Source organism: Manihot esculenta, chromosome 14 (genome assembly GCF_001659605.2).
Source record: "Manihot esculenta cultivar AM560-2 chromosome 14, M.esculenta_v8, whole genome shotgun sequence".
Lineage (NCBI taxonomy): Eukaryota > Viridiplantae > Streptophyta > Magnoliopsida > Malpighiales > Euphorbiaceae > Manihot > Manihot esculenta.
The window spans coordinates 13587802-13648749 of record NC_035174.2 but is presented as its reverse complement, the minus strand read 5'-3'; the positions used below and the strand labels follow the sequence as shown (position 1 = coordinate 13648749).

At 36.4% G+C, this 60948-nt stretch overlaps 5 protein-coding genes across 10 annotated transcripts; 2 read left to right on the top strand and 3 right to left on the bottom strand.

Moving 5' to 3' along the window:
• The first annotated feature begins 332 nt into the window (after positions 1-332).
• Positions 333-10133, top strand: LOC110600522 (AUGMIN subunit 8). 4 transcript variants are annotated; one of them, XM_043950553.1, is made up of 8 exons: positions 358-644; positions 1739-2224; positions 2378-3815; positions 3942-4061; positions 5835-5951; positions 6046-6135; positions 7918-8025; positions 9703-10133. In XM_043950553.1, the coding sequence occupies exons 3-8, from the start codon at positions 2523-2525 to the stop codon at positions 9754-9756; spliced, it is 1782 nt and encodes a 593-aa protein (XP_043806488.1). In that variant the 5' UTR covers positions 358-644; positions 1739-2224; positions 2378-2522; the 3' UTR covers positions 9757-10133. The 4 variants fall into 4 exon arrangements, with proteins under 4 accessions (XP_043806489.1, XP_043806488.1, XP_043806487.1 ...); XM_043950552.1 differs by having other exon boundaries at positions 1739-2271; XM_043950555.1 differs by having other exon boundaries at positions 359-644; positions 1739-2088.
• Positions 10134-10452: 319 nt separating this feature from the next.
• On the top strand, positions 10453-15349 carry LOC110600077 (pentatricopeptide repeat-containing protein At4g30700). The gene is made up of 2 exons (XM_021736789.2): positions 10453-13531; positions 14922-15349. Exon 1 carries the CDS (start codon positions 11171-11173, stop codon positions 13505-13507), a length of 2337 nt encoding a protein of 778 aa, XP_021592481.1. The 5' UTR covers positions 10453-11170; the 3' UTR covers positions 13508-13531; positions 14922-15349.
• On the bottom strand, positions 14693-21422 carry LOC110600076 (cellulose synthase A catalytic subunit 7 [UDP-forming]). 2 transcript variants are annotated; one of them, XM_043950437.1, is made up of 13 exons: positions 21264-21422; positions 20958-21153; positions 19553-19755; positions 18745-18838; positions 18555-18690; positions 17936-18202; positions 17459-17804; positions 17102-17365; positions 16780-16992; positions 16455-16662; positions 16155-16351; positions 15721-16074; positions 14693-15471 (listed from the first exon to the last, which is right to left on the bottom strand). In XM_043950437.1, exons 1-13 carry the CDS (start codon positions 21336-21338, stop codon positions 14890-14892), a joined length of 3135 nt encoding a protein of 1044 aa, XP_043806372.1. In that variant the 5' UTR covers positions 21339-21422; the 3' UTR covers positions 14693-14889. The 2 variants fall into 2 exon arrangements, with proteins under 2 accessions (XP_043806372.1, XP_021592480.1); XM_021736788.2 differs by having other exon boundaries at positions 18555-18672.
• Positions 21423-24192: 2770 nt separating this feature from the next.
• Positions 24193-28873, bottom strand: LOC110600082 (translation initiation factor IF3-4, chloroplastic). 2 transcript variants are annotated; one of them, XM_021736796.2, is made up of 10 exons: positions 28494-28873; positions 28368-28407; positions 28112-28171; positions 27221-27273; positions 26504-26559; positions 26383-26416; positions 25506-25578; positions 25310-25402; positions 24834-25014; positions 24193-24554 (listed from the first exon to the last, which is right to left on the bottom strand). In XM_021736796.2, exons 1-9 carry the CDS (start codon positions 28766-28768, stop codon positions 24871-24873), a joined length of 828 nt encoding a protein of 275 aa, XP_021592488.1. In that variant the 5' UTR covers positions 28769-28873; the 3' UTR covers positions 24193-24554; positions 24834-24870. The 2 variants fall into 2 exon arrangements, with proteins under 2 accessions (XP_021592488.1, XP_021592489.1); XM_021736797.2 differs by having other exon boundaries at positions 24193-24509.
• A 1257-nt stretch (positions 28874-30130) lies between these two features.
• Positions 30131-32422, bottom strand: LOC110631153 (heat shock 70 kDa protein). The gene has a single exon (XM_021778884.2). The coding sequence runs from the start codon at positions 32349-32351 to the stop codon at positions 30402-30404; it is 1950 nt and encodes a 649-aa protein (XP_021634576.1). The 5' UTR covers positions 32352-32422; the 3' UTR covers positions 30131-30401.
• Between the last annotated feature and the right edge of the window lie 28526 nt (positions 32423-60948).

The window sequence follows — 60948 nt, the reverse complement described above, 5'->3', positions numbered from 1 at the left end:
ATAAATAAATTATCATTTTAATAGACAAAATAATTTATACATTTCTATATTTCACGTAATTATTTTCACATAAATTTAAAAAAATATATAGTTAAAATAATTAAAATAATAAATTTTACATTACTTTTTTTAATATATATTCCACTAATATTTTTTTATTATAAAATTATTTTTTAAAACTAATTGTTTATTTGTTATTAATTTGAAGTGGTCAAAGATAAACAAAGATTAACAGTCAAAACAAATCACTGTGTGCCAAACTCTTACTTGTAAGTAGGTGGCGCCAACTCAACGTCCCTTTCATCCGAAAAACCGTTTCCCTCAATTTTTATTCAAAACTTTCGGTTTTTGTTTTAATTTTTTTTTTTTATTTATCAGCAGATCTCTCCGTTTCTCTCTCCGCAGAAAAATCTAATAGCTAATCCCTCGCCGCCTCCTGCCTCGTCGGGATTTCTTCTTCTCTGACCGCCGCCGGCTCTATCTGTCTCCCTCCGTTATCTTGCGACGTCTTTACATTCAAGTCAAGTCCTGAAATATTCTCCGGGTGATTATAGAAATTTTCATACAGTAAAACGAAGTGATCAGTAGTGAATTTTAGGGTTTTAATGATCCAAGAACAGTTTGATCTGTGAGCGAGATTCGAGGTGAGAGATTTCCTTAAATTTCAATTTTTTTGCTTATTATTTATTTATTTTTATCTCATTTATTCGTTTTTTTTTTTTTTTTTTGCAAAATTTAGAAGGTTATGGAAATATCACATGGCCTTCCCAAATAATCCAAAAATGGATTTTATTTTTATAATTATGAGAAGTATATTTGATTCAATGAACCCCTCTCTCTCTTTCTCTGCTATTTCTGAAATTTACAGAGAGATTTACATGAACAGTATTCATCACTTTGTGTGTCTGCAAAAACAGAGACATGAACCTGTCAAACACAGCCATTATTTTGCTAATGGATTCTTCATTGAAACCCCACTTTCCTAAATCGTTTTTCTTAAATTAAACGTTTACTTTGTGGGTTCTTAACATGTTACCCATTTTCGTCCCTAATTGGGGAAATAAAAAATGTTCATTTTGGTTATAGTAGTTTTTTCTTTTCACGATTGGTTTCGCATTCCTGACCTCTCTCTTTTGTCCCCAGTTGAATTTTGTACTGTTTATTTGGTCTGTGCTTTGATCATCTCTGATGTTAGCCTTCGTTAAAAAAAAAAATAAAAAAAAAAAAATTTTCTCTTCTCTGTGAGTTAATGGTATAAAATTTTACTGTTAGTTCATAGGGATGAACAATGATCTTGCTTGCACGTGGTCTTCCATGTCTCTACCCATATCCCCAAGAACATTAGCACCTGCAACTTCAGTCTTTTAATTATTAAACTACAAACAAACAGATCACGTTATTTTTAAATGCATTTTTTATTATATAAATAATAAATGGTAAGAAAATCCAGGGAAAGACGGTTGAAATTTATTGTGCGATCTCAAAATAGCTCTTTGTTTCATCAATGTAAATTCCATTTTATCCTTAAATAACTGTATGATTTATTTGTAAAATTTGTTTTTATTGATAGTATTAAGATACTTACAAGAGATTATAATTATTGCCTTTCTATTAAAAAAGGAAAAGATAATTTATCTACCATATGAGATTATTTATTATTTTTAAGTGATAGTTATAGAGAAAGATCTATTCTGTAAGCTTTGAAATAACTTCAGTTGAATTCTCTATCATGAAAAAGGCAGGGAGAGGAAGAAGGGAACAGGCAATGGTGGGGCTATTTTGTGTTGTTGAGTGAACCTCAATTGCCAGCCCAGCGGACAACGGCAGTCCCGTGAGACGGACAAAAGGGAAATTTGAGGGAATAAATTAACCCTCTTATCCTACGCACCCCTTCTCTTTTTTCTCTCTGTCTCTCTCTCTCTCTCTCTCTCTCTCTCTCTCTTTTTATCTTTCATTGCAGTAGTCCACTCTCTGGTCTCCCCATTTTCTTTTTGGGACCCCTTAACCCAGCATTTCATTACAACCTAAAAAAAAACAACCTCTAGTGATGACCGTTAATGCACGTTGGGGCATGCTTCGGTTTTCTCTGTAACTTCACCTACACCTGATGTTGTTTTATTATCTTCATCATCACCAACACTTTCTAGGCTCTTTGTCATGGCCTGATCCGATTGGATTTGGTTTTTCTTGATAAATATTGAGTGCCCATTAGCATTTAGCTGTTGTAATTCTCTAATTCATCCTCTATCAGATCTGGGTCTTTCAAAAGATGTACCCTTTCTTTTCAATTTTCAGTTTCCTTTTTCTTTTTTATTGGTTTATTCTTTGCTTTTTCTTACCACTCTGTAGTATCTTAACTTTTTCTGGTTTGTGGCAGATTTATTGCAGGGAAAAGTATCTTCTTTTTGAGCAGTTGGTTTGATTCCACCTCCAATGTTGAATACATGAAAGGCAAAGCTGTCAAATGTGGTTCATTATGTGAAAAAAAACTCATCAATATGGTCTAATTTGGACAGTGTTTGATGGATGTATGTGAATCAAAGAAGCACACAGCTGTGGGCAAACCAAGACCTCCCTTGGTTCCAGCTGAAGGGAACAGCAATGCAGCAGTTACAACCCGCCGCCCTCGAACGAGGGAAGTTAGTTCTAGGTACAAATCGCCATCCCCTTCTGATTCTAGGCGCTGTACATCACCAAGCCTATCGAGGACAGTGCCTACGACATCCCAGTTGGTGTCCAAAAGAGCCAAATCAGCGGAAAGGAGGCGCCCTTCAACTCCACCTTCACCCGCAAGACCTTCTACCCCAGTTCATGATTCATCTGTTGATATGCAGTTGTCATCTAGAAGACTAAGTACTGGGAACCGTTTACCAGAGAGTTTATGGCCTTCTACGATGAGAAGTCTTAGTGTTTCCTTTCAATCGGATTCCATTTCTATCCCTATCAGCAAGAAAGAAAAACCAGTCAATAACATCTCTTCTGATCGCACCTTGCGCTCATCTTCAAATGTGGCCCATAAACAGGCCGAAACGCCTGCTGGATCACGGAAGCCTACACCAGAAAGAAAGAGGAGTCCTCTTAAAGGGAAGAATGTACAGGATCAGTCAGAGAATGCTAGACCTATAAATAGTTTACAGAATAAATTGATCGATCAGCATCGATGGGCTAGTAGATTAGGTGGGAAGATATCTTCTAATTCATCGAATAAAAGCACAGATCTCACTGATAAGACTATGAAAGCTTTATCCACACCAGTGGGGATTGGTATATCTTCAATCAGAAGAATGCCTGTGCATGGTGGTACAGTTAAACCTCTACAAAAATCAGCTAGTGATGCTGCAAAATTATCATTTCCAGAAGATATAGGCAGGAAATTGTCTGGGGCAAATTCTGCAGATGATAATTCACTGCAGTTATCCGGAGCTCATAAGCTTGTTTCAGCAAATTTAACAGATAGAATGTCTTTAATAATTCCTGCAGTTAGATCACAGTCCTTGCCTACTCATGGATCACGCCCTCCATCACCAAGTAAGACCTCTGTTAGTAGAGGTGTCAGTCCTGCTCGGGCAAGACCATCCACTCCTCCTTCTAGAGGGGTCAGTCCGTCTCGGACAAGGCCATTAAGTGTCTCTAGTCAATCCAATAGTTCTACTTCAGTGCTTAGCTTTATAGTGGATTTTAAGAAAGGGAAGAAAGGTGCAAGCTATATTGAAGATGCTCATCAGATACGGCTATTATACAACAGATATTTACAGTGGCGATTTGCTAATGCCAGGGCAGAGGCTGTTCTTTATGTTCAGAAAGTAAAATCAGAGGTAGGATTTCAATTTTCATGCTAGCTAAAATTTCTAATGTTGGCCTCCTGGATTTGTCATTCATCTCTTTTAATATTTTCTTTCATTTCATTTTAATGTTGATTGATTTTTTTTTTTATGGCCCAGAAAGCTCTATATAATGTTTGGACCAGTACATTAGCTATGTGGGATTCAGTATGCAAGATGAGAATCAGTCTCCAACAGTTGAAGCTAGAGCTTAAACTGAATGCTGTTTTGAATGATCAAGTAATATCTCCTTGTCATGGCCCTACAATTTTGCAACCATATCTGATTTTTATTAGCGTCCTGAGTGGTTTTTAAGTAAACATTTAATTCTTTAGGGTAGGTACCAATATGCTTTTTCATCATGCAATCTTGTGCTGAACCTCTTTGTTCTTTTCTCCCTTTCCTTCTGGATGAGCGGTGGGGGCGGAGGGGAAGAAAAATTGGGACTGGGCCATGGAGGTCATGAAGAGGAAGAGGGTAGTAGAACATAATCTTGAAACTGAACCATTATATACGGATTTGGATTTTTTAGACTATGCATGCTTGGTTGTATTTAGATTTGATAGAGATAGTAACATATTGACATGCACCATTATAGATGAGGACAGGAATTTTGTGCAATCATATCTAGCAAATCTAGCATTGATCAGCAGTTCTCTAATTATCATGGCAAAAAGCAATAGTGATTTTACAAGATTCAAAGAGATCACGTGATAACTTAGAACCCATGGGAGTCAGAGCTCCCAGGGGGTAGCAGCAGAATAGTAGATGTACAAATTATATTGTAGGACATTTTTTGTTGCAAATTTAGAGATTTTATTCTTAATCTCTAAGGATTTGCAGACTAATGTGATCATCTTGTCTCATTTTGGAGTAATCGACATATTTTGTTGCACATTGTGTTCTAACTGTCTAGATTTTCCATCACATCTAGTGAATTTTGGAGTCCCTGGAGAACTATTAACTAGGCAGATGGAGAAGGGAGACCAGATGTAGTGATAGGTGGTAAGAGAACAGGTAGAAGAACAGAAGGAAACATAACATGGATTGAGGCAGCTAGAAGGGTATCACTATCACAATCATGATATTATCTTATTGATCCACTATTATTGGGATATTAGTCATGGACTTAAATTGCAGTTGTGATCATAGGTAAAGGAAACAAGCCCAGTAATAGTTGACATAAAGACACAAACAAATCATAGTAATGCAATTCTCTTTGAAAAAATTGCAAAGTTTATGAATGAATAGATATTAATAAATACAAGTAATAAGTAAAACAAAGAGACATAATCCAATAATAAGCATAAATACATAGAAAACAAGACATTAAAAATTCATTATTCATAGGAATCATTATCATTAGTCAATTTAAACATTAAATAACTATGTAGATAGTAAAGAGTTATGTTTCATGTACTATAAATTTAACAAAAGCCTGGTATAAACATAACCTTCTTTAACAAATAAGCAAAAAAAACCAGAAAAAAAAAAATTCAACTTCTTCAGGTAATCAACTTTTGATGGAAATTTGAGTGAGAAAGTGAGACACAACTGCTTGAAATTCCCTATACTAAAAAATGAAGAATATGGAAGAGTGTTGCCCCCATTTGGATTTAAAAAAAGTAGTGATCTTGTGAACCATTGTCGTTACTTAAGAGTAAATAATGGCCATTGCTATTAAGTAAAGAGTGTAAGAACCAATATCCTTTTGCCTTTAAATAATGGGTTTCAACCAAATAATTTTGTTGAATTGTTGTTATTGTTATTATTATAGTTTATTTGTAATGACTGGAAAGAAATCAGTTTTCTCAGTTTTAGAGACATTTTGTGATAATTAGTCATCTGCTAAATGGTGCACTGTCCTTCACTTTCTGAATCTTGCTTGTATAGTCAAATTTTAGTTTTGTAAATTTATATAGTATCACAATATTTTTGCTGTCCAATACACTTTTCTATTTCTTTTGTCAATTTAGTTGTGCCATAATCTAATTGCTTCAATGTTTAACTCAGATGGCCTACCTGGATGATTGGGCTTTACTTGAAAAAGATCATTTAAATTCATTATCTGGGGCTTTGGAAGATTTGGAGGCAACCACTGTTCGTCTTCCAGTGACTAGTGGGGCAAAGGTATCTTTGGTTGTAAAAGATTATTGTAGTCGGTTTTGAAGTGACAAAAATCTTGCATCCTTACTTGATTTCCCTTTTTTTTTTCTTTTTTCAGGCTGATATAGACTCCTTGAAGGTTGCTATTTGCTCTGCTGTCGATGTAATGCAGGCAATGGGATCCTCAATATGTTATTTACTCTCAAGGGTGAGATAGATGCTCTCTCTTATCTCTCTCTGTCCCCCCACCACACCCCCCCCCCCCCCCCCCCCGCGTTTTCATCTATCTATCTATTTGTAATTCTCATATAAAGCATAATGGTCAATTTAGCTTTGTTTGTTTGTTCTATCATTTTGAGGACCACTTATTGGGCATGCCGTAATGCAATTATTTCTTAGGTGGTTCCGGAACTAATTACTATGTTATAAGTGATTGGTTGAAGGGGTAACTCAAGATTTTGATGAGTGAACCATTTGCTTTTTTGTGGCGCCAAGTCTTGTTGAATTCAGTAGCATGTAATTTCAAGGGCGATATTGACTGAATGTTTTTGTAGGTGTAGATAGACATATTTTATTTGTGGTTTTATGCCCCATGTCACTATTGCTTCTTCAGAATATCTTAGCTGGAGAGTATTCTCCTGATTTTAAGTTCCGAAGGTGCTGGGGTTTCATGTTTTTGATAAAAATAGAATACTTGAGTTTCTTCATGTTTTGAAATAGTGTATTTGAGAATAAATCATTTATTAGAAGACATACTGATGTAGAACCAACAGGGTATTGGAGAGCAAAGGGGTGAATATGAATTCTTCAAATGGGACAAATAAATTCTCAAGTGTATTATTATTATTATCAATAGTCAATCATCAAAAACAGTCTCTGAATATGTAGACATCCTAGATCCTAGTTATAGAGTTTTGCAACCCTAATCCCATTAAGATTTGGAACTCCAAGTCCAAGTGTAATTAGTAATACTAAGCAAAATTCCTAATAATAAATTAGTAACTGAATTCCTAAATAATAAAAGTACTAATATTTCATAAATAATAGAAATATATAATCTTACTAGTTTTACAATAGAAGATTGAATTGAAGCAATTTTTAAATCTAGTCTTCTTGTAGTGCATGACCACCATTGCCCTTTAAGAGTTGACAAATACTGACAAAAGAAGATAAGACTGTCTAACTGCCATGAAGATTTGGGACGTTATCAAGGCCTAATGAAACTCATTAGGTTATTGTTCACAGATTATGGCTCCTACTTAGTTTAGACAGATCAGAGTTGCAGCAGAACTGCCATCTAGGTTACTGGCCCCTATGAAGCATTAACTTAAGCAACAGTACCTTGATACCGAACTTCAACTTGCTAGTTCATCTAGTTTGCAGTCCATGCAGCAGATAAACATTACTCCAATTTTCTGTCAGTTGTTACTAAATAAAGTTGCATCTGGCACAAGAAGTTACCCATTTGGAAGCAAAAGATTTGAAGCATATGTAATAAGCTGAAATTCTGGTTTGGATATAAGCCAATGGGATGTTTTTCTTCTGAAACATTTTGTAAACCAATTTCACAAATATTTAGTTTACTTCACAATGTTTTAATGATGGATGGAAACTGCTTCCACGGACTATCCATTTACAAAATGTGTCTTTTTGGTAGTGTGAACTTTTGCAAGGAGGCAAAATTCAGAATCTTAAAAGTTTTCTAGGTTGAAGTTATTGTATGCATGCAAATAAACCTTGGTCGCTTGATGATTTTTCTTGGGCATCTTTTACTTTGATTTCTCAGTTAGCACGTTTTGTGTATCGTCTTTCCTTTTTATACTAGGCATATGTCTTCATAATTCAAGGGTCTTGCTAGCAGTTGGATTTTTAGCCTCATACCTGCCTTTTCAATCCTTGTACAAGCTGCAGAGTGTGATCGGTAATTATTTGCATATCTTATGCTTTCTTCTGGATGCTCAAAACTCTTGTTTGTAAATTTGTGTTATAGGTGGAGGGAATGAATGAATTGGTTTCTGAGCTTGCTATTGTAGCAGCAAAAGAGAAAGCTTTGCTTGATGAATGTGAAGCTCTATTGGCTTCAACCGCAGCTTTGCAGGTGAGAATAAAGATTTATGGTTTTAAAACTTGGTGTTTTAACTAAGTAGTTGTCTTGATTAGTTATCTTCCATTTATTTGCATCAGCATTGTTAAAGTAGTGGTAACTTGTGAGATAATTAACCTTGAAAGTCGCATTTGCATTAGAAATCAAAGAAACAAAACTAAGTATTGTTTAGTTGCAATCATCGAGCATCATAAAACTATGCAATTACATCCAAGGATGGATTTAAATCGCGGTTGTAGTCACAGGTGATGGAAACAAGCCTGTAACGGTAGTAACGCGATAGTGCTAGGCAAATTTTTTAAAAAACTTTGCATAACCATGAAATTAAAAGATATTTAATGTTATGAGTATAACTAAGAAACTCAATCAACATTAAATAAAGACATTCAATCCATCATTATTAGATATCTTTAACAACAATTAATTTATAGCTAAAATAATAATTAGATAACATGGATAATAAAAAAATAATTCTTTATACTCCAAATTGACAAAAAGAACTTAGCATCAAACATTATTTTATTTAACAAATAAGTAAAGCAAAGATAAATAACTCAAATTTTACAAGGTATAAATATATAGAATTAGAAAAAATAGTTGATGATATTAATTTAAGAGAAAATAAATGAGACATTTGTAGAAGAAATTAACTTTTAATTGAAATTTGAGAAAAGTGAGATATAATAATATAAAACTTCTCAATCTAAGGAAAAGAAATTGAGTTGTTCAACAATATTAAACTTCCCAATCTAAGAAAAAAAAAATTGAGTTGTAGCCCCATATAGCTTTTCCAAAAAAAAAAAAGATAATGCAGTGTTACTATTACTTAACAGTAAATAACGACAGTTATAGGAACAAATTTTTCTTACCCTTTAAATAACGGGTGTAATGGTAACAAGAGGGTAAAAGACCTATAAATAATAAACTTTACACAATGTAACTGCCTTTGTTTAAAACCATGCGTCCAAGTCCATGAGGTTTGGTTATAATTACATATTAGGTAAAATCTTTTATTAAAATTACACCCCATCCCAGTCGTTTGATTCATTCATAACAACCAAGTTCAGAGGCATGTAATATTAATATATGCAAATGACATTTGGACTCGGTCGGAAGTCTAAAATTATCCCTTAATTTAGACCCAGCGAGAAGTATTACCCTATGCATTTGCATGAATTTGGAAAGTTCTCTCATCTCTTATGCTGATGTGGCACATTGACATGCTTCAATATGTTATGGGGTCCACTTACAATTTCTTCTTTCTGTAGTTACGTGTGTTTCCCTATAATCCTTTTTCTTGTTGAATTCCTTTCATGAACTATTTTTTTGCTCTCTCTGCAGACAAGTGTATACATAATTTTTTTTTCTCTTCTTTTAGTGATTTCAACTTTTTTTAATCTGAAATATTTTTTAAATGAAAAAGAATCAAGTTTTTTCATTTCAAATAAGAGACTTTGTTAAAAACAATCAATTGAATTAAATTCTTGTGAAAGTTCTTGATTCCAAACGAAGGTTTAAGTTAAAAAGAGTAGAATTCTTTCATTTCAAACCAGAAAATTTATGAATAGAAATAGATTGAATTAAGTTCTTGCCATGTTTGATTGTTTTAAATTTCTGTTTTATCAAGCATGTCCTGGATAATATCTGAGTTCTTATCTTGCCATCAAGCAGGCAGAGGAGTGCAGCATGAGAACACATCTCATACAGGTGAAATCTTGCTCTTGAGAATCAAATAATCTTGGGAATGAGAAACTCTTCATGGCCTGATCAACTGCTAAGCTAACCTTTACCAGTTTCCACTTGAGCAAAGATAAATTAATCCTCTATGATCTCAGTAAATGTATATTGATTTTTTTCTTTCTTTCTTTTTCTTTTAAACTTTAGTGGGAAATTTCATCTGGGTTAATTCTTTTCTTCCTTTATTTCAATAGTGAGCTTGGCTCCACCGTATCCACTTGTAATACTTTTTTTTTTTTCTTTCTGTATCTCTCGAAAGAAAAGAAAAATCAAAAAACAAATGAAAAAGAAAAAGAGGGTAGTAGTTTGTTTATATGCATGGCTGCATATTTTCTCAATTAATTTCATCCAAGTTCCACTAGTAACTGAACATGAATAGTATTAAAAAGTAGGAATTTTTATATTTATAGTTAAATTTTTAATTTTGAATTAAAAAGTCTCAATTTATAAATTTGTTATAATTATAGTAATTTCTAAACTAATTTTAATTAAAATTTAAATTAGTTAGCACTATGTGTCATTATTTTTATTTTATATGAGTAATTTAAATTAAATTTTGGTTAAAATTTGAAATTTTTAATTATCTAAAAATTCTTAATTAAAATTATTATTTAAGTAAGAGATAATTAAATATTTCAATTATATAATTTAAAATTTTTATATAATTAAGTTTCAGTATTTTAATTAAAATTTAATTTTAATGGGAAAATTAGACCCATTATAACTACTATCCCTACTTTATCCTCTAAACTAAATCTGATAAGGAAAGTTAAACTCTTGAGTGTTTATATTAATTGTATTCCTAAATATAAGGATTACATTTTCTTGATTAATTTCATTAGAAGGATTAAGGTTAATGCTACAACACAAAGAGAACAAAACAACAAACTACTAAAGCCAATGTAAATGATAAACATGATATCAAAGCTTTTTCCTCAGCAGATAATTTCATATCTATCTAAGGTGAATTTCTTCCATCACCAGTATGAAACCTAACTGAAGATCATCCTGGTACTCAGATGGATTTGGTGATTGAATGACATGCATGTGGCCACCTTTCTGTTTTTGCTTCGATTAGCGCTACGTTTCATGGGCATTGCATGTTTAGTGGTGACAATTTTAAACACGAATTAATAAAATACATAAATACTTAACCTATATTAAATTGAATAATACAATTTAAAATGAAAAATATATTTATGTTATTTAAATCCAGGATAATAAATAAAATTCATTTATAAACCAGTAAATTAAAATTAAATGATGGGCTAGGGTGAAATTAACCCAAATGACACTACACATAGATAAGAGTGTCTGCTTCCCGCCACTTTGAGATCCTATTTAACGGTAGGATTCTATTAAATCCCGTCTTCAGCCTTCTCCCAAAAATAAACACATTCAGATGTCCCGCTACTTCTTCCTCAATCTTCTCAACAGAGCCACCTCTCTGTCTCACCTAACCCAAATCCACGCTCAGCTCCTCATCCACGGTCTCCACACCGACATTGCAGCTGCCACCAAACTTACCCACAAGTTCTTCGACTTCAACTCCACTTCCCACGCACGTTCCATCTTCTTTTCCATCCCAAAACCCGACATTTTCCTCCTCAATGTCCTCATCAAGGGCTTCTCTGACAATTTCCAGCCTTTGCAGGCTATTTCGCTCTTTACCCATTTGAGAACAAGGCCTGATCTTCATCCTGATAACTTCACTTATGCTTTTGTTATTTCAGCTGCCACGAGTTTTGGGGATGCGAGGGTTGGATTGTTGCTGCAGGCGAAGGCTATTGTTGATGGTTTTGGTTCAGACTTATATGTTGGTTCTACTCTTGTCGATATGCACTTTAAACTCTTTAGGGAAGATTCAGCGCTCAAGGTGTTCGATAGGTTGTCTAATAGAGATACTGTTTTGTGTAATACGGTAATTTCTGGTTTGGTGAGGGTATGTTGTTATGAGGATTCCGTCAGACGTTTCTGGGATATGGTTTCAGGTGACGGCCCCCAGTTTGATTCAACTACACTGATAGCAGTGTTGCCAGCTGTGGCAGAATTACAGAAGTTGAGATTAGGGATGCAGATTCAATGCTTGGCAGTAAAGTTTGGCTTTCATTCTCATATTTCTTTGCTTACGGGTTTGATTTCATTGTACTCCAAATGTGGGAACGTTGAGAGAGCAAACCTTTTGTTTAGGGATATTGGCAGAAAAGATTTGATATCTTGTAATGCTATGATTTCAGGATTTACTTACAATGGAGAGATAGAATCTTCAGTGGGGTTGTTTAAAGAATTGGTTGCTTCTGGAGAGAAGGTTAATTCAAGCTCAATTGTGGGATTGATTCCTGTATATTCTCCTTTTGGTCATTTATATCTTACTAACTGCATTCATGGTTTTTGTGTGAAATCTGGTACTGTTTCAAATTCTTCTGTTTCAACTGCCTTGACCACAGTATATTGTAGATTAAATGAAATGGAATCAGCACGACAACTTTTTGATGTATCTTCAGAGAAAACTTTAGCTTCTTGGAATGCCATGATATCAGGTTATACTCAAAATGGTTTAACAGAAAGAGCAATTTCTCTTTTTCAAGAAATGCAGATGTCTAATGTCAGTCCAAATTCTGTCACAGTTACAAGTATTCTTTCCGCCTGTGCTCAACTTGGAGCCTTGAGTCTAGGAAAGTGGGTACATGGTGTAGTTAAGAATAAGAGCATTGAGTCTAATATATATGTTTCAACTGCTTTAATCGACATGTATGCAAAGTGTGGGAGCATTTTAGAGGCTCGGCAATTATTTGAATCAATGCCTGAGAAGAATGAGGTAACTTGGAATGCCATGATTTCTGGATACGGTATCCATGGCCATGGGCAGGAAGCTCTAGAACTCTTTTATGAGATGTTGAATTCTGGTATTCCACCAACTAGAGTCACTTTTCTTTCTGCATTGTATGCTTGCAGTCATGCTGGCTTAGTAAGAGAAGGCGATAAAGTTTTCCATTGCATGGTCAATGACTATGGGTTTGAACCTTTACCTGAGCATTATGCATGCATGGTTGACATCCTTGGGCGAGCAGGAAAATTAGAGGTTGCTTTGCAGTTTATCAAGAGAATGCCAGTTGAACCAGGTCCACCTGTGTGGGGTGCATTGCTTGGTGCTTGCATGATTCACAAGGACGCTAGCCTAGGCCGTGTGGCTTCACAACAGCTATTTGAATTGGACACGCAAAACATGGGTTACTATGTCTTAATGTCAAACATTTACTCCAGCGAGAAAAACTATCCACAAGCTGCTTTAGTGAGACAAACAGCTAAGAGTAGAAAGCTGATAAAGACTCCAGGCTGCACCTTAATTGAGGTTGGCCAGGTTCCACATGTCTTCACATCTGGTGATCAGTCCCATCCACAATCAAAAGCAATCTATGCGGGGCTTGATAATTTGACTGCAAAGATGAAAGAGGCTGGATTTCAGACAGAGACTGATACTGCTTTGCATGATGTGGAGGTGGAAGAGAAGGAACTAATGATGAAGGTTCACAGTGAGAAGTTAGCTATTGTTTTTGGCCTTATCTCTACTGAACCTGGAACTGAAATTAGGATCATTAAGAATCTCAGGGTTTGTTTAGATTGTCATACAGCAACTAAATTTATATCTAAGATTACAGAGAGGGTTATTGTGGTAAGAGATGCCAAAAGGTTCCATCATTTCAAGGATGGTGTGTGTTCCTGTGGAGACTATTGGTGAAAAATCCGTTGGTACATTATTATGGTATGTATGCTATCATCTCGTCTTGCACATTTATGTTGATTACATAGCAGTGATAAAAACGGGACAACAAAACTGGTTTTGTTCATAACTGGTTTTCATTTTCATATTTTATATTTGAATTCAAAACCAGTCATTTCTAGAGTCAATTTTCCTTTCCTCATGGTAAAAAGGTCAAGCATGCTTCAACGTGCAAAATTTTCCTGGGTGTGCATGCATTATCCAATTAGGAAACATTGGTTTTCTTCTCTTATTGTATTGTGTACAATGCAGGGAAAAACAAAGACTTTGGGTAAAATGCACAATCGAGTCCCTGTTTTCTAAAACTTTAGGTAAAATACTCTATCAAGTCCCTGTTTTCTAAAACTGAGATGAATACCAACTTTCTAATCCATTTAACTTTTGTCCTCTCCTTAAAATTATATACAATTTTATTCTTGGTTTTTAAATGAAACAACTATTTAGTTCCAGAGTTTTCACATGCTATGCACTTTTTTTTTGCCGAAGTGCTATGCACTTCAGTCCCTTTATTTATGTACTAAGGGTTGTCGTTTTAAAAATTTCAAGGACCACTGATTGTTTCATTTTAAAAGTTAGAGACTAAAGTGCACATAATTTTGACAAAATTGTTAAAAGTATATTAATACAAAAGTTAAGGGCCATTTAATTCACTTTGATAGCACCAAAAAAAAGAAGGAAAGTCAAGGAGTTTTGTGATTTATCCTTTTCTTTTTAATGTTAACTTTTAATATTAAGATGGTTAGGGGGGAAAATGTTTTCAAAACATACCTGAAATCTTACTTATGTTGCTTTTCCTTATTGTCTTTAGCAGACTTTCCGGAGGTTAAAATTTCGTTTCTGTTTTTTTTTTTTTTTTTTTAAAAAAAAAGATAAGCATAGGTCCACTGCTTTGCAGATGAGGATAATACTATAGGATAAATGTCCTTCAGATAACAACCTCCAGGTAAAATAAATAAATAAATAAAAGCTTCTCCTTGAATAAACGAGTATACTTCAGAAGGTTGCTTCCACATTGAACTGTTAAAGACCTTTTATATGGGACCCTCTATTCTATTTCTTATTCTTTAGAAATTAAATTTTATTTCCCAATTAAATAGTGGTGTGAAACTTGGAATTATTCTGCAATCCTTGGGTAAGTTGGTGTGAAAAAAAATAACAGAAGAATCAAATCTTTCACTTCAGTTACAAAACTTGGTACATTGCAAAATGCTGCACAAGAAATTTTTCTGTAGGTGTCCTTGTGCATCTGCATTTTGTTAACTCATACATCATATTTGATATAGTTGTAAAAGCAAGAATGTACATGTATCTTCCAGAGATGCACATATCGAACAAACTTCTTAACAGTTGATTCCACATTGCTTGGTGTCAGGTCCCCTGGTTTTCATGACAAATGGGTCTATTCGAACCCAAAGCAGGGAGAAGATTGAAGCCAAGAGAACAGACCAGATAACAACAATGGTAGGTGTCCTGTTTTGCCTTCCCATCAGACCTTTCAGGAATGGGTAGAGATGGACAATCACCCAGAAGGCAAAGAAGAGCTTCCCAAATAATGGTCCCCATGATTGGGATCCATTGTTTATAGCATCTGAGACTCCAGCAACAACTCCGACAAGGTTGATGATTAGGATGGTAGTTGGAGGTATCAGTAGGGTTGTCCATTTAAAAGCATATAGTTCTCCAAACTCTTCATCATCGGTTGCCTTGGATGTAACTGTGAAATTCGTGTCAATACCAGCTAAAACCTTCAGAAGACCTTGCACAACAGCAAAGAGGTGAGCTGATACACCACCAATGACCCAAAATTGCTCATTTCTCCACCATTCTTCGATGCTCACCCCACTCCATCTTAGCTCAAGAATACCAGTTGCAAAGATTGATATGAATAAAGCAATGAAGAACAGACTTGCAAAGGTGCTTATCTGGATTGTAATAAAATAAGAAACAAGTTAAATATTATCAAACAAACCAGTACATGCTATTCTCATGCGAACGTGGAATATGAAAACTAATCTACTAAAATATTCGTGGAGTTCTTATCAATCTCATGCGTGTCATGTTAATAATTTATGCTGATCATAAGATCTATTTTGATTTTTGTGCCTTCTAAAGCTATGCATGAATTTTGTACTCATAAAGATTCACTGGAGAAAATTCAATTATATCATTACCTCTGGCATGATGAATTTATCTGTCAGCAAGCAGATCGCAGGCAAGATACAATATGCAAGAAGTGGCAAGGAGGTGAAAGGATAGACGGTTGTGTTGACATATGCAAATCTCTCAAGCCACTTGAGCTTTCCTTCCTTGTAGCCATACCATACAGGGCTGTGACGACTAAAGAAGATCTCAACTGAACCAAGGGCCCACCTAAGTACTTGGTTGAGCCGATCAGACAGATTGATGGGAGCTGAACCTTTAAATGCAGGTCTCTTTGGCATGCAGTATATGGATCTCCAGCCGCGACAATGCATCTTGAAACCTGTAAGGATATCCTCTGTAATTGAACCATAAATCCATCCGAGCTGCATAGGCAAACATAACGTTAATCAAAAGATCAATTTAGTACCTAGAAGAGCTATGAAGTGTTTGCTGTCATTATTACCTCAGTTCCCCAGTCGGTTTTGTCCTCATAGCCACAGCTAATCACATGAATGGCTTCTTTAAGCAGAGCTGCAGGACTTGAGGAAGGAGGGACACCACCTTCTTCCATTAAAGTTGAAGTTACAAAAATTGCGGACTGTCCAAATCTCTTCTCAAAATTCATCTGGGACATCAAAAGTTGCTTGTCATCATCCATTCCTGCAAAAGAAATGATAGAGCACAGAAATGACAATCGAGGGAATAAGAAGCTTTATGAAGCAACATTAAGAGATTGATCACTGAGCTATGAATGTTTACAAACCTTCAAGATTTATAGCGTCTCCATTGGCTCCTTTCTTAGATTGATTCTTTTTGCGGCGTCCGAAACATGGGCAACAGTCACAGGTAACCATCTTTGGGCGCTTGGGATCCTTTGGAGGTTCATACCCATACAAGGCTTGTCTTTTGAAAACGCATCCTGTCCCGACATATACAGGACCCTGAATTCCATCTAGACCTTTCATGTTAATCTGCAGGAACACAGAATCAAGACAGGTACATCATTTGATACTTCATCCTGCACAATTTATATACTTACATGATCAAAAACATGGAGCAGATTTATTTATTTTAAAGAAAGGACTCACATCAAAGAAGACTGTGTTTCTGTTTGCATATCGATCGTGTCTGTCAATACCGTCGAATCTTTGAGGGAACTGTACATAGCAAACTTTCTTTCCTATCTGAGGATCCATCAAGAAGCACATGGCTTCCCTGACTGCTTTGCTGTTGTTGACATAGTGATCACAATCCAAGTTCAGCATGAAAGGAGCATTGGTAAGTACAGCAGAGACGCGAACCTGGAAATTGCAAAGCAGAAAAGAGAAAAAAAATAAGCAAGCCTTGCAAAGCTGAAGCTAAATCAAATAGAAGATAGTGAGATCTTCTGCAAGTTTATTAATTAATTACCAGGGCATTCATGGCACCAGCTTTCTTGTGATGTGCAAAACCAGGCCTCTTCTCACGAGACACGTAAACAAGACGAGGTAACTCATTTCCTTCAACATCATGACCTCCACTGTGACCAAGAAACACTTGAATCATTCCAGGGTGATCTCTGGTATTATTTCCAGGCCATGGAGTACCATCTTGCATGATCCATCCCTCTGGAGGAACTTTCTGTGCTTTTGCTACAATTGCATTTACCCTAACCTTGAATTCTTCATATTCTCTCTGTCAACACAAAAAATTATCACATATTCATCAGCTAAAACTGCTCCAAGCTCTGCCCTTAATATAGAGGGTATGAAGAGCCTAGTTTCAAACCTTCATAGCTCTACGTTCTTTAACAAAGGTCGGCTGGACTTTGTCCTTGAGATAATCAACCTTTAAAGCAAAGTACATCTCAGGAGCTCGAGGCTCTATGTTAAATTTCTTGCAGAATGGTACCCATTTTCGAGCAAATTCAGCAGTTTCAGACAGAGCTTCAAAGGTACACAAGGAAGCACCATCATCTGAGAGATAGCATGAGACCTTTTCTACTGCGTAATCCACAGCCAATATTGACAATAATGTATTTGCAGTTACAAGTGGAGGTTCCTTCATGGGATCCACAGTACTCACAAAGAAATCAACTGGAGCTAGCATATTTGGCTCACCTTCCCTCTCATACCTGTAAACCACATACCTCAAAATGAAAAATCGATCAAATCACATGTACTTCTTTTATATTTTTCTCACGTTAAAAAGGTTACGTATAAAGAGAGTTGTATTGCATGAAAATGGTAGAACTATATATGATACCTGAGAGAGAGGCGATCAAGATAGGTCTCACGATCAATGGGGAGCCACTTGGGGAACTGATCAAGAATCCATGAAAATGCAAACCAGATTTCGCAGATGATAGAAGTTAGCCACAGGCCAATTGCATCATGCACTGGATTCATTATTCTATAGCGAAGAAACAATGCCAATATCACAAGTCGAGCCACTATTATCATTCTATATGGGTTGATCTTGCTTGATGCTATTGGTACTTTCCTTGACAGTGGCTGCCTCGTCTCATCTAACCTGCACCCGTCATTGGTTTACACATTATGTTATCAAATCAATAGCCATTACTATTATGCACTTACCTTCAACGGTCAAATATGATAATTCATATAATATATAATTCTCGAGGATAAAACTCTTTTAAAAATTTGGAACTCTTGGGTCTGTTTGGTATAAATCTGAATTAGTCGAATCAGTGTGTTTTGAACGGCAGATGGTTTATAATATATATATATATATATATTTCTTCTCTAGTTTGCTTATAATAAAAATATATATTAATTTTTTAACACCAAAATTAATATTATTGTAAAAATAATTTTTATATTGATGGTAGCGTGAATAATCTCTTGGGAAAGTGGAGACTCACATAACAGCATCAAGATCATCATCAGGTTCAGGTCCAAGATTGCCTTGCTGCAGTTTCCAGTCATCCGTCCTCTCTTTCCAACCTCCCTCTTTCTTCTCATGATCCCATCTTCCACTTCCTATCAAATTTGACAAAACTGTGAAAAATTGTGATAATTAATCAATCCTTTCAACCAATGAATGTATAGTACCAGGCTCAGAAACTGGATATGGATGCACTCGTTTATGAACTGAAGATGCCAACATCTGTTCTCCATGAGATCCAATAGGAAACTCTCCACTCACCTGCATTAATTTGCTGTGTTAATTATTATTTAAAAGGAAAATTCTTAGTACACCCATTTTAATTTTGTAATGGCACTATCATATTTTATAATAAATCCTACTGTATTTTATAATTAAAATTGTCATTATTTTAAAGGAAATTACTGCTTAAACAAAGGTTTTTTTTTAAATGGAGATTGAAAATTTGGGGAATAAAATTTAAAATCTCTTATATTTACTCAAATACATTTACCGCTAAACTTGTGAATGTACTTAAACAAGCTTTATATAGTAAAATTTATAAATATATAAAATTTTATAATTTTTACATGCTATAATTAAAAACAAATGAGTCAGAATATTTTTATTCGACCAAATTCTAATAAGACGAATATCGGGATGGATTCATATTTAAAAATTATTTATTTATAATTATAGTTTAATTCGTATTCATTATCAAATTGGTTTATATAAAAAATTAATTTAATATAAAATATAGAATAATAATAACATATAAATTTTTTTTATATATTTTCATTTAAAAATTAAATTTTAAATATTTTTTAGAAATGTTAATTCTTCAAAATGAAAAGTATTAACTAATATACATAAATTTAAATAATTTAGGATTTGATACGGAAGTGATTTTCAGTTTACACCCTAGTGGTGAAGTTGCAAGCAGGAACTGAATCATCTAAAAGAAATTGTAAAGAAAAGACTGGACGCGTTGCTTACTGGTCTAGATCTGACTCCACCAGCAATCACCGGTGGGAATTGGCTATTTTCCTCATCATCACGACCTCTTCCATATGTCATCTTCCCATAAAGCATAGCCTCAGTTAGATGATTGTTCTTGTCTTCCTCATCTTCAATATTGAACTCATGTTCTATATCATCCACGTCCTCTTCATCATCATCTCCTGCAACCCTGGCACTTCCTGGTGCAAATTTATTACAAAAATCAGATTGGAAAATGATCAAAAAGCCCACAACAATATTGATAAGGGAAAAGCATTATTTAGTCGAAAAATTAGTCTTTGAATATTAAAAAATAAATTAAAATATTATTAATATTAAAAAAAATACTAGTTCGTCGCTTTATTTTTAATTATTAAGTATTATTAAATTAAAATATTATTAATATTTTTAAAAAATACTAATTAATCATTTTATTATTTTTAGCTATTCAGTGTTATAAAAAAATTTTAAAATACTTTTTAATACAAAGAGATTAATTATTAAAATTTTTACAAATAAAAAAAATTAATTAATTAATTTTTTTGATATTATAAAAATTAAATAATAAAATACTTAATCGGTGAATTTTTTTTAATAACTCATAAAAATCAACGAAATTAATCTTTTATTTTAAAAAAATATATGAAAAAATCCTTAACGCTTTAAAAAATTTATTAATTAGTTCTTCCGTCATTTTTAACTATTAAGTGTTGTAAAAAAAGTTTAAATGCATTTAATATAAAAGAACTAATTATTATACTTTTTATAAATTTTAAAAATTAATTAATAAATTTTCTCATAAAAAATAAATAGTTAAAGTCATTTTTAACTATTAAGTGTTGTAAAAAAATTTTAAATACATTTAATATAAAAGAACTAATTATTATCCTTTTTATAAATTTAAAAAATTAATTAATAAATTTTTTCATAAAAATTAAATAGTAAATTGTTTAACGAACAAAACTAATAAAATGACTAATTAATAAATTTTTTAAGAGAGATTTATTTAATAATATTACCATCGTTTACAAATTATTTTCTATTTTTAAAAAATTATTAAAATGACTTTTATTTTTTTTACCAATGAAATAGTCTTTTTATTTTTTTTTCATTAAAAATAGATAAAAATTAATAAAAAATTTAAAAATCAATACAAAAAATTTTAAAAACAATTTTGTTCTCCATAACTGTTTTTTTTTTTCTTTAACCCTTTTTCTTCTGTTAATTTTTGGAACAATAAAAATTAACCGAAGGGATGACACCACTCTTATTTTTTAATACCTTAACAATGTTCCAATATTTCAAAACCGAGAAAGCAATTAATCAATAAATTTCTCTAGTAAATTTTTTTATTAATAATTGCATGTATACCCTCTCATAAAAAAATAATTTGCAAATATACCCTTGAGACGCTTGTATCTAGTTTTGCATTGAGGACAAACTTGAGTTCCTTCCCTTCTTTCATACTCATAGCAAGGCCTACAAACTGGAAACCCACATTCATTACAAGCCACAAACAGATCTCCATCCACCGTTAAGCCAATTTGATCACCACAAATCTCGCAAAATTGACCATCCAAGTTCTTCAAAGGCTTAGGCTGCACAAACACAAAACCAATGAGCCCAGCAAAACGAGCTCATGATCTTTGCATTAACATGAAAATTTAAAATAAACATGCATGCATACGATAAAAGCTGGTGTTTTTACCTCTTCATGTCCATGAATGACGACGAGCTCATTGCGGTTGTGAGAGCCGGCAACGAGACCAGCGCTGGCTTCCATGGTGAATGGAGAGAAGAGAGAAATGGGGTTAGGGGTGAGAGGAGAAGGAGAGTTTCTTTTTTATGAATGAAAAAGGTAGGATATGAGATGTCTGTCTCTCTCACCTAAAGTGTGTTAAGAGAGGTGGTGGGGTGGTGGTGGTGATGGTGGGCGGTGGTTGCAGAGTCGCCATTGCCGTAAAGCTAAGCTTCGTCTTTTTTTTTTTTTTTTTTTTTCTCAACTACCTTATACCCTTCTACTACTTCTCTCTTCTATTTTTATTTGAATTTCTTTTCTTCAACAGCCATCTATTCGTTTTTTGATAATTTTTTAGCTAACTTTTATTTATTTATTTATATAAAAAACAGAAAATTCACTTTTTAACTTGCAACAAAAATAATAATTATTAATATACTAAGTATAAAATAAAATATTAGACTTTATTATTTATTTAATTTTAAATATTAATAGGTGTTTAAAATGAATTTTTCAAAAATATGAAATTTATTAAAATATTGTAATTTTGAAAGATTTCAGTGGGATAAAAAAAAAATTAGTAGGTTGGCGTAAGTGTGATTTTTAATTAACGGTATATTTATTAATTAGTGGGATTGGTGATATCTAGGTATATTTAATTTGATATTTTTTTATGATAAGATGAATAGTCGATTTTAAAAAAATAAAAATTATGAACGAGTGATTAAAATTACTGATTCAATAGTAATTTTACGAATGAAGAAAATATTCTAATAGCATTTTAATTTTTAATAAGTTAAATTTAAAATTTCAAATAAATAAATTTGGAATAGGTGTAGTCATATAGAAAAAAGAAAAAGAAAATTAGAAATTGAAAATTCCCTCCATAATCATTATTTCATTTATCTTACTCGTACGATAGATCATGTTGGAGTCTAAATATTCATAATTTCCTACTAAAAAAATCCTAAATTTTACCTTTTCAACATTATTATATTTTTTTTAATTTATCCTAATCCATTAATAATGCTAGCAACTATAACCCATTTGATGAAGGAAAAAGAAATGAAAATATACATATGAATAGTATATAACTATAAAAATTATTTTGGAAAAAAGAAGAATTTATATTTTGATAAATTCAATTATAAAAAAAATAAAGGAAAGAAAGAAAACGAAAAGTTTCCAGTTAGAATTTCTTTAATTATCAACTATGAGATTAATATTTTGATAATAAATTTTTTTAAATAAATCGATTATTTTTCATTATACAATTTACTTATTATTATTATTCAATTTTATAATCTCTTATAAAAAAAATAACAATAATTAAATAACTCTTTTCGGTTAATTCAATGTAATATGAGAAGAAATAAAATTTAATTAATGTTATTAAAAATAAAAATAAATTTTATATAAATTTCATCTATATCTAATAAGCAGAATGTATTCATTAGATGACTTATGGGTATGACAGACTCAAACTGACTAATTTGTAATTTTAGTACAAATGGATGCTTATTTTAAAATGGCACACAAAATCTCATACACATACGGTTGATATCATGAATTTTTTAAAATTTTAATTTAATTGATTTTATTTACTATCAATTATTTTGTTTTAAATAAAAAAAATTAATTCTTTTTAATTTATACCCACAGTCATAATTACAAAATTTTAATGAATTCTTATAAAATTATATATAATTTCATTTTTTAAGCTAAAAAATAATAAAATTTTCTATTTCAAATAAAAAAATTAATAGAAAATAATTGAATTAAATTTTATGGAAATTTTTATTCTGATAAGAGGATAATAATTTTATTTTAAAAGAAATTAAAATTATCCAACATTTTTTCTAAATTTATTTAAATTCTTTTTTATAAAATAAATTGTTCAAATAAATCATAATTATCTCACTGAAATTGAAAAAATCTACTCGCATTTATAACATTTTAATTTTGGGTGAGGATAGGGAAAACATATCGTCATACCAATGCTAGTTTTTGTAAAAAAAATTATTTTTTTTTCAATTACATCCATTTAATATATAATTAATAGCTAAAAAAAACTCTAATCCGCATAGGACGAGCTTCATTCTTTAATGTTACATTATTATTTAGATAAATTTTAGTAAAATAACAGTCGAATATTCTTCTCCGTTTCATAATTTTTATTTATTTTTTATTTTTAATTATTTTAAAATTATTTTATATTTTCTTTTCTGAAACTATAATAACATATAAATCAACTATTATAATTTTATTTAATTCCATCATATAAAATTTTATTTTATTTTACTTCAAGAGATGGATAAACTCAATTTTTGGTGTTTAGTGTGGGAAGAAGAATCGACTCTCCAACAAATTAATAAGAGTGTTAATTAATTTGTATAGGTTGAACATTAATGTTAAATGACGAGGAAAGAGTAATTACCTAGTATCACAGTGTTTCATATAGATATACCTATATTAAATGATAAACCAATGAGTAATTTTCAAGACAAACTCTTTTCTCCAAATTCAGCAATTATTCACAAGTATGGGTAAACCATCATAAATGGCATACCCATCTTTAATGTTTTTACCAATTTTCCCATATTTCTGAACCCAGAAAATAAAATGATTCATTATTTTCAAAGTGGAGTTGTCCGTTAGCAGGTTATGGAAGCTGAAAAATATGTGAAAGAGCAATGCTTGAGCAGCAAGAACTTAGCATCTAAGGCAACTTCAAATCGTTAGTTGGGTAAGTTGAAGCCTCCCCATCCAGACAGAGTATTCCCTCCTACTTTAATTCCTCCTCCTCCTCCTCCGCCTTACCATTTTGCACTTATCAGGTCTCTCTCTTTCTCTCTCTTTCTCTCTCTCTCTCTCTCTCTCATCTCTCACACAGACACACTTTTGGTGACGAATATTAACTTATTTTATAATCAAAGTTACATACTGACACCTTTTACAGCCTACTAATAGCTTTTCATGTCAAGATTTCTAGTTAACCATGGCATACAAACCAAGAAAATGTATATTACTCGATCAACTTTCTCAGCTTACTTCTCTGCTTTGTTGCTTTGCCATAAGCTGATTGAATGCATTCATCTGTGTGCAATACTCCCAGGAGAAAACTTTATACTCCTTTCATATTGGTTTTGTGATTCACCAGAACCGACACATGACTGACCTTTCCATTCACTTTTCCTCAAGCTCGCAAACTCAGACCTTCTCGTGTTTGACATAAAATGGCAAATTTTTAGTTACATCAACCTGGAGAGAATGAAGAACACCACCCTTGGAATGGCAGTCTCATAGCATTCATAAATTTACTATAAGCTCTATGTCTTAACATTATAGAGCACCCTAATCTGGATTCAGACTTGTAATGCAAAAATAAATAAAAAATAATTAAACAAATCCAGTCCTAGCTGATAACAGAATTAATTAAACATGGAAGTTACTAATGCTGTAAAAATATGGAAAGCATGTTGTATTACACTAGGCTGCACATAAGCTCAGAGGGGGGAAAATTAAGAAGAAGAAGAGTACCTGCCAACCATTCCCCTCAGGAAAACTCCCAGAGAACTCACACACCAGCTGACACTTCATTTACGGCTGACTTGTCTCTTTTCTTTGGTGGATCCTGTGTTTTTGATAGCACAGCCTTATTTGGTACCAAAGTAATAAATATATTTCTATCCCTGAAGTTCTTGCTTTCCTCAGTTGCAAGCTACAATTTGCAGAATCAAACGAAAGTTAGATGAAGACTACAATTTTGTATGGTTTTTATTGAATTAGGTTATCTTGATATGAGTAGACCCAGCCAAGCCCAATTCAGAAACCTCTAAGGAAAAAAGACAATAATTTTATGTGGTTCATTTTTCTTTTATCATTTTTCCTCCTGTTTGACCTCAAAATAAGTATCATAACATAAGATTTTCAGAATATGCTGCATATCATTATTTCTTCCTGAATTTTATAAGCCATTCAACCATATAAAAATCATAGATACAAGTCCAGAGTACCTCCCCAACATCATTCTGGAAACGTCTGATTAGCTCAATAGCAATATTTCTAAAATCATTTTCACGACCTTTCAAGTTCACTATGACCTTAACCTGAAAGAAGTACAGTATATCAATCAAATGAAAAGTTCATCCTAGATTCAGAATTTGAGCATGCACAGATATACTAGCAATAAAAGGAATATTCTTCAACAACCTTATCTCCATCTTTTAAAAACTTCCGAGCAGCTCTCAATCGTACATCGTAATCATGTTGATCAATGTTGTAACTGTTAACAAAAATTAATGACAAAACAAAAACATTTTTAAAGTAATGATTGAAAATGGCTACAAAAACAAGTCTGATGTGTTTGTATACCAATAGCTTTCAAACCACATAATCAAACAATTTGAAACTCGTACATGAATTTTGAATCAAAGGTTAGTATACCAATCTTTTTCCAACATTAGCAGACCAACAGCACATGCATAAAGGTCCAATCCACAATACAGAGGCTAAAAGTTGCACAGGAGCTCAATATCTTGTAGCTCTACCACCAGAAATGAAAAGATCAATAGTTGGATAAAAAAGAAAAACAGGAATTAAGACTGGCAAAGATGAAGGACAAAATATTTGCAGAGCCAAGAATCCAGTCTAGATAACCTTAACTTCATGAAACTTTTCCCAACATCGAGCTCCTTACCACTCAAGTGATATAGGCATATGTAAAATATGTCAATGATTGACAATCATTTGTATTCAAATTGCCACAGCAGTAAGTTACATGCCTTGGATGATAGCAGGCATAAACTCTACATGACTAGGATAATAACAAGTTTTCAGCTTTCTCTCTACTATCATATAATTTCAAGCCTTCAGTCACTCACTTTGATGCATAAGTTTTCACATGGATATTTAACAGCATGGTAATCAGTGTGAAACACGTCAAGGATGTCATGTTTTGTAGCAATCAATGGAAAGACTCAACTAATGGGCTAACAAAAATCAGAATCTTGAAGGAACATACATATTGAGGAATTGAGATTGTGGATAAAATAGAACATGAAATGACATGATAAAACTCTTTACTTACCCCATCTTAAGTTCCTTAAGATCCATGCGAGTTGCTGACATGCAAGAGCACACTTTTGTCAGTATACAGATTTAATGCACATCACAAATGCATCAAGCATTACAACAGATTAAACATTCACCAGCACTTTTCTTCTGCTGTCCTTTCTTCTTCTTCTGCAATTCATATCTGTATTTGCTGATAAAGAAGTAAAGCAAGTATCATTGCACATTCTATTTGGAAAAGTAAAAAAACATGATCCATATAACTTGACATACTATACCAGCTATTGTCTAGATTTTACACAATTACACAGAACAAGTAAATTTTTGCTTGTTAATACAAAAGGAAATTTACTATTTAGTCCTTATAGTTCAGTGAAACTGATTACTTATTCCCTCTATTTTTAAAAACACATTAAATAGTTCACATCTTTTCAAACTCTTAACTATTTAGTCTTTCCATCTATCTAAGCCATCAATGTGTGTAAAATGACTAAAATGCCGTTATTTCTAAATTTCTAATTAAAATCTATAATTTCAAAACATAATTATTTAGTCCCTATAATTTCAAAATAAGACTTATTTAGTCCCTGCAATAAACAGGAGAGACTAAATATTTAACAGTTTGAAAGGCAGGGATTATTTAGCATATTTTTGAAAATAGAGGAATTAAGCAGTTAGTTTCACTAAACTATAAAGACTAAATAGTATTATTCCCTCATACAAATTGCAACCATGATTGTCTCCAATAGTAGAAGCAGCAAAAAACATAGAACATATACAATATTTTACTATAACTATAAACACACACTGCTTTCATGTGTATTATATAAAAATAAGGTGCAAGAACATCATACTTGTAATCCATTATTCTGACAACTGGAGGATCTGCATCTGGTGATAATATCACCTGCAAAAATAACAGAATGAAATGTTATAGGCTCTCATAGCCGAAACACATAAGTCTTCTAATGTTATTTTCTCTTCTCTCTTCTATTATTCTAACTTTAACATTCTCAATTAGATGAAATTGAAGAGCCTAACATCATAAATAAGAGAATTATGGAAAGATTACAGCTTTGGCAATTGAAAAGAGGGGCTTTTGCCTATTGAGTAGAGTGGCTTTTGACCATTGCAAAGAGAGGCTTCCATATAAAGTGGAGATAGGAACACAGAATTAATTTTTGTCCATTAAGGAGGGAGCTATTACTATGTAGTTGAACACACCCTTTATGGTGTATAACATAGTTATGGTGTATAACATAGTTATAATAAATATATCCAGTTATTCGTAGAGGAGAATGAGAGAGACTACCCAATATATTTACTATGAGCAGTGTATTGTGAGGGATTAATTGGGTGTATACAATTAATAAGGTAGATAGCTTTAAAATTGTAATTGGTGACTTTATTGAAGATAGTACAATACTAAATGCCCCTGGATGTAAACATATGTTGAGAGGATAAACAACATCAAAATCTTTTTTTTTCAATTATTTGCGGATGACTGTCACAAAAGTTTACTCAAGTAAAAACTAAAAAAAGAAAATGCTATTTGTAATTTTATGGATTCACTAATGCCTAGTGCAAAGGTGAAAGCAAGAGCAAGCTGCTTCGTGTATATTGATTGATACAACACCGGAACTCCATATCATGTGGTATAAGCACGTAAAGCAACCAAAAACATACCAAGTTTGAGGAGCTCACTTCTCTGTATAACTGAAAAGTGAACAACTATGCATACGTACCAAATCAAGTTCAGCATCTTCAGCCATTTGAATTGCCTCACTTTTAGGCACCACTCCAACCTACACAGACCCACACAGCTACATTACCAACTAAGCACATAATAAAGCCCATCAAATGGTTACCCATCTGATCGATTGCTGATAGAATTAATAAATTGGGCCTGTAATAAGTTACAATTCTTGTTTTTACACATAATTTTCCATACTACGCTACCAAATAGAAAGGTGAGAAGAAGAAGAAAGAGTCACCACTGACCATGTTTTGCTGCTGATCAATGAGCCTCACAGTAGATGACCTAAAACACAAAGAATATCCACAACAATTAAATTTAACTCATTGTTTCTCTAAATGGCACAAAATTGCAACAAAACCAGCAATTACCTAATGCTAGATATATCAAGAGCCTGCTCGTCGTCGGATTCACTCTGCCTTGACCGTCGCGAACCGCCGTAAGAACGTGAGCCACCGTAACGGGCGGTGACTACAGAAGTGGGGAAGGCGCATGAGACAGAGATGAGAGAGTCGGGTTTAGAGATATTCAGGCGGACTCCGAAGAGCCCGGAGGAGAGAGGGGATAGAGACGACGTCGTTTTGGTGGTCGAAGGGGTAAGTAAAGGATTGAAGGGAAAGCTGCTGGTGCTGGTGAACCCAGCCATTGATTCTTCTCGGTGTGCAGTAGAAGTGGCAGTTTTGACTTCGACTTAAGAGCTTTGAGGAGAGAAATTCTTATCCATTCAGGGAAGGGAGAGTCACACCATGGGCTGGACTTCCAACTGTTAAATATAAATATTTTTGGCACAATTTTTCAAATTTTTTGTATTATTAATAGTACGTATATACACATTCAGAACTAAATTATTCCAAAACTTTATTGTTAAAAATTAATATATTATTATTAAAAAAATAATATTATATTATAACTTCTTTAATTTTAAAATTAAAATTTTAAATTTATTTGATAAAAATATTGATGGACAATAAAAATATAAAAATTTGATTAAACTTATTTTTATAAATTTAATTAAATTTATTTCAAATTTATTTGGAAGAGTCGTAGGTGTTTTTGTGGTTGATTTTTTTATAAATTTTATTGATTTGATTATTTTGAAAAGTAATATTCAATGAAAATTTATTAGTTATTATAGATTTTTAAAATCGTAATGACAGTGTCAATTTTAAAATCTTATTCAAATTTTATCTCGTAAAAACTCTTTTATGTGATTTTATTTGGAAAACTTTAATAATTTATGTTTGAGAGATGAATATTTTTGCTAAATTATCTTATACAGGATTTACAAAGACATTTAAAAAGTATTTTTACCAAATTATTTTATATAGAAATTTAACTTTGAATGATTATAAATTTTTGTTAGATTCTAAAATTAATATTTCTATTGAATGAATTTATCGTAATACTACTCTAACTGTTCATATTTTGATTAAAAAATATAATCATTAATTTTACTTTAAAAAAATATATATTTTTTCACATGATGAAAGTTTCATTATTTAAAATACTTTAAGCTAAATTACACCAACCAAGGGTTAAAAATATATATATACTGTAAATCCCAATACAAGCTAACAACAACAAAGGCACAAGGTCTACATAAGCAACTCAAGCTTATTATGTTGGGAAGGGCTTTGGGCTATTGTCGATTAGAGTGACTTCTAGATAAGAAAACTAGAAAACTAGCAATGTCGCCGAAGAAAAGAAGACCTAGGGAGCCAGTAAATAAGGAAAACAACTAAGGGCATTGCGAATCTAAAGAATCCTTTGTATTCAACTTTGCTTGAAATGTTGAATTTAATTATTTTAATTTTTATCTTAATTTTTAATTTAAAAATTTCTATTGAAGTTTACTTTAATAACTTCTAAATCATTAAATATAAATAAAATTATACATATAAAACTAAATTTTTAAAAATAGTATAATTCTAATATAACCATAGAACCATCTTTTAAGAGCACTATGCCAAATAATCACCAACTTCTCCATCACGAAATTCAACCAAAATTCAAATCATATATAAACAGGATTTTTATTAAATAATAATTTTAATAAAACCAAAGCAATTCCCCATGTAAAAGAGCTTATAAAATTATGATCAACAAAACAAAACCCTCCTCTAGGCTCTAAGCTCACAAGGACCACAAGTCTAAGGCAAAAGCTACATTGAAAGCCCAAAACAGAGTATTTACAATACCCAGAAAAAACAAGTGACTGAAACAAACCGAAACAGAGAAACACAGGCCCAGAGACTTGTTCCTCTTTCGAACATTCAACTTCAATCAACCTCCTCAATCTTTGGCCCAGCTGCGGAGCTAGATCCGCCGCCAGGCATTTCACCACCACCCATGTGGTCATCGCCGGCACCAGCTCCACCCTGATACATCTTTGAAATGATAGGATTGCACACCCCTTCCAGCTCCTTCAACCTGTCTTCAAGTTCATCAACTTCTGCCAGTTGGTTCCTGTCCAGCCACTCTAAAGTTTCCTCCACCGCCTTCTCGATCTTCTCCTTATCTGCAGGACCCAATTTTCCGGCGAACTTCTCGTCCTTCACTGTATTTCTCATGTTATATGCGTAATTCTCTAAACCATTCTTCGCTTCTACCTTCTTCTTCACCTCTTCGTCCTCTGCCTTGTACTTCTCTGCATCTTGCACCATCTTCTCAATCTCATCTTTGCTCAACCTTCCCTTGTCGTTGGTAATTGTGATCTTGTTCTTCACTCCTGCCGTCTTGTCCTCGGCCGTCACATTCAGAATCCCATTTGCATCGATATCAAAGGTTACGTTGATTTGAGGGACCCCTCTTGGAGCTGGAGGGATTCCAGTGAGTTCAAACTTGCCAAGAAGATTGTTATCTCTTGTTCGAGCACGCTCTCCTTCATAGACTTGGATCAAAACACCTGGTTGATTATCAGAATAAGTGGAGAAAATTTGCTCTTTCTTTGTCGGAATGGTGGTGTTTCTTGGAATTAACGTAGTCATTACACCACCAGCAGTTTCAAGTCCAAGACTCAGAGGGGTGACATCAAGCAGCAGCAAGTCCTGCACCTTCTCGCTTCCTTCACCGGTGAGAATCGCAGCTTGAACAGCAGCACCATAAGCAACAGCCTCGTCGGGGTTGATACTCTTGCAAAGCTCTTTCCCGTTGAAAAAATCCGACAACATTTGCTGCACTTTGGGAATCCTCGTCGACCCACCAACGAGAACCACCTCATGAACCTGTCGCTTATCAATCTTGGCGTCGAGAAGGCACTTCTCCACCGTCTCCGTGCACTTCCTGAACAAGTCCATGTTCAACTCCTCGAACCTCGCTCTTGTTATTGTCGCATAGAAATCTATTCCTTCGTACAAAGAATCAATCTCAATCGTCGTCTGCGTAGTTGAAGATAACGTTCTCTTTGCACGTTCACAAGCTGTCCTTAATCTTCTCAAAGCCCTCGCATTACCACTGATATCTTTCTTGTGTTTTCTTCTAAACTCCGACACAAAATGATTCACCAACCTATTATCAAAGTCTTCACCGCCGAGATGGGTATCTCCGGCAGTAGCTTTTACTTCAAAGATCCCTTCTTCGATAGTCAACAGCGAAACATCGAAAGTACCACCACCAAGATCAAAGATGAGAACATTCTGCTCTCCTTTTCTCGTAGCTTTTTTATCGAGCCCGTATGCTATTGCAGCAGCTGTAGGCTCATTTATAATCCTCAAAACGTTGAGCCCAGCTATAGCACCAGCGTCCTTCGTTGCCTGCCTCTGCGAGTCGTTGAAATAAGCAGGAACAGTAACCACTGCATTCTTTATACTCACACCCAGAAACGCCTCTGCTGTTTCTCTCATCTTCGTCAACACCATAGAAGATATCTCCTCCGGTGAAAACTGCTTCTGTTCTCCTTTATAGCGAACGACAATCATAGGTTTATCTCCCGGTCCAGGGATGACCTTAAAAGGCCAGAGCTTCATGTCGTTTTGCACCGAAGGATCAGAGAAACGACGACCAATTAATCGTTTAGCATCAAAGACGGTGTTTTCTGGGTTCATAGCGACCTGATTCTTGGCTGCATCACCAATCAAACGCTCAGTATCAGTGAAGGCGACATAGGAAGGGGTGGTGCGGTTGCCTTGATCGTTTGCGATGATCTCTACACGGTCGTTTAGCCAAGCACCAACACAACTGTAGGTAGTGCCAAGGTCGATTCCTATGGCCTTGTCAGTTTTGGCTGCCATTGTTGAAAAGCTTGAAATATTGATGAGAAACTTGAGGTGGGTTCTTTGAGAAAATGTGTAAAATAGACGTTGCAAGATAGAATAGAGTGAGAAGCTGCGAGGTTTTATAGCAAAGGAGAAGAAATAGAGAAGAGACCCCAGGAACACTGCTGAAAGTTCTGGAGTTGGCTAGACCGTTCTGGAGTATTTGATTTTTGCTTATTACTATTATTATTATTATTATTTTTTTTAAATGGATTTATTATTATTATTATTATTATTAGAAAAAAAAATACTATGTTAGTGTTTGTAATATTAGAAATCCGTTAATCAGTTTGCGGATTTGAAAAATATATTATAATATTTTCAGAATTAAAAAAATTAATTAATTAATTTTTATTAATTTTAGTGATTAAATATATTAATAATTAAATATTATAAAAAATTAATTAATATATATTTTTATAAAATTAAAAAATTAACTAATAAATTTATCCTAAAATTTTATATATTTTATAAAAAAATATTTTTAAAAATATTTATTTTTAAAAAAATATTTTTACATTTTTTAATATGTAAAACATTTAAAAAAATTAATTAATGAAAATATTTTATGATAAAAGAAAAAAATTAAATTATTTTTAAAATAAACCTATTTTTTATTTTTAAAAAATGAAAGTAATTTTTTATATTTTGATAATTTTATTAATATTTTTATATATAAATTTATTAATGTATTTTTAAAATTAAAATTAAAAATTAAAAAATAAATTATTTTTAAAAAAAATTGTGAAAAACTTTTTTATAAAGACTAATAAATAATTAATTAGTAGAAATATTTTTAAGTATTTTTAAAATTGAGAGGATTAATGAGGGACTTAATAATAAATTATTATTAATATTAGTATTATTTACAATTATACATTTATTTAATAGAACGAACTGTAAAGTTACACAATATTATTCCATTTCAAAAAAAAAAGTTACAGAATATTATTATACTTATTACTTAACCCTTTTAAATTTAACATATTAAACTTAATCTATTTACTGTATATAATATTCAAATTCATTTTTCAAAAATTGTAATTTAGTAATTAATATAAAATATAATTTCAAAGGTTAATTTATATTTCAAAATTTAATAATAAAATAAAATATTTAAATTTGTTTGTTTATTTATTATATAATATATGTAAAAATATAATGTTATTATTAACCATATTAAACATATGAATTTATACACAAAACTCAAAATCAACATAATTAATATTTAACATTAAATCTGATTATGCATTATTTAAAATCGTTTGATAATATGAGATATAGCAAAAGGAAGGGTGGTAGAATTTTGATATAAGTGAGTGAGATTAACCTGAATGATTTACGCCTTTTTTTTTATATCTTTTTGTTTTCTCACTATTATCAAGCTGCTATTTAATTATCTTTCAACACTCATGCTGAGAGGGTCGTGATATAACTAGGTCTGTTTTCCTATCGCTCCATCATATTATATGAGGTGGATTCCTTTTTAATGAGTTCGGATCCCAATCAGTTGTGAATTAAGTTGTGCTCTAATAGATCAACTTGTAATGGATTCTGATGAGTTTTTAAATCTAACTTTTCTATAAAGATTTGACTACGATTTGATACAGTAGCGCACATCGTCTCTAATAACGATTAATTAATTAGTTCTTATGAAAATTTTTTGACCTATATTTGAAAAAATAATAATTGTTTAGAGAAGCATCTATGAATCTTAATTAATGAGATCAGTTTTCTTTAAATAACAAATACGTTGGATGTGTAAATATGAATAAAAAAAATAATAAATTTAAGAAATTCCAAGATTTATTTATATTTTCGTATTTAATTATTGTTATTTGTTAACATTTATGTATTAAATTTATTTCCAAGATTTTAATTATAGAATATAATAAATGAGCTTTTAAATTTTGCTATAATAACTTTGATTTTTATTTACCTTTAATTTGTGTTTTACATAATTAATTTATTATTGCTCTATAAATTTTAATAATTTATCTAATAAAAATAATTAAATATAATATTTATTTTTATAAAAAAAATTACTACAGTAATAAATTATAACAATAAAAATTACAGGATAATGCCATAGTGATCTATTCAAATAAAATTTAGTGATAGTATCTATTTAAATATTATGATATTCTAATATATACGTATAATAAACTTGTTGTAAATATAAGCTAATATGTAAAATAGATGCTGCTATTATTAGAATTTTCTATGGCGAAAAAGTTGATGGATACTAAATACGATTATGTGAATCAATTTCATAGATAATGACCATTGCTCGTGCTTTTCTTGGTAGAGCTGATAAATATTAAACTCGTCAAAATATACCATGCATCATATGTTTTACATTATTAGTAACTTTCATTATAAAAATTGATATTTTCATGATACATCAAGTAAGTTTAAAAATCCATAAATAAAGAAAAATTATATATCACAATCAGTCGATTGAACGTGCACAAAAAAAATAATAAAAATATCGTTATAAAAACATTTTTTATGAAGAAACTTAAATAATTATACTTGAAGTAAAAATTTTAAATATTTAATTAAATGAACAGAAAATGTTTTCAATCATTTGAGAAGATAGAATTAGAATATGATAACATATTATATAATTAAATTAATTTTAATTATTATCACTTTTTCTTTTTTTAATCATGTAAATATTATTGCATTACCTGTAATATACGGCTAGACTCCAGTGTCGGAATTCCAACTTTCCGACGGAATTCCCATTGGAATCTGGAATCTCGGATGACGGAACCTCTTAAAAGAGTAAAATGAGTTTTTCAAAAAATGAATTTTATAGTTTTACTGTTGGTTTTTGTGTTAAAGAATTTTAAAACAAAGAAAAATGCTTTGGAGGGGAAAAATCAGGTTCAGCCGCTGAACCTTCATGTTCGGCCGCTGAACATGGTGCTGCCGTAGGAGCTCTCCTTTTGGGCCTTGAAGGTGGTCTGGACAGCCATCTATAAGAGGCCTCCAGTTCGAAAATGGGAGAGTTTCTCTCTCAATTTTCGGGCAAAGGTGAGTTCTTGCCCTCCAATTGTTGATTTTGTTGTTTTTCCTTCAAATCTTTCAAAATATTCATGAGTTTTCCCTCGTTTTTGAAGATTTGAGCTTAAATATGAGTTTTGAAACCTTGAAGACCTCCGAAGACCGTTTGGACTCATCTCCACGTTAGGGTTGCTGCTACCCTTAGATCTCCAAGAGGTAAACCTAGATTCTTGTTTTTCTTATGTTTTAATCAAGTTTTAAGAAAGGGTTAAGGGTTAAAAATACATGAAATGGTTAGATCTAAAGCTTTAGGATTGTGTTAGTTTTGATGATGAATGCTTGCTCTTGTGATGTTTTATAGTTGTTTGTTGGGGTTTAGGCTAACTTTTATGCCCCTTATGCTTGATGAGTGTGTATGCATGTTTTGAGGGGTTGAATGTGAGGATTTGAGAAGTTTTGGAGGCTGAGTGCATAGGGCAGTTTCGGGTTCTGCCTTGCTGGAGAACCCAGGTTCGGCCGCCGAACCTGCTTGTGGAGGCAGCCTTTTGGCCGCCTAACCTGCCCCGAAAGCATGGACTTTTGGATCTGTGAAGGGGTTTAGGCCATCGAACTCACCCCCGAAAGTCCCTGACTTTCGAATCTGTGAAGGGCTTAGGCCGCCGAACCTGCCCCCGAAAGTGCCTGACTTTCGGATCTGTGGAGGACCTTCGGCCGCCGAACCTACCGCCAAAAGTCCCCTGCCCAGCCTTCCTTTGCTTGTTTTATGTGCATGTTTTGTTATGTTTTTGGGAAGTTATTTAGAGTCATGTAATAGTTATGTTTGGTCTCTCATTTGAGTCCATTTGTGTAGGATCGGACCAGGGAGACCGTAAAGACCTTCAGTGAGTTAGCTGCGTCATTGATAGGCAAGCGTCAGCCAGAGATGAGTAGAACTAAACTATCTTCTCAAAGTAACTAAACTTTTAAGCATGTCCATGCATCACGTGCCATGTTTATGTATTAGGATGTTTGCATTAGAATTCATGAATATGATGCATTGCATAATTTACTGTTGATGTGGATGGATATTGGATGACCCACTAGCCCTCAAGATGTTATGATATGATATGATATGGAAAGACCAGGGCTTGCCGATTTTACGCCCCTGGTACGATGTAAGAGAAAGACCAAGGCTTGCCCATTCTACGCCTCTGGCATATTGGATATGTTATGTTATGTTTAAGGGAAAGTCCTGAGGAGTTTCGTCGAGGGCCGGGCATATTGGATTATGTAGAGGGTTACTGGTGACAAGTCCATCTTGATATGAATTGTTTGTAATGTGACGCATTTCATACGAGCATATGTTTATTAAACTGTTTTTATGTTCTGCTCACTAGACTCTTGTAGCTTATCCCTTTCCCCTAACCCCAGGTTTGCAGGATCAAAGATAGCATCGAGAAGTCGGCATAGTAGCTGGTATAGTTCATGTAATAGTATAGTGTGGACATATAAATTTTTAATGGATTAGAATTGTGCTTGGCCTTAGTTTTCTTTACCTTGTAATCCATGTTAACATGATCATTATGTAAAAGTTTTTAATTATGAGTTATGTTTGAACCAAACTTGAGACATGTGATGTTAACCATACTAGAGCATTTGAAGAGGGCTCTAGTATGGGTTTTATGTTTTCAGTATGATGCATGTACATGTTGAGCTTGGTTTCATGGAATGTTTAAGTTTTTATGATGATGTATGATTATATATGGGATTTTATCAGGTACTCAGGATGTATAGCAGGCTTACTACGGGTTCCGACAACCTTAAGTCGATCTGAATTCTAGCGCCGGTAGCGGTCCGATTTTCGGGTCGTTACATTACCAAATCAATAGAGTTAATGTACAAGATCACAAAAATTCAAGTTTATAAGAAAAGCTCCATTTCAATCCACACAATTCATAGAGAGAGATAAAACAACAATTGAGATAGATAAGAGAGATAAACATCATTGAAAATACAGCCGAAAAGAAGAGTGAAAGGAACAAACAAACCTAAAAATAAATCTCCGAAAAACCACCAAACAACAAAACTAAACAGGCAAAATCAAGCAAACAACACATCACCAGCAAAAACCAAATTGAATATACAATCAGACATGCAAATCTCTCTCCAGACGGCAAATGAGAGAAACAATAGCAAGCAAATAGAGTACCACCGCTAGAAAAATAAAAAAAATAATTGAGTATAAACCATAAGAACCACCAAATTCAGAAGTTTGAGTCTTGGAAAAAAAAGTTATCACTTAAATAGAAAGGGATGCGATGGAATTTAGCCGTTTATCGGTCTAAAAGAGCGTTAATCACCGAACGCAGCGGCACAATTCTTGAGATATCGGCGTCGATGATCGAAAGTCCTTCCTCTAAGTAAAAATGGATGTACCTAAAACTAATAAACGTAAAAATCATTCTACGAAACATCAATAAAACAGTTTAATCTAGAAAAATAAAATACAGACAAAAACTATATACAAAACGCTGACTAACAAAAAGAAGCCCAAGCCTTCTCCAATAAATCGTCGCTCTCTAGTTGCTCAATTTCACGGTCTCTCCTTCTCTCATTTCTCTAGGGATGTAAATGAACCAAACCGCTCGTGAGCTACTCGAGGTTCGGTTCGATAAAAACTCGACCGAACTCGACTTGATTTCTAAACGAGTCAAGTTCAAGCTTAATTTTTAGACTCGTTTGATAAACGAGCCAAATTTGAGTTTCATAGTATTCGGCTCGTTAAGACTCGTGAGCTCAGCTCGTTTCTGAGTTCATGAGCAGACTCGCGAATAGGCTCGTGAACAGTCTTGTTAAGTAAGTTAAGATTATTATCATAAGAGAAATAAATTCAAACCTTGCATATACTTTCATGAGCCAAATCTAAATTTTCTAAAATTCATCTCTATATTGTTTAGTTATATTATTAAACTTGTATATATTTGAATCATTAAAATTTAAAAGCTCATTTTTATAAGTTTAGGAACTAATTTATAAATATACTTATTTAACTAAAAGTATTTTAGTTTTGAACATATTAATTTTAAATTAAAACTCATTATATACGTAAATAAATTAAATTATTTATAAACTATTTAAAACTAAACTCGATAAAAACTCAATTCGTCTAAACTTGTTTACTAAATAAGCCAAATTTGAACTTTTTAATACTTGGTTCGAATTCAAAATGAATAAAATTTAGCTTGAATTTGAAAAAATTTTAATAAATCAAATTTAAACTATTCAAAATTTGGTTCTACTGCATTCGTTTACACCTCTACATTTCTCCTTTTTCTATAGAGGTTTCAAATAATTCACTTTTAAACATGAAATAATAATTCAATTATTAATTATAAATAAAAAAACAGTTACACTTAACTCCGCTACTCTAACATATAAATGGTATAAAGTGATTTTTTCACAACAAATAACATTACTGTTAAAATTTATTGAATTAAAACAAACGGTTTATTAATATGTTATTATATTAATGAAAATTTAAATTGTTTTATAATAAATTTAAATTATAATTAAATATTATTTTAATTATATTAAAATAATAATTTTCACATTTACTATTAAAATAATATTTCATATAATATTAATAGTAGTAGAATATATTAATATAAAATTGATGAAAAGATGAATCTGCCTCCAATTATATAGTAAATAATAATTTTATTGTTTTTTATTAATAAGTTAATAATAAATTTAGATTGAAAATTAAAATTTAATAAATTTAACATTCCTTATATATAAACTAGAGCTTTTTTCTGTTAGAGTTAAAATAAATGTATGAACTGTGACTATTAAATTTAAATTAAAACTATAATAATTTTGAAAATACTGTTTGGTGTAAGGGTACGCAATATAAAAAAATTAATCGAATTAAATTAATTTAAAATTTTAATTTAATTTCTTATTTATTGTGATTTAATTTAATTTTTAATTTTAAAAATTTATTATTTCAATTTAATTTAATTTTAATAGAAAAGTAAAAAAATTAAACTAATTAATAATAATAGTATATTATTTTTAATAAAATAAAATTATTAAATTATAATTATAATTAAAATATTTTAATTAAATTTTAAAATATTAAAAATAAAATGTAAAAAATAAAAAAAATTCAATCAATCAGATCGAATTAAATCAGATCAATTTAACTTTTATTCAAAATCAATTTGATTCGATTTTTATAAATATTAAAATTTTAATTTTTAATTTATTCAATTCAATTTAATTTTAAATTAAACGACTGAATATTCCATCATACTTAATAATACATAAATATAATATTCATATACAATCAATATGAGATTTTAAAATGATGGATCATCTCAAAAAGACTTCAATTTAAAGGTCATAGCACAATACGAATGCATACTAATTCACTTTTTCATGTTAAGTCTTCTTATATGAATTATAATCATTAAATTTATATTAAAATTATTATAATTTTAATAAAATTTTTAATAATATATAATATAAATTATGCATGTATCAATTTGCAACTGATATGAGATCTTGAATAAGCAAATTTGTCTTTTTGGACCGATAATCACACCCTCACAATAACTTGAGAGGGTGGGATAAGCTGTGAGGTGAGGCAAGCGGTGGGATACTGGGATTCGGTGCGGCAGCAGATGAAACCCATAGTGCAAGGAGAGATGAGCTGTTGCGTGAAGGATCGCTGTAGGCACACGTGGTGTTTTCAACGTCAAACATACATCTCCTCATGTCCTATTCGGGTAATGCTTGTATAATTATTATTAGTCCTAATTTTTAAAATTTTATTATTTATTGATTTTTTCAAATTATTTAATTAAAATTTAAAAATCATTTTTTAAAATTTTTATATTAAAAATTATTAAATACTTTAAATATTTATATTGATGAGTTTTTATAATTTTAATTATATATATTATTTAGTAAAAAATTTATCTATAAAATTTGGAGAAAAAACTTGCCTTAAAAATATTTAATGAGTGTTAAAGAGTATCATTAAAAAAAAATAAAAGACATTTGGGGCACTCAACAATTCAGGGAATCCAAAATATTTTTTCGATTAAAGAAAAGTTAAATTATTTTTTTAAAAAATAATTTTAAAATTATTTTTCATATTTTAAAATTTTTATTAAAATTTTATATATAAATTTATTAATATATTTTATTTTTTTCAATTAAAATTAAAATAAAGACTATGCTACATTTGGTGCCATTGCGAAGGTGATCGGTTTTGGCAAGCTTACTACTGTTCTTAAGTTAAAAAAATAAATCTTTTTATTTTAAATAAAAAATTATTAAAAAATAAATTAATTGAGTTAAATTAAAAAAAATTAAATAGAAGAAAAATGGAAGAACACAATATCTTAGTAATTGATGTGATACTTATAATGGCCAAAATCACATAACACAAATTTAACCTATAATTATGGATTGGAGCAATATAATTAGTAAATTTCACTGGTTGTTCTTTGAATTTAAGACGGACTAATAATATAGTCTTAAATTTTAAGTTGTAACATAAAACTCATCTAATTTTAATTTAATTAACATAAAGTCTTTATGATTTATGATAACAGGTTTTTCAGTAAAAAACTAATTTCACATAATTTAAATTAATAAGAAAAATGTAAGACTTAAATACACTTTTTTCTATATCCTCTTGACCTACTTTATTTTCGTGTCGCTTCCTTATCTACCTATCTTCTTCATTCTCTTATCTCCTCTTAATCTCTTTCAAACTCTCATCAAAATCAAACAACTCTTTCATAGAATTTGATTTTATGCGACAGGATCCTTCAAAGCAATGAAAGATGTAATACCCGGCTAGACTCCGGTATCAAAATTCCTACCGTCCGGTGGAATCTCGGATGTCGGAAGCCTCTAGTAGGGTAGAAACATGTTTTCTTAAAATGTTTTAATGTATTTCATGATTTTAAGTAAAAATGAAATGAGTTTTTGCATGAAAACAACCTTGGAGGAAAACCCAGGTTCGGCCGCCGAACCTCAAGTTCGGCCGCCGAACATGGCATGCATGAGGAGGCACGTTCGGCCCCCGAACGTGGCCTGGCCAGCCACTATAAAAGGGTCCCTTAGCCGAAAACGGGCGAGTTTTTCTCCCCATTTTCGGCCAAGGTGAGCTCTCCGCCGTCCCTCACCAATCTTTGAGTTCTTCCTTCAAATCTTTCACGATTTTCACAATTTTTCATCTTGTTTTGAAGATTTTCAAGTTTTGAGCAAGTTTTGAGCTTGGAGACCCAAGGAAGTTGAAAATCTCCCATCTCCAAGATTAGGTCGTCTCTCTCTCGATCTTCAAGAGGTAAGAGCCGATCTTAAGCTCATTGCATGTTTTAAGTAAGTTTTAAGTAGATCTTTGGGTTAGAATGCATGTTTAGCTCATGGTTAGGTTTATGGGTTTTAATATGTGTTTATGAACAATGTGAGTTGCTTGATGTGTGGTAGATGGGGTTTAAGGTAGTTTGAAGCCCCTAGGAGCTTGTATGCTTGTGTATTTATGTGGTAGAATAAGTTTATGCATGATTGAAAAGTTTTGGAGGCAAATGTGCATAGAAGAGCTGAGTTTCTGCCATTATGGGAGAAACCAGGTTCGGCAGCCGAAGGAACTTTCGGCCGCCGAACATGCTTGTGGAAGCAGCCTTCGGCTGCCGAAGCTTGCCCCCGAAAGGAGACTTTCGTCTCTGTCTGGGAGTTTCGGCCGCCGAAAGTGCCGCCGAACATGCATGAGTTTCGCCTCTGTCTGGGAGTTTCGGCCGCCGAAGGTGCCGCCGAACCTGCCTGACTTTCGGCTCTGGAGGGACTTTCGGCCGCCGAACCTGCCGCCGAAAGTGCCCTGTCCAGCCTTCCTTTGCATGTTCTTGCATGGATGTTTTGAGGTGTTTTAGAGGGTTTTTGGGGGATGTTTTCAGAGTCATGTTATAGTATGTTGGTCCCTCATTTGTGTCCACCTGTGTAGGTTCGGACCCGAGGAACCGAGGACCTCAGCAGTGAGTCAGCTGCTTCAGTCAGTGTCAGAGCTAGCCAGAGGTGAGTAGAATAACTCTTTATGTTTCAAGTAAATAAATCAGTTTTGAGCATGTTCATGCATCACGGATGCCATGTGATATTTTAGGTTGTTTGCATTAGAAATCACGAATATGTTGCATTGCATAATATGTTGTTGATGTGGATGAATGTTGAATGATCCATTTGCCCTCATATGTTATGACGTGATGATATGATATGGAAGTCCAGGTGTGGCCTGCACTACGCCCCTGGCACTATGTAAGAGAAAGACCGGATGTGGCCTGCACTACGCCCCCGGCACTATTGGTTATGTATGTTATGTTATGTATAAGAGAAAGACCAGGTGTGGCCTGCACTACGCCCCTGGCATGATTGGAATATGTAGAGGGCTAAATAGTGACAAGTTCATCCTTGATATGATTAGTTGTGATGTGATGCATTTCATGATAGCATGTGTTTTAAATGCTTTATTATTCTGCTCACTGGGCTCTAGTAGCTCACCCCTCTCCCAAATTCCCCAGGTTTGCAGGTACAGGGTAGACCAGGAGGTCAGCAAGAGTATTGAAGTCAATTGTATGTAATAGATAGAATGTGGACATGATAAAATGTAAAGTTATGAATAGTCATGTAATGTAATGATATTGAGGATTAGAGGTTGTGCTTGACCTATGTATAAAGTATCCCTTTTAATGCATGATCCTAGATCTTTATGATGTTTATGTAAACCAACTCAACATATGTTGTAATTGCCCATTGGGGCATTGATGAGATCCCACAGAGGGATCATGGTTATGATATTGTATAGTGCATGCACAGGTTGAGTTTGGTTATGAATGTAAGGAAAAGTTTTAAATTTTTATGTATATTCTTGATCATGTATGGGATTAAACAGGTTCACAGGATGCATGTCAGGCTTGCTACGGGTTCCGGCGGCCTTAAGCCGACCCGGATCCTAGCGCCGGTAGCGGTCCGATTTTCGGGTCGTTACAGAATGGTATCAGAGCCCTAGGTTCATATGGTCGGACCTAGAGAGTGTCGGGCTTATAGATGTTATAGAAGGTCAAGCACAATAGGAAAGATCATGTCCACTAGGATAGGATGTGGAGTCCTGTCTTGTATAATGATGTGAAATGCCATGATTATATACATGTGCATTAATGCTATGATATGAACGATATGTATGTGATGCGGGTTCATGTGTGCCCACATGAACCATATGATGCTAACGTTTATGTGATGTGTACTGTTTTTCAGAAAACAGGATGAGAGGAACTCGTCGATCTGCACGATTGACTGGAGTGCCACCTGAGGATGAGGGCATGAGCGCCCGTCCTCCTACATTGCCTAGGGCAATGTCTAGTAGGTCTAGCAGAGAAAGAGCAGTAAGAGACCCTAGAAGGTCTCTGGATCTGGGTAGAAGCAGATCAGTGAGGGGAACAGTTCAGGGAGGAATGTCAGAAGACATGGGGAATGATATGGATGTAGAGCAGAGGAGGGATGGCAGTCTGGGAGTTAGCATGTCAGAAGAGGGAATGGGAGAGTCCCAAGGAGGCACTCAGGCCTCGGGATTTGTTCAGCCACCCCACTACCCACACTTCTCACAAAATCCCGGGTATTCGATGGGAGGTACATCGGATTACCCTAGCTTCACCCCTTATCCCACACAGATGCCATACCCACCCTACTACCCACCATATTCACAATACCCAATGTATCCACCTCCACCTTACCATCCAAATCCAGCAAACCCTACCTCAGAAAATGTTGCACCTCCTTCACCATCAGTAGAACCCACAGTTCCAGCAACCCATATGCCTAAGCCTAGCTCATCTGGTGGAAGCAAGGTCAAGATGACCGACTATATGAAGCTGGGTGCTCCCCAGTTTGAAACCGGAGATGACCCGTTTGTGTACCTTGAGAGGGTCAAAACGATTACAGATGAGATAGGGGCAGATGACAGTAGAGCCATTCAGATGGCTGGGTTCACATTAAAATGCAAAAAGGCCCGTGAGTGGTTTAAGAACTATGTGAGCCCGAGGTTGGACAGCCTATCATGGGAGGAGTTTGCAAATGAATTTGCAGGATGGGCTTTTCCTGACAGTTCAAGAGAATTGAAGATGATTGAGTTTGAACAGTTAAGGCAGACAGAGGAAATGAGTGTAGAGGAGTACACCGACAGATTCTTGGAGCTGTTGCCGTTTGCAGGGCAAACTCTTGACACAGACCAGAAGAAGTCAAGGAGGTATATCATGAAACTTCACTCCAGGTATTCCTCCTTGATTCAGTCCGCAGATAGGGAGAGCTTCCATGCCATAGTGGATATGGCTAGGAGGATGGAGGCTAGTGCTATCATCGAGGGGAAAGTCAAGCAGTCAGTGGCACAGCCTTCTGGTTCTAAGACCCCAGGCTCTTCTTCTATGAGTGCAGCAGTTTCAGGTAGTAAAAAGTGGGATAGAGGCACTAGGAAGTCCAAGAAGAACAAGTTCTGGAACAAGGTTAAGTCCAGTCTGGGATTTGGAGGTGGCTCAAGCTCTGGTGCGGATAATGCAGTTTGTGCAAGGTGTGGTAAGCCGCATAGGGGAGTATGTCGGTTTGGGACGACAGCCTGTTACAGATGTGGCCAGGAGGGGCATATGTCTCGAGAATGTCCAAGAGCAGCCCCGATGGCACAGTCCCAGCAGACAGCTTCAGGTAGTGTAGCGCAGCCAGCAGCTCCAGCCACGACTCAGGCCAGTGGCAGAGGTAGAGGGAGAGGGTCAGCCTCTTCTTCAGCGGGTTTCAGAGGTGAAGGTCCATCAGCTCCAGCACGGATCTTCACAATGACACAGCAGGAGGCAGATGCATCTAACACCGTGGTGGCAGGTAACTTAGTCATTGGTTGTTCAGATGTGTATGCCTTGATAGACCCTGGTGCATCTCATTCTTTTATTACTCCGAGAGCCGTTGAGAGGTTGGGGTTGATGATCTCTGGGTTAGAGTGTCCTCTCTGGGTCAGTGGACCCAACTGTGATCCATCAGTGGCAGAGTCAGTCTGCCAGTGTAGTCCTGTGTTTGTTGAGGGAAGATGCTTGTCCGCCGACCTTGTGGTTCTAGACTTGACAGATTTTGACGTCATTCTAGGGATGGACTGGTTATCTACCCATGGTGCTACCTTGGACTGCAGGGACAAGGTAGTCAGGTTCAGAGGTCAGGATGGGTCAGAGGTAGTCTTCAGAGGAGACAGGAGGGGTACACCTAGAGGTCTGATATCAGCTCTTCAGGCTCGTAGGTTGCTTAGGAGGGGATGTCAGGGGTATTTGGCTTATGTGAGAGAGCTTAGCAGTCAGGTTAGAGAGCCCGCCTCGGTGCCAGTGGTTAGAGAGTTTCTAGACATCTTCCCAGACGAACTGCCAGGTTTACCACCTGCTAGGGAGATAGAGTTCGAGATAGAACTGATGCCTGGAACCCGACCGATCTCTATCCCTCCGTACAGGATGGCACCAGCAGAGTTGAAGGAATTGAAAGAACAGTTGCAAGAGCTGGTGGACAAGGGCTTCATCCGACCGAGTACCTCACCCTGGGGTGCTCCAGTCTTGTTTGTCAGAAAGAAGGATGGATCCCTTAGACTTTGTATCGACTACAGGCAGTTGAACAAAGTCACTACCAAGAATAGGTACCCTTTGCCAAGGATCGATGATCTATTCGACCAGCTAGCAGGAGCGGGTTGTTTCTCCAAAATAGATCTGAGGTCCGGGTATCATCAGCTGAGGATCAGAGAGGAAGATGTGCCAAAGACAGCTTTCAGGACCAGATATGGGCATTTTGAGTTCCTTGTAATGCCGTTCGGGTTAACCAACGCCCCTGCAGCATTCATGGATCTCATGAACAGAGTGTTTAACCAGTACCTGGATCACTTCGTTATTGTCTTCATAGATGATATCTTAGTGTATTCCAGGAATGCAGAGGAGCATGCCCATCATCTGAGGTTGGTTCTACAGACCTTGAGGGAGCATGGCTTGTATGCCAAGTTCTCCAAGTGTGAGTTCTGGCTGAGGAGCATTTCATTCTTGGGGCATGTTGTGACAGAAAATGGGATAGAGGTGGACCCCAAGAAGGTAGAAGCTGTGGCTAACTGGCCTAGACCCACTTCAGTGACAGAGATTAGAAGTTTCTTGGGTTTGGCAGGTTACTACAGGAGGTTCGTTCAGGACTTCTCAAAGATTGCAGCTCCTCTGACCAGACTAACCAGGAAAAATCAGAAGTTTGTGTGGACCGACCAGTGCGAAGAGAGTTTTGAAGAGCTTAAGAAGAGGTTAACGTCAGCACTAGTGTTAGCTTTGCCAGCTAACAATGAGGATTTCACAGTTTTCTGTGATGCGTCCCGTGTGGGACTAGGTTGTGTGTTAATGTAGAATGAAAGGGTGATCGCTTATGCTTCTAGACAGCTGAAGAAGCATGAGTTGAATTACCCCACACATGACCTGGAGATGGCAGCAGTAATCTTTGCACTCAAGATGTGGAGGCACTACCTCTATGGGGTTAAATGTGAGATCTTCACGGATCATAAGAGCCTACAGTACATCCTGAGTCAAAGAGATTTGAATTTGAGACAGAGGAGATGGGTAGAGCTGCTGAGTGACTATGATTGCAAGATTCAGTATCATCCGGGTAAGGCGAATGTTGTGGCAGACGCCTTAAGCCGGAAATCACTCGGCAGTTTATCCCACATATCGGCAGAAAGGAGGCCAGTGGTGAAGGAGTTTTACAAGCTCATTGAGGAAGGTCTACAGTTGGAGTTGTCTGGTACAGGTGCTTTGGTAGCCCAGTTGAGAGTGGCGCCCGTGTTTCTGGAGCAGGTGGCTCAGAAACAGCATGAGGACCCAGAGTTAGTGAAGATTGCCAGGACTGTTCAGTCAGGCAAAGATAGTGAGTTCAGATTTGACAGCAAAGGGATCCTCCGCTATGGGAGCAGACTATGTGTACCAGATGACATAGGGCTAAAAGGAGACATTATGAGAGAGGCTCATAATGCAAGATACAGCGTTCACCCCGGAGCCACCAAGATGTATCAAGATCTGAAGAAGGTTTATTGGTGGCCAGCTATGAAGAAAGAAGTGGCACAGTTTGTGTCAGCCTGCGAAGTGTGTCAGAGGGTGAAGCTGGAACATCAGAAGCCGGCTGGAATGCTTAACCCGCTACCTATTCCAGAGTGGAAATGGGAGAATATAGCTATGGACTTCATAGTGGGGTTACCGGCGACGTCCAACAGATTGGACTCCATATGGGTGATTGTGGACAGACTCACCAAATCTGCTCACTTCATCCCTGTCAAGAGTGGCTATTCTGTGGACAAGTTGGCGCAGGTGTATGTTGATGAGATCGTCAGGCTGTATGGGGTTCCTGTTTCAATAGTGTCCGATAGAGGGCCCCAGTTCACCTCCAGATTTTGGCGGAGTCTGCAGAACGCCATGGGTACCAGGTTGGATTTTAGCACTGCTTTCCATCCACAGACGGACGGACAATCAGAAAGGACCATCCAGACCATAGAGGATATGCTTAGAATGTGTGTGCTGGACTTTGGCGGTTCTTGGAGGCAGCATCTACCCTTGGTGGAGTTTGCCTACAATAACAGCCATCATGCTAGCATCGGGATGGCTCCATATGAAGCTTTGTATGGGAGGAAGTGCAGATCACCTGTTTGCTGGGAAGAAGTTGGAGAAAAGGCCTTGGCAGGGCCTGAGCTAGTAGAGATTACCAGCAGGGTAGTACCCATAATCAGAGAAAGGATCAAGACTGCTGCAAGCAGACAGAAGAGTTATGCAGACATCCGCAGAAGACAGGTAGAGTTTCAGGAGGGGGATCTGGTATTGCTCAAGGTGTCCCCTATGAAAGGAGTGGTTCGCTTCGGGAAGAAAGGTAAACTAGCCCCGCGATACATCGGACCCTTTGAAATCTTGCAAAAGATTGGGAATGTGTCGTACAAGCTGGATTTACCTGCTTCAATGGAAAGAATCCATCCGGTTTTCCATGTTTCAATGTTGAGGAAGTTTGTGTCAGATCCGAGCAAGGTTCTTAGTGAGCCTGATGTGGAGGTCCAAGAGGATCTCACCTATGTTGAACAGCCAGTACGGATCATAGACACCCAGATCAGAAAGCTAAGAAACAAGGAAATCCCGATGGTGAAAGTCCTGTGGAACCACCATAATTTGGAAGAATGCACTTGGGAGACACGGGAGTCCATGCTCCAGCAATACCCTTATCTTTTCTAAGGTTAGTTCTTATATGTTTCATGTGTTTTATGTGTATGATATGTTGTATGCCTTGCATGTACTAGTTGAGGAACATTCGGGGACGAATGTTTTTAAGGGGGGGAGAATGTAATACCCGGCTAGACTCCGGTATCGGAATTCCTACCGTCCGGTGGAATCTCGAATGTCGGAAGCCTCTAGTAGGGTAGAAACATGTTTTCTTAAAATGTTTTAATGTATTTCATGATTTTAAGTAAAAAGGAAATGAGTTTTTGCATGAAAACAACCTTGGAGGAAAACCCAGGTTCGGCCGTCGAACCTCAAGTTCGGCCGGCGAACATGCAGGCATTTCGGGTGTGCCTTAGGCCCCCGAAGGCATAAGTGAGGGCAGTCCAGGTTCGGCCGCCGAACCTCAAGTTCGGCCGCCAAACATGGCATGCATGCGGAGGCACGTTCGGCCCCCGAACGTGGCCTGGCCAGCCACTATAAAAGGGTCCCTTAGCCGAAAACGGGCGAGCTTTTCTCCCCATTTTCGGCCAAGGTGAGCTCTCCGCCGTCCCTCACCAATCTTTGAGTTCTTCCTTCAAATCTTTCACGATTTTCACAAGTTTTCATCTTGTTTTGAAGATTTTCAAGTTTTGAGCAAGTTTTGAGCTTGGAGACCCAAGGAAGTTGAAAATCTCCCATCTCCAAGATTAGGTCGTCTCTCTCTCGATCTTCAAGAGATAAGAGCCGATCTTAAGCTCATTGCATGTTTTAAGTAAGTTTTAAGTAGATCTTTGGGTTAGAATGCATGTTTAGCTCATGGTTAGGTTTATGGGTTTTAATATGTGTTTATGAACAATGTGAGTTGCTTGATGTGTGGTAGATGGGGTTTAAGGTAGTTTGAAGCCCCTAGGAGCTTGTATGCTTGTGTATTTGTGTGGTAGAATAAGTTTATGCATGATTGGAAAGTTTTGGAGGCAAATGTGCATAGAAGAGCTGAGTTTCTGCCACTATGGGAGAAACCAGGTTCGGCAGCCGAAGGAACTTTCGGCCGCCGAACATGCTTGTGGAAGCAGCCTTCGGCTGCCGAAGCTTGCCCCCGAAAGGAGACTTTCGTCTCTGTCTGGGAGTTTCGGCCGCCGAAAGTGCCGCCGAACATGCATGAGTTTCGCCTCTGTCTGGGAGTTTCGGCCGCCGAAGGTGCCGCCGAACCTGCCTGACTTTCGGCTCTGGAGGGACTTTCGGCCGCCGAACCTACCGCCGAAAGTGCCCTGTCCAGCCTTCCTTTGCATGTTCTTACATGGATGTTTTGAGGTGTTTTAGAGGGTTTTTGGGGGATGTTTTCAGAGTCATTTTATAGTATGTTGGTCCCTCATTTGTGTCCACCTGTGTAGGTTCGGACCCAAGGAACCGAGGACCTCAGCAATGAGTCAGCTGCTTCAGTCAGTGTCAGAGCTAGCCAGAGGTGAGTAGAATAACTCTTTATGTTTCAAGTAAATAAATCAGTTTTGAGCATCTTCATGCATCACAGATGCCATGTGATATTTTAGGTTGTTTGCATTAGAAATCACGAATATGTTGCATTGCATAATATGTTGTTGATGTGGATGAATGTTGAATGATCCATTTGCCCTCATATGTTATGACGTGATGATATGATATGGAAGTCCAGGTGTGGCCTGCACTACGCCCCTGGCACTATGTAAGAGAAAGACCGGATGTGGTCTGCACTACGCCCCCGACACTATTGGTTATGTATGTTATGTTATGTATAAGAGAAAGACCAGGTGTGGCCTGCACTACGCCCCTGGCATGATTGGAATATGTAGAGGGCTAAATTGTGACAAGTTCATCCTTGATATGATTAGTTGTGATGTGATGCATTTCATGATAGCATGTGTTTTAAATGCTTTATTATTCTGCTCACTGGGCTCTAGTAGCTCACCCCTCTCCCAAATTCCTCAGGTTTGCAGGTACAGGGTAGACCAGGAGGTCAGCAAGAGTATTGAAGTCAATTGTATATAATAGATAGAATGTGGACATGATAAAATGTAAAGTTATGAATAGTCATGTAATGTAATGATATTGAGGATTAGAGGTTGTGCTTGACCTATGTATAAAGTATCCCTTTTAATGCATGATCCTAGATCTTTATGATGTTTATGTAAACCAACTCAACATATGTTGTAATTGCCCATTGGGGCATTGATGAGATCCCACAGAGGGATCATGGTTATGATATTGTATAGTGCATGCACAGGTTGAGTTTGGTTATGAATGTAAGGAAAAGTTTTAAATTTTTATGTATATTCTTGATCATGTATGGGATTAAACAGGTTCACAGGATGCATGTCAGGCTTGCTACGGGTTCCGGCGGCTTTAAGCCGACCCGGATCCTAGCGCCGGTAGCGGTCCGATTTTCGGATCGTTACAAAAGACAACAACATTAAAAGTCTTCAGATATAATGTAATACCCGGCTAGACCCCGGCATCAGAATTTCAACTTTCCGGCGGAATCTCCGTTGGAATCCGGAAATCTCAGATGTCGGAGCCTTCTAGAAGGGTAAAAAAAAAGTTTTCTAAAATGTTTTTAAGTGTTTTGAAGGTTTTCAATGAGAAAGAAATTGAGTTTTGAAAGAAAAGACCAAGGAGGGAAAAACCTAGGTTCGTCGCCGAACATGGGGTTGTTTAGGAGGCACGTTAGGCTTCCGAAAGTGGCTTCTGAAAGTGGCTTTCTTTCGGCCGTCGAACCTTTAGTTCGGCCGCCGAATGTGGTGAAGTTTTGGAAGCAGTTTTGGCCGCCGAAGGAGGTTTGGCCGGCCACCTATAAAAGGCCATTTGTCCGGAAAATGGGCGAGTTTCCTCTATCTTTTCGGGCATAGGTGAGTTCATGCTCTCCTTTGGTTGTTTTTATGCTTTTTCTTCAAATCCCTCAAGTTTTCATGTGTTTTATCTTTGTTTTGAAGAGTTTTAAGCTTTGATCAAGGTTTTGAGAGCTTGGAGACTTTTGGAGCTTGGACTCTCCATACCTTCAAGCTTGGGTCGCACCAAACCTCGATCTTCAAGAGGTAAGTGTAGATCTTCATCTTTTATGATGTTTTAAGTGAGTTTTAGGAAAGGTTAAGGGCTGAGAATGTATGAGTTGTATAGATGTGCATGTTAGGGTTTTGATACCCTTTATGATAAAAGTATGTTAATGCATGTTTAATGAGATGTTTGTTGGGGTTTAGACTAGTTTGAGACCCCTATATGCTTGTTGTATGAGTTGTGCATGTTTTAGAAGTGTTGGACGTGAGTGTGGGAGGTTTTGGAGGCGGATTGCATGAGGCGAAAACGGGTTCTTCCTTGCTGGGGAACCCAGGTTCGGCCGCCGAAGGTAGTTTCGGCTTCCGAACCTGCCTGTGGAAGCAATCTTTGGCCGCCTAACCTTGCCCACGAAAATGGACTTTTAGCTCTGGAAGGGACTTTCGGCCGCCAAAGGTGCCGCCGAAAGTGCCCGACTTTCGTCTCTGGAGGAGACTTTCGGCCGCCGAACCTGCCTCCGAAAGTGCCTGACTTTCGGATCTGTGGGAGCATTCGGCCGCCGAACCTGCCGCCGAAGGTGCCCTGTCTAGCCTTCCTTTACCTGTTTTGCATGCATGTTTTGAGGTGTTTTAGAGGGGTTTTTGGGGAGATGTTTAGTGTTATGTTAGAGTTGTTTGGTCCCTCATTTGAGTCCACCTGTGTAGGATCGGACCTGAGGAACCGAGGTGTTTAGCAGCTTCAGAGTTAGTCCAGAACTAGCCAGAGGTGAGTGGAACTAACCCTTATGTTTTGAAGTAAATCAAATGTTTTAAGCATGTTCATGCATCATGAATACCATGTTATGTAATAGGTTATTTGCATTAGAATTCACGAATATGATGCAATGCATAATACGATGATGATGATGTGGATGGATATTGGATGATCCTCTAGCCCTCAGTATGATATGATATGACATGTATGATATGATATGAGATGGAAAGACCAGGTTTGGCCGTATCGCCCCTGGCACAGAGTAAGAGAAGACCAGGTGTGGCCGTATCGCCCCTGGCACAGAGTATTGCTGAACTTGTTATGATATGAGATTTTTATGTAGAGGGCTATTGGTGACAAATTCATCCTTGATATGATTTGTTTGTGATGTGATGCATTCCATGATAGCATATGTTTTAATGAACTATTTTTTTTATATAGTTTCTGCTCACTGGGCTTTTTAGCTCACCCCTCTCCCCTAACCCCAGGTTTGCAGGGTCAGAGATAGTTCAGAAGGTCAGCGGGTTATGGTTATGGTCAGGTTATGTAATAGAATAGTAGTGGACATGATGTAATGTAAAGTTATTTAATGATGTATTGTAAAGTAATGTAATGAGGTTTAGTTTTGTGCTTAGCCCTAATGTTTATGGTTTGTCCCTATTACACATGATCTTTATGTATGTTTTATGATGAGACATGTAAACCAAGCCTAATAGATGATATGTTGCCCCATTGGAGCATTTGATGAGGGTTCCAGTGTGGGGTTTTATGGTTATGAGTTTGTGCATGCACAGGTTAAGCTTGGTAGATGAAAGAGAAAGTTTAAAATTTTTATGTATATGTTTGATCATGTATGGGATTTAACAGTATACAGGATGTATGTTAGGCTTGCTACGGGTCCCGGCGGCCTTATGCCGATCTGGATCCTAGCGCCGGTAGCGGTTCGGTTTTCGGGTCGTTACAGATTGGTATCAGAGCCCTAGGTTCATATGGTCGGAACTATAGTGTGTCAGGCTCATAGCGGTTATAGGAGGGCAAGCACAATAGGAAAAATCATGTCCACTAGGATAGGATGTGGAGTCCTGTCTTGTATGATGATGTGTAATGCCATGACTAAAGACATGTGCATTAATGATATGCTATGTATGTGATGTATGTGATGAGGGTTCATGTGTTTCCACATGGATCATATAATGTTAATGCTTAAGTGTATATGTTGTGCTTTTTAGAAAGCAGGATGAGAGGAACTCGTCAATCTGCTAGATTGACTGGAGCTCCGCCAGAGAATGAGGGCATGGATGCCCATTCCCCTGCTCTGCAAAGGGCAAGGTCTAGTAGGACAAGTAGAGAAGGAACATCAAGGGACCCTAGAAGGTCTTTTGATGCAAGCAGGAGGAGATCAGTTCTGGGCGGAATGTCAGATGAGGTGAGGGGAACAGAGGAGGATTGTAACGACCCGGAAACCGGACCGCCACCGGCGCTAGGATCCAGATTGACTTTGTAATACCCGGCTAGACTCCGGTATCGAAATTCCTACCGTCCAGTGGAATCTCGGATGTCGGAAACCTCTAGAAGGGTAAAATCATGTTTTTATAAAATGTTTTAATGTATTTTATGGTTTTAAGCAAAAAGGAAAATTGAGTTTTAAATGGAAAAGACCAAGGAGACATTTCCAGGTTCGGCCGCCGAACATTGGATGGTTTAGGGGGGCAAGTTAGACTTCCGAAAATCTCAAAGGTTCGGCCGCCGAACCTCATGTTCGGCCGCCGAACTTGCATGAGATGTGGGGGCACGTTCGGCTGCCGAAAGGTGGTCTGCCAGCCCTATATAAGAGCTCCATGGTCAAAACGGGCAAGTTTTCTCCCCATTTTCGGCCACGGTGAGTTCATGCTCTCCTATGGTTTGTTTTTGATGTTGTTCCTCCGATCTTTCATGTTTTAACAAGCTTTATGTTGATTTGAAGAGATTTGAGCAAAAAGAGCAAGTTTTGGAAACTTGGGGATCAAAGAGCGGATCTCTCCCATCTCCGAGTTGGATCGTCTCTCCTCTCGTTTCACAAGAGGTAAGAGTAGATCCATAGTTCATTACATGTTTTAAGTAAGTTTTATGAGGTTTTATGGGGTATAAATGCATGTGTAGGTTTATGTGAAGTTTATGGGTTTACTGTGCGTTTATGAACAATGTATATTGGTTATGCATGTTTGATGTGTTGTAGATGGGGTTTAGGATAGTTTGAAGCCCCTAGGAGCTTGTATGCTTGAGTATGTATGTTGTAGAATAGGAAAATGCATGATTGTATGAGTTGGGAGGCGTTTGTGCATGTTGGAACCGAGTTTTTGCCCTTTGGGAGAAACTAGATTCGGCAGCCGAAGGCTCTTTCGGCCGCCGAACCTGCCTTTGGTAGCATGTATCGGCTGCCGAACCCTGCCCCCGAAAGTGGACTTTCGGCTCTGGAAGGGAGTTTCGGCCGCCGAAGGTGCCGCCGAACATGCATGAGTTTCGTCTCTGGAGGGAACCTTCGGCCGCCGAAAATGCCGCCGAAGGTGCATGAGTTTCGACTCTGGAGGGCCTTTCGGCCGCCGAACCTGCCGCCGAAAGTGCCCTGTTCAGCCCTCCTTTGCATGATTTCCATGATTGTTTTAAGGTGTTTTAGGGGGTTTTTGGGGGGGTATTTCAGAGTCATGTTTATGTATGTTAGGTCCCTCATTTGAGTCCACCTGTATAGGTTCGGACCCGAGGAACCGAGGACCTCAGCAGTGAGATAGCTGCTTCTGAGTCATTAGAGCTTCAACTAGAGGTGAGTGGAATAACTTCTTATGTTTTAAAATAGAATTAAATCAGTTTTAGCATGATTCACGCATCATGAATGCCATGAGATATAATAGGATGTTTGCATTAGAATTCAAGAATATGTTGCATTGCATATTATGTTGATGATGTGGATGAATGTTGAATGATCCTTTAGTCCTCGTATGGTATGACTTGATGTGATATGGTATGGTATGGAAGTCCAGGTCGAGGCCCATTCTACGCCCCTAACACTATTGGAATGTATTGAGGACTATTGGTGACAAATTTATCCTTGATGTGATTAGTTGTGATGTGATGCATTCCATATTATCATGTGGTTTAATTATAATGTTTTATTATTCTGCTCACTGGGCTCTAGTAGCTCACCCCTCTCCCTTAACCCCCAGGTTTGCAGGTACAGGGTAGACCAGGAGGTCAGCAGGAGTAGAGTCTTGATGTATATAATAGATAGTTGTGGACATGAATATGATGTAACGTAAAAGTATAGTATAGAAATGTTATGTAATGATGTTTATGGATGTTAGAGTTGTACTTGACCATAGTATGTTGTAAATCCCTTTTTATTACATGATCTTAGGTGTGTAATGATGCTTATATGAACCAAACTCAATACATGTTATGTCACCCCATTGGAGCATTGATGAGACTCCAAGGAGGGGTTAATGTTTATGATTATGTTTATGTATTGTAATACCCGGCTAGACTCCGGTATCAGAATTCCTACCGTCCGGTGGAATCTCGGATGTCGAAAACCTCTAGAAGGGTAAAATCATGTTGTTATAAAATATTTTAATGTATTTTATGGTTTTAAGCAAAAAGGAAAATTGAGTTTTAAATGGAAAAGACCAAGGAGACATTTCCAGGTTCGGCCACCGAACCTCAAGTTCGGCCGCCGAACATTGGATGGTTTAGGGAGGCAAGTTAGGCTTCCGAAATCTCAAAGGTTCGGCCGCCGAACCTCATGTTCGGGCGCCGAACTTGCATGAGATGTGGGGGCACGTTCGGCTACCGAAAGGTGGTCTGCCAGCCCTATATAAGAGCTCCATGGCCGAAACGGGCGAGTTTTCTCCCCATTTTCGGCCACGATGAGTTCATGTTTTAACAAGCTTTATGTTGATTTGAAGAGATTTGAGCAAAAAGAGCAAGTTTTGGAAACTTGGGGATCAAAGAGCGGATCTCTCCCATCTCCGAGTTGGATCGTCTCTCCTCTCGTTTCACAAGAGGTAAGAGTAGATCCATAGTTCATTACATGTTTTAAGTAAGTTTTATGAGGTTTTATGGGGTAGAAATGCATGTGTAGGTTTATGTGAAGTTATGGGTTTACTGAGCGTTTATGAACAATGTATGTTGGTTATGTATGTTTGATGTGTTGTAGATGGGGTTTAGGATAGTTTGAAGCCCCTAAGAGCTTGTATGCTTGAGTATGTATGTTGTAGAATAGGAAAATGCATGATTGTATGAGTTGGGAGGCGTTTGTGCATGTTGGAACTGAGTTTCTGCCCTTTGGGAGAAACCAGGTTCGGCAGCCGAAGGCTCTTTCGGCCGCCGAACCTGCCTTTGGTAGCATGTATCGGCTGCCGAACCCTGCCCCCGAAAGTGGACTTTCGGCTCTGGAAGGGAGTTTCGGCCGCCGAAGGTGCCGCCGAACATGCATGAGTTTCGTCTCTGAAAGGAACCTTCGGCCGCCGAAAGTGCCGTCGAAGGTGCATGAGTTTCGGCTCTGGAGGGCCTTTCGGCCGCCGAACCTGCCGCCGAAAGTGCCCTGTTCAGCCCTCCTTTGCATGATTTCCATGATTTTTTTAAGGTGTTTTGGGGGGTTTTTGGGGGGTATTTCAGAGTCATGTTTATGTATGTTAGGTCCCTCATTTGAGTCCACCTGTGTAGGTTCGGACCCGAGGAACCGAGGACCTCAGCAGTGAGATAGCTGCTTCTGAGTCATTAGAGCTTCAACCAGAGGTGAGTGGAATAACTTCTTATGTTTTAAAATAGAATTAAATCAGTTTTAGCATGATTCACGCATCATGAATGCCATGAGATATAATAGGATGTTTGCATTAGAATTCACGAATATGTTGCATTGCATATTATGTTGATGATGTGGATGAATGTTGAATGATCCTTTAGTCCTCGTATGGTATGACTTGATGTGATATGGTATGGTATGGAAGTCCAGGTCGAGGCCCATTCTACGCCCCTGGCACTATAGTAAGAGAAAGACCAGGTCGAGGCCCATTCTACGTCCCTGGCATTATTGGAATGTTATGTTATGTATGTTATGATAAGAGAAAGACCAAGTCGAGGCCTATTCTACGCCCCTGGCACTATTGGAATGTGTTGAGGACTATTGCTGACAAATTCATACTTGATGTGATTAGTTGTGATGTGATGCATTCCATATTATCATGTGGTTTAATTATAATGTTTTATTATTCTGCTCACTGGGCTCTAGTAGCTCACCCCTCTCCCTTAACCCCCAGGTTTACAGGTACAGGGTAGACCAGAAGGTCAGCAGGAGTAGAGTCTTGATGTATGTAATAGATAGTTGTGGACATGAATATTGTAATACCCGGCTAGAGTCCGGCATCGGAATTCTACTTTCTGATGGAGTTCCGATTACCGAAAGTCTTTAGACGGGTTAGATTTATGTTTTTTCAAAAAGGTTTTGGTATGTGTCATAGTTTTAAAGCATAAGGAAATGAGTTTTTGAGTGAAATGAACCAAGGCAGAAAAGCCAGGTTCGGCCGCCGAAGTTGAGGTTCGGCCGCCGAACATGCATGGCTTTCGGTTTCACGTGTGGCCGCCGAAGGTGGTCTGGCCAGCCACCTATAAAAGGCCCTCAGTCGGTTGAAAGGATAAGGCACGCCGATTCCTTTCGATTTCTGAGGTGAGACCCTGTCATTTTTAGAGTTTTCTTCATGTTTTCATTAAATCTTGCAAAGGTTTTGGTGATTTTGTGAGAAAAGCTGGTATATGTGTTGTATGTCTTGTGTGTTTGGGGTTTTAAGGTAGTTTCTGACCCCTTTGAGCATATACTTGGGTGTATGCACGTTGAGGAATTGAGGTGTTTGAGATTGGGAGAGTTTTGTACTTTTGGCGAGAGGCAAAGCAAGTTTCTGCCTTACGGATGAACTCAGGTTCGGCCGCCGAAGGTACATTCGGCCGCCGAACCCATGAGGAGGTGGCTTCGGCTGCCCAAGCTTGCCCCCGAGCTTTTGGACTTTCGGCTCTGGAGGGGAGTTCGGCCGCCGAAGGTGAGAGACTTTCGTCTCTGGAGTGCCTTTCAGCCTCCGAAACGTGCCCCCGAAAGGGTTTGGCTGCCGAAAGTAGAGATTCGGCCGTCGAAGGTGCATGAGTTTTGTCTCTGGAGAGGACTTTCGGCCGCTGAACCTGCCGCCGAAAGTGTCCTGTCCAGCTTTCCTTTGCATGCTTTGCATGGATGTTTGAGTGAGGTTAAGGGGATTTGTGGGCAGTTTAATAGAGTTATTTCATAAGCTAGTTTGGTCCCTCATTTGAGTCCATCTGTTTAGGTACAGACCAGAGGAACCAGAGAGAGCAGCAGTGAGTACTGCTTCAGAGTTTTCAGAGCCTGCAGAGTCAGTCCAGGTAGCCAGGGAGCCAGAGGTGAGTGGAACTAAACTTAATTCTTTTAATTGAAAAATGGCATGTTTTTAGCATATTTCATGCATCATGGTTATGCAGTAGGTTGATTGCATTAGAATCCACGAATATGTTGCATTGCATAGTTATTTATTGATGTGGGTGAATGCTGAATGATCCAATAGTCTCTGAGAGAAGTCCAGGAGCCTTTGACTACGCCCTGGCAGGTATAGAGAAGTCCAGGAGCCTTTGACTACGCCCTGGCAGGTATAGTAAAGTCCAGGAGCCTTTGACTACGCCCTGGCAATGGTAAGTACAGAGGTGTTATATACACATATACATATATGACAGGAAGACCAGGTGCTCGATTCTACGCCCTGGCACGACAGAGTTACCGAGACTATGTGGTGACAGGTTTACCCTTGATGTGGATTGTCTGTGGTTTGATGCATTCCATCAGAGCATGTGTTAAGGGCTATTTTACTGTTCTACTCACTGGCTATAGAGCTCATCCCACTCCCTTAACCCCAGTCTTGCAGGTTCAGTGTACAGGGGAAGTCCAGCAGAGTGCAGAAAAAGAGAAGAGCTGTGTAATAGAATGTCGTGGACATGTAATAGTAAAGAGATGTAACAGTTGTGTATAAAGTTAGAATTGTGCTTGACTTAGTGATGTTTGTTTGTGTTGTAAATCTTTTGTTATGTACATGATCTGTATATGTATATGTTGTACAGAGTATGTGAAAAACCAGGCTTAACAGGTATGAGTTAACCCATCTAGAGCAAGCTCTAGTCTGGGGTACAGAGTACAGAGTACAGAGTACATGCACAGGTTACGCCTTGGTTCAGACAAGAGTTTTTATTTTCACAGAAAATGTATGATCATGTATGAGATTTACAGGTACACAGAGAGTAGAATAGGCTTGCTACGGGTTCTGGCGGCCTTAAGCCGACCTGAATCCTAGCGCCGGTGACGGTCCATTTTGGGGTCGTTACAGATTGGTATCAGAGCCCTAGGTTCACATGATCGGACCTATAGAGAGAGTGTCGGGCTCATAGAGGTTAGAAGTGGTCAAGCACAATAGGAAATAATGTCCACTAGGATAGGATGTTGAGTCCTATCTGTTTGATGCCATGAGTTATGCATATGCATTCTTGATATGTGATGTTTATGTGCTAAAGTGCTATATTATGTGTTGTTTTCCAGAGTTAAGATGAGAGGAACTCGTCGATCAGCTCGATTGACTGGAGTCCCACCAGATAGTGAGAGAACAACTGCTCGTCCTCCTGCATTGCCGAGGGCAAGGTCTCAGAGATCTAGCAGGGAAGGTACATCAATAGACCCTAGAAGGTCTGTCGACGAGAGCAGAAGAGGAACAGCTAGGGGAGGAAGATCAGAGGAAATGAGGGAGGCTATGGAGATTGACTAGTCTAGAGATGATAGCATGAGTGTAGGCAGATTTGAGGAAGGTATGGAAGAGTCGCAGGGAGGTGCTCAAGCCTCAGGTTTTGGCTATCCAGCCTTTCCGCAGGACCCAGAGTATCCGATGGGAGGTATGTCGGGGTACTCTAGTTTTGTCCCATATCCTCCTTACATGCCATATATGCCTTATCCTCATTATTACCCACCATATCCTATGTATCCACCTTCCCCTACTCATCCAAGTGCAGCACACCCAGAGCTAAATGACCCAGTACCACCACCACCAGAACCAGTAGCCCCTGTTGTTGACAGACATCAACCTAGCTCATCTGGAGGTAAAGTGCAAATGACAGAGTACTTGAAATTGGATGCTCCTAAATACAATACGGGAGATGATCCATTTGAATACCTCAGATCAGTTAGGATGATAACCAGTGAATTGGGAGCAGATGATAGTAGAGCCATTGAGATGGCAGGGTTTACACTCAAATGCAAGAAAGCCAGAGAATGGTTCAAGAATTATGTGGAATCCAGGATGAACAGTATGTCGTGGGGAGAGTTCGCCAATGAGTTTGCAGGGTGGGCTTTTCCTGATAGCTCCAGGGAGATGAAAGTAATTGAATTTGAGCAGTTGAGACAGACAGACGAGATGAGTGTTGATGAGTTTACAGATAAGTTCCTGGATTTGCTTCAGTAT

Bases quoted from the DNA above. Each gene is read 5' to 3' on its own strand.
- LOC110600522 (XM_043950554.1), top strand. From the start codon at position 2,523: ATGGATGTATGTGAATCAAAGAAGCACACAGCTGTGGGCAAACCAAGA. The intron at 3,816-3,941 runs GTAGGATTTCAA...TTTATGGCCCAG, and splicing joins TTCAGAAAGTAAAATCAGAG to AAAGCTCTATATAATGTTTG. The intron at 6,136-7,917 runs GTGAGATAGATG...TTTGTGTTATAG, and splicing joins TATGTTATTTACTCTCAAGG to GTGGAGGGAATGAATGAATT.
- LOC110600077 (XM_021736789.2), top strand. From the start codon at position 11,171: ATGTCCCGCTACTTCTTCCTCAATCTTCTCAACAGAGCCACCTCTCTG.
- LOC110600076 (XM_043950437.1), bottom strand. From the start codon at position 21,338: ATGGAAGCCAGCGCTGGTCTCGTTGCCGGCTCTCACAACCGCAATGAG. The intron at 17,805-17,935 runs GTATCATATATA...TGTGGTTTACAG, and splicing joins CTTGATCGCCTCTCTCTCAG to GTATGAGAGGGAAGGTGAGC. The intron at 15,472-15,720 runs GTAATGATATAA...ATTACAATCCAG, and splicing joins ATAAATTCATCATGCCAGAG to ATAAGCACCTTTGCAAGTCT.
- LOC110600082 (XM_021736796.2), bottom strand. From the start codon at position 28,768: ATGGCTGGGTTCACCAGCACCAGCAGCTTTCCCTTCAATCCTTTACTT. The intron at 28,172-28,367 runs GTCAGTGGTGAC...GGGTCTGTGTAG, and splicing joins TTGATCAGCAGCAAAACATG to GTTGGAGTGGTGCCTAAAAG. The intron at 25,403-25,505 runs GTTGTTGAAGAA...TACTTCTTTCAG, and splicing joins TTTTAAAAGATGGAGATAAG to GTTAAGGTCATAGTGAACTT.
- LOC110631153 (XM_021778884.2), bottom strand. From the start codon at position 32,351: ATGGCAGCCAAAACTGACAAGGCCATAGGAATCGACCTTGGCACTACC.